General features: G+C 38.8%; 1 protein-coding gene across 2 annotated transcripts; it reads right to left on the bottom strand.

Moving 5' to 3' along the window:
• Window positions 1-28,320: 28,320 nt before the first annotated feature.
• HUB1 (histone mono-ubiquitination 1) lies at window positions 28,321-58,437 on the bottom strand. 2 transcript variants are annotated; one of them, XM_010266084.3, is made up of 19 exons: window positions 57,907-58,437; window positions 51,315-51,476; window positions 51,136-51,220; window positions 50,453-50,677; window positions 50,200-50,361; window positions 49,053-49,246; window positions 48,888-48,971; window positions 48,280-48,402; window positions 47,990-48,176; window positions 47,730-47,890; window positions 47,579-47,650; window positions 34,972-35,048; window positions 34,134-34,328; window positions 33,733-33,805; window positions 33,557-33,643; window positions 30,239-30,376; window positions 29,963-30,165; window positions 29,715-29,880; window positions 28,321-29,130 (listed from the first exon to the last, which is right to left on the bottom strand). In XM_010266084.3, the coding sequence occupies exons 1-19, from the start codon at window positions 58,018-58,020 to the stop codon at window positions 28,999-29,001; spliced, it is 2,640 nt and encodes an 879-aa protein (XP_010264386.1). In that variant the 5' UTR covers window positions 58,021-58,437; the 3' UTR covers window positions 28,321-28,998. The 2 variants fall into 2 exon arrangements, with proteins under 2 accessions (XP_010264386.1, XP_010264387.1); XM_010266085.3 differs by having other exon boundaries at window positions 48,280-48,399.
• Between the last annotated feature and the right edge of the window lie 13,652 nt (window positions 58,438-72,089).

Raw genomic sequence — 72,089 nt, 5'->3', positions numbered from 1 at the left:
TACAGATCTTGACAGTATTAATGGAGGGGAGGTCTTTGTCTGATGACATCAACCATTAAGGGAGGTTTTAGTCCAATTTGAAAAGTGAGGGGAAGTTTCAGTATTTACCGTAAATATCAAGAGAGATTTGAGTCTTTTACCCTATTGTTTATTATTTGGTTGAGCATTTTATGGGAGTTTCAAATAATATCCATAAAGTTTTCCACAACTTAAAGTGTGTCATATAAACATTTCACTTCAAAGGCCACAGGGGGGATTAACAAGAATTTGAAGTTTCCCCCAACGCCCTATGCATATAAATCAAAGCATTTATCTATTGAAATCTCGTCATTGTATTGTATTATATGTGTACATGATCAACATCCTTTTGTGAGAGCAGTGGTTAGAACTAATATTTGATCATATTCATGACATTGAGACTAGCATTCATCTATAAATGATTGAAATTTTCAATTCAATTGAGCAGAAAGGAATGTTGAAATAGGATTAATGTAGCCAACCCCATATGTTTGAGAAAAGGCTTAGATGATGATGATGATGATGAATCCAATTCAACTTAATAAAGTTTTTTACAACTAAATGGGCAACTATACTAGTTCTATATATGCAGCCATTCCACTCTATCAGTGATCCCTTGTTGTTAAAGGCTTTCAAATAATCTCTTCATTCCATTTTTGTTTTGATATATACTCCTAACTCTTCTAGATCCTTCGATTTGTGGAAGATTACTTCTCCTACTATAATAAATTTTTTCTTTGTTGTTCATGCATCTTTCTATGAGGGGCATATAAATCTTTCCCCAGTTCCCCTTACCCATACTAGATTTACACCCAACCTCCATATTTTCTTTTTTAAATGAAAAAGAAAAAAGAACTCTTTGAGAAGTTAACTAAAACACCATGTGAAAAAGGAAAAGTCAAGAAAACTTGTCATCAATTCTCAATGGAAAAAATAGAGGGTCCATTTGGTTTACAATAATAGGAATCTGGAATTGGAATTGGAATGGTCCATTCTGATTCTAACTGTCTGGTTGAACGGAATTAAAATCCCCTCATCATTCCTTGGAATGGTATTCCCCCATTCTCTCCTGAGAATGAAAATCCATTCCGATTCTGACTCTGGTGTAAACCACATAGGTAAAAAGGGAATAGACCATTCCGATACCAGTTCCTACTATGAACCAAATGGACCCAGAATAATGTTAGACATCGTTATCCATGAACAAATCCTAATTGAGTGTGTAATGATAATTAGCGTTCACTTGGGTAGCTAATATATATCAATAAATATCATGAATTCCAAGCAATTACCTGTCAATTAAAGAAAAATAAAATAAGGGAATCATGGCAAATCAATGGTGAATCAAGTAAAGCAAACCTTAATTCTACTTGCTATAATTAACAACTTGGTGCTATCTTTATGACCTAGTGTCATATGTGTCAACATAGAGATATACTCTTTTTTTTTCATTCATCCACTCAAAGCCTATCTGGATCTTTAAAACCAGCGCTATCAGAATTGGACCGGACACAACCATTTGGTCATGTGTTCAAATATGAAGAAAACAAGAAAAAGAAATAAATAAATCAGGCCATATGATCTTTTATTTAGGGTAGTTTTTAGCAAATCAACATCTCTACAGACTGAGAAGCTTAAAACTGCGGTTTGGCTACGTGTTTGATTCTGACAATTCAACTGTTTAAGTATATGTTTGGTTTTGTGGGTGTTTATTGAAAAAAACGTCATTACATCAACGTCACATAGGTGATGGTGCTTATTGCATATGAAATCACTGTTTAGTTTTACCGTTTATCAAATAAACATTAGAAAACTGAAACAATTTGATTTATGTGCATGGGCATTTGGGAAAACGTCGAATTCATGTTTCCTTGAAATGAAATGTCGATGTGGTGCACTTTATCTAAGGTGGAAACAACTTTATAGGGTGTTACTTGAAACACCCATAAAAACGTCCAACCAAATAGAAAAAGCAAAAAACATTTAAAGTAACATTTTCCGGATAAACATTTATCTAAAAAAACACCTCTCAAGAAACTCACATGGAACCAAACATAGGCTAAATCAAAAGAGGTCGGGTTCATGAAACTGTAAGCTAAGAATCATGAATTGATTTTCAAATCTAGCAATTGTGGTCAAAACGCTTGAATAATAACCAGAAACAACAAAAATAGGCATTGCATTGCACTCACTGAATTGCAACGTGATAATGAATTACCATCCATATATAATTCGATTTAACCCAATCCAAAGAATCTCGTGCAAAATTTATTGTGGCCAAAACAAAGCAGCCCATCCAAAAGTGTATATGTGAAGGGATGAGAGATCCATCATATGGACGCCCAAATCTTGCGGAATAAAGGGGCGAATTTCAAAAAATTTTCTCTCCCTTTCAACTGGGAATCGCATTCCCTATTTAGAAAATCATATTTTCAATGATCAATCTTGAACCATAAACTAAACTAGATCTGAACCAAAAGGTGTAGGAGATGATTATACCTGATACGGAGAAATAATGTCTCCCAATGAAGGTGTTCACGCCCAATGAAGGATCCAAAGACTGCTCCCACTGAAGATGGCGCAGTGTAGGATGGAGCAGAATCAGCAGTGTTCTTCTCCAAGAACTCTGTCATTCGCAAGAAACAACAGGATGGCACGTGAGCACAGCTTTCTGTCAATTTTTTCTCAAAGAACTGATGTCAAGATCGAATCTTGACTTCTCCCACAACTGGAGATCGAACTGGATGTCTGGCGGCTGTAGAAAGGAGGCGGCAAGAAAGTTCTTTGCAGGGATTGCAGAAAACTTTCTTCTCTGATTTCAGCTCTAAAGAGAATCTGATTATGTTATTCTTCTAAAGGCTGCCGCCCCTTCCTTCTTTTGTAAACCCAAAGGATCAACTGGATTAGGAGCTGCTTATCCAAACCATATTTGGATCAGACCTCTCTTTAGGTGATAAGGATAAACCCTTATCTTATCTGCAGATTAGATCAGCCTTCTCCTAATCTCATTAGGAGGTTTCTAGATCTGAATCATATTCAGATCAAGACTCTCTTAGTGGATAGGGTTAAGACCCTATCCTATCTGCTGATCCATTTCAGAATTAGCCCATATTTAACTTGTTAAATAAGTCCAGTTCGAAATGGGCTTTAGGCCCATTAAGCTTATATGCTCACTTAACCTTCCTAACTGTTGCCCAGTTGGGCTTCCTTGTATGGCGTGGGACCCAAGCATTGATCTACACATCAGCCACATGGGTCCGGCCCAGCCTTTGTTACAAGGCCTGGCCGAATACACTGTTATGAACAGTGCACCCCCTGAAACCCATCAAATGGGATCTATGGGCCCAACACTTACCCTAAGTGGTCCCTGGGCCAAGCCACCTTGTAACACCCAAGGACTGTGGGCAGATGCAAAATTAGCCCATCAAGTATTATCCTCAATGGTTTTACACTTAACCTCTCAGCCCATAATGATCATACACTACCCGACAAGAGAGGACATCTCCCTCGACTGCAAGGAACAGTGTTGCACTCTCTGCTTATATGGATCCCGGGAATTAAAACCTTCTTGCAAACATTTTAGAAACCATAATATATATACTTTTATATCTCATATAAAATATACTTTGCAAAACAAATCTCAACGAATGAAATCGGCTGCCGGTAGTCTTGGTTTCCATCAGTCAGAGTGCATCCCCGATCATTACCTTTGTCCGACAAATGGGCTGATCCTGTCACTATGATCACCCACTCAGATGAATTCTCAGACTGTCCCAACATACCCAAGTTTTGACCCCCGCTAAGGATCTCACTGATTAGTACATCAAAGACAGTCCAATCCAGCACCTAGTGCAGTATCATAATCGAGTCTAGGGGTCAGGTGTAACTTTCCAGTTTTGCCCATTAATCTCCAAAGTTCAGGGTAATATTGGAAATCTGGTCCAATTCAAAAATTCAATTAATCCTACATTGTATGTGCCTAGGGTCTCACCCTAGCAGCTGAGACAGGCCACCCCAACCGACTTGGTAGCACCACAGTGCCAGCCTTATCAGGATAGGTCTCCCCAGACCGACCCATTAGCTGTGAACATTCTAAACTAACACGAGTCTCATTAAGTGTCCAGTTTAAGGGTATTACACAGAAACATACCAATGGAACATGAATCAAATATGCACTTTTATTCATTTACAATAAACTCATAAAGTACATCATTCTGATTGAAGCTAAGGGCATACAAAACTGTCTAACAATATGGACCACCATCCGTCTATTCTCTTCTTCATCTGAACTGAACAAAGCCGCCCAACTAAATGTGTTGGTTTCTGCTTTTGCATGGACCACCTTTCAGCCATTAGAGGACCTCTACGGCTCTGCCAAAGTGCTAAGACTGCATTTTGGGTGGGTCGGATTGGCCCAAACCCGAATCCAATGTCACTGAATGCTCCAATCCAAGCAGACCATTGACCATTCGACTACACTGGTTTATGTCCACGCCAATGAGAATCAAATAAAGCAAAAAAGAGAAATAAAAATAAAAAATAAAAAATAAAAGCATGAAGAGGGAGTCTCAAGTCTGGGATCAGCCCTCATCTCCTAAAAACATATGAACACACTAAGAGCCACGTCATACATTTGAAAAATCTTTCATATTTGCATGTTAAATTCATATGTATGAACACACTAAGAGTCACGTCATACATTAGAAAAATCTTTCATATTTGCATGTTAAATTCATATGGAGATGTTTTTAATGTGTGGCTGAATACTATATTCTCGGTGCATTTACATATTTTTTGCTTTCAAGAAATCGCGCCTCATCTGAGATCTCTATTCAACCATTGCCCTACATATCCATACATCCTTGATCCCTCAATGTCATTTTAGCATACTATTTTTCAATCAAATATCAAAAGCAAAAACCAACAAAATGATAGCAATAATGTTGCAGTTGGAACATCTCTTTCCAGTAAAACAAGGACCATCCCCGCGTTCACATTCAAACCCATAAAGTCAGCAACCCCAGTTACACAAATCTAGCAAAGAACACCACAAAATGACAGTACTAGATGCATTAATCTGTACCATATGAAGAAGGAGAGAGAAACTCATTGTGGGCTCAACACCTTCCTCAGGCATAACCCTTTAGATTCTTAAATCTGCCCCAATTTTGTTCTACTAAAAGAACAATTCTTCCAAATTGAGAAGATGACTTGCCTGTCTCATTGCAGAAACTAGTAGGCTTCATATTGAAAAAGCATACAATCTCTCTCTCTCTCTCATTATTGTTTTTTCCTGGACCCATTCGATGGTTGAAATTCATTTTCAGTCTTTTTTATTAATTTTATTTCAAAAAACTCACAGTTAGTAAGACTTCTGTTTTTAGATCCAAGACTGATGATTGACTTGATACAAACAAAAAAAAAATAGTAATAGTTCATGGACCCTCATAAGCCTTCGACACTGAACTCAATTACTTCTATCGTTCTCTGTACATCTTGTGGTGCTGATTGTCTATCCACCCAAGGCCCATATGTTAATTAGCTGCCATTCAATAGAATGAAATCAATCAATCCCATACGGCCATACTTCTGAAAAAACGTCAGTGACAACTACAAGTGCAATTTGAGTGAGGCTCAATAATAATATGGGAAATTCCACTGTCTATGTTTCTCACAATATCTGTTTTATGCTTAACAAGTTTGTATTACTGGATTAGATTAGTCAAGATTTAATTAGATTTGGCTAGTTCCAGTTTTCATATTTCCCAAGTTTGACTTAATCTCCGATTTAAAACTCACTAGGGTTGAGTCCAGAGTCCTCCAGCAATCAGTCCAACCCTAATGTAAAAAGCCCATAATGAAATGGGCCTGTGACTCGGTGACTCGGTATGCATCTCATGTTCAAAGGATTGGAAATTGAGTTCAAAGCGTCCAACTTTAAGACAGTAGGATTAAATGATTTTAAACCATGCATCCAGTGACAAAGAACCGTACATATTTCCCATCTTCAAAGTCAGTGTAATCAGACCCACTCTGAACCATGTGATCTATATCTTTCACAGATTTTCTAACATTGCTATAATTATTTTATTCGTCTTTTTTTTTGGTACATGTCCTCTTTTGGTACATAAATTTGACCTATTCAAGCTATTGGGTCACTAGTTTCTAAAAAGAGGAAATGTACGTAATTGAGTCCTAGAATCTTTACGGGCCTCAGAGCTTTACGCCTAAGATATGGTGGACCCGTACACTGAACGATTGGTATTTAAGGGGTATATATCATTGTAATACCAAAAGAGTGAAAATATCGCAATTTCTATTAATAAATCTATTACTACGCAAATAACTATTAATTAGACCTAAGTAAAGAATATCTAAAGATCATAAAGAAATTACAATAAGGTTGTGTTTGGTTTGATGAGAAAGGTAGGGAACTTATACAAAATAAAAATTAATTGTTTGAGGCTTTTTTTTTATGGAAAAATGTTTGAGGTTGACACAAGTGAAAGTGACAAAGAGAGAGGAATCGATTTACATCTTAGAATTGGACAATATAGATGCTACGAAGGAACAAGTGAGGGAGAGAGGATCATACATTGATTTAGATTTTCCTTCCTTGCTCGTATGAGATAATATGCGTGAGAGAGAAATATGAATAGGTGATTGAATTTTGAAATATGTATATCTTTTAAAGAGGTAACATAGGAGGAATTGGAGAAATATGAATTTTAGTTGCACCTAAAAGAAGAGATTTTACATGTGCATACAGGAGAGGGTTTTAGGAGGAAAGAAATTAGGGTTGCTTTCTTGCTAGTGGGGCCTCCAGGTCCATTCAACAACCTTGTTAAGTCTTCGTTTGGTTTGCAGGAATAGGGGTTTGGAATTGGAATCATAATGGGTTATTCAGATTCCAACTGTTTAGTTGGACGGAATTGGAATCTCATTCTCATTCTTGTTGGAATGGCAATCCCCCATTTGAGGGAATGGCCATTCCTTGCCCTTCTCTTGGGAATGAAATCTCATTCCTGCTGATTCCAATTTTCATTCCCATTCTTGTCAGAATCAGACAGACTATGAGAATTAGAGGTGTAAAACGGCACAACCCGCCCATCCTAGGTCATGCTGCCCTCCCAGGGATAATTTGGGGGGTCGGCTCAACACGGCTCACGGCCCAAGCCCGTGCCATGCTGCAGACCTGGGCTAGGTAGGCTATCGACCGTGTCGAGCCTTGGGCGTAGGCTGAACCAAGCCAGACTAGTTTTTTTTAACATTTTTTTTATTTCTTTGCAAAGTAAAACTAAAATATTTAACTTTCCTTTGGCCTTTGGGAACTATTTGAAAAAATAAGAAATCTAACAAAGAAATGAAAAAAAAAATACTTGACCAAATAAGAAGTCAAAAAAGCAAAGACTCAAAGTGAATAACAAATTAGAAGAAAAATAGGAATTTTAGTTCATTTAAATTTGAATGATACAAAGTGTTCGAGTCATGGTTAAGCTGCCTCAGGCGACACGTGGCCGCCTAGTCATTGCCCGATCACCCTGGCCATGTCTACATAACCTGACCAGCTCCGCGGCTCTGGCCACACTATGTTGTTACCATAGCCCCCCCATCTTATCCACTCAGCCACTTCAGCTACATGTCATGCAGATAAGAACGACCAAGGATAGGAAGAGGGATGAGGACAACTCCGCTAAGAAATAGGACTCTATCCCAAAGACCTCAGTGGTTAACCTCATCCCGCAACCCCAGAAGCCCAATCCGACCGGGACACGGATCTCCGGCTATAAAAAGGTATCTCCCGCTCAAGGTAAGGATTCCAATTTCTTGCACCCATATTGTTGCTCTACTCGGACTAGCACCCTTATTGCTCGGCCCGACCATCCACCACCTCCTACTGACTTGAGCATCGAAGTATCTACCCAGGGATAACTCCTCGAGCCTCTGACTCCCTTTCTTGATCACAGGTCTTGAAGCGCGCCCCATCCTTCCACCTCGGCCCCGTCTGTTGGCAAGGATTATCTGACTATCTTCCTCGATTCGTGCACCACTTCGGATTGAGCAACATCAGATTGGCGCCATCTGTGGGAAACGCACAAAAAGCCTTTCCTGAAATCTCTCCCTTACCACGCAACCAAGAAAGCAATCAAGATGCCAAGGAACCATTCCGAAAGATCAACATGCTGATCCCCATCTTGGGAATCTCGTCGTCGTAGCCCTCGACACCAAGAAATCCCACAGCCTCTAACTGCGGTTGAACCTGCGCAGTTCTAGGCAATGCAAGAGAAGGTCGACAAGATCTTCGAGATAATGCAAACGCTAGGGTCTGTGAAACTACCCAGTCATGCCGTCCCCCCTCACGCCCCGACACACATAAAAGATGATCCTCGCCCCAAGGACCCCAGAACGCGCCGATCAAGCAAGAAAGGGGTGCGGTCCCATCAAGAAAAGCAAGACACGTCAAGGAAGTCCGTCCCCTCAGCCCGCTCTTGTGAACCCGACAATCGTAATAGGACACATCAAACTACGCGGATCCCCGCCAAAGAAAGGCTCGGCAAACGGATGCCACCCCGTGTGGTCTCTGTCACTAAGTCCAGCTCGATAAAAGACCACTCTGCACGGCCCAAGGAGAGAGCTACGCATACCACGGTCACGGACAATAGGGATGTCGAGATTCAGGAGCTCCAACAACACTTAGAAGAGTTGGAGCGCAGCCAAGTTCAAAGAAGCACAGCACTGGCCGTGGATCAGCCCTGTATCCAACCGCGCAACCCATTAGACAGCCGCCCTTTGTCCAAGAGATAGTGGACGAGATACCTCCCACAAGGTGGTGGGCACCTCAGTTCAACAAATATGACAGAAATACTAACCCCACCGACCACATCGAAGCAGTGAAAGCTCATATGATGTTGCATGGATCGCCCGAGGGCCTGATGTGCAGACCACAGATGCCTCCACTGACCGCTGACCTTACCGCAGACCACAGATGCCTCCACTGACCTATCAAAACTTCACACCGCGGTCTGAAGTCCTAATGCAAATTCATGACCGCAGCTACGTCTAGTGGCCCAAAAAGATGAAGACACAAGGCAACAAGAGGAATCGCGACAAATATTGTGAGTTCCACAGAGACCATGGCCACGATACGGACAACTACTTCAACCTCCACAACCATATCGAGGACCTGATCAAGCGCGGGTACCTCAGTGGATTCGTCAACAAGAGTGAAAAGCCAACATAGGAAGAACCGCGCACAGAAAATGCTCGGCCACCACCCCGAGCTCCTCCTGCTGGCGTCATTCATGTGATATTAGGAGGGATCGCCGTGGGAGGGAAGAGCAGCTCGGGGTGCAAGAAATATGAACGATTGTGCAAGATTGACAACTGAGGGCAGAAGAAGAAGCGAGACGATCCGATCACCTTCACAGAGGCTGACCTCCAAGGGGTGCATACTTCACACGATGATGCCCTAGAGATCATGGCCGAGGTAGCCAACTTCGAGGTGCGGCGCATCCTGGTTGATACAGGTAACTCAGCCGACGTCCTCTTCGAAGAAACGTTCAACAAGCTCGGCATCGACAGAAACCGCCTTATCCCCGTCAACACTCCCTTGATGGCCTTCTCTAGGGAGTCCCTCATGCCAATTGGGAGGATAACCCTCCCCCTCATAGTGGTCCACTACCCATCCTCTTACAACGCCATCCTCGGCAAGCCGACCCTCAACGCTCTACAGGCGTCTGTCTCCACATTCTATCTCACACTCAAGTTCCCGACCTAGTATGGCATGGGAGTGGCACGTGGAGACCAGAGGACCACACAACAATGTTACCTGACCTACTGTCGAGGCCTACTCCCCGCCGCAGAGACTCTAATGGTTGAAGTAAGGATGCAGCGCGGCCAACCTACCGAAGACCTCATCCAGGTGCCGCTCAATGAAGAGGACCCCGAGAAAACAATCCAGGTTGGCTCTCTCCTAGATAACCGCCTTCAGGAAGAACTGATACAGTTGCTGAAAGATCATGCCGACGTATTCGCTTGGTCGGCAGCTGATATGCTGGGGATTAACCCCGAGGTCATCACCCACCGATTAAACGCCAATCCGCGCTATCGACCCATCAGGTAAAAGAAGAAAAGTTTCGCCGTGGAACGATGGCAGGTGATCGCCAACAAGGTCCAAAAACTGCTCAATGCCGACTTCATTTGGGAGGTAAAATACCCCGACTGTCTGGCCAACGTGGTAATGGTGAAGAAGGGCAATGGGAAGTGGAGAATATGAATTGACCTCACCGACCTAAACAAAGCCTATCCAAAGGACAATTTCCCCCTACCGAGGATCGACGAACTCGTCAACGCAACGACAGGGCATGAACTCCTGAGTTTCATGGTTGCCTTCTCAGGATACAACCAAATTTAGATGCAGCCAGATGACCAGGAGAAAACGGCCTTCATCACCAACTATGGGCTATACTGCTACAAGGTGATGCATTTCGGCCTCAAGAACACCAGAGCTACCTATCAACAGCTAGTGAATGAGGTCTTCAAGGATTAGCTCGGCCGAAACGTGGAGGCTTACGTCGACGACATGCTCATAAATAGCAAGAAGGCCGAGCATCACCTTGCCAACCTAAAGGAATTCTTTGGCACCCTCAGGAAGTACAAGATGAAGCTAAACCCGACCAAATGCGTCTTCGAGGTCGGCTCTAGCAAGTTCCTGGGGTTTATGGTGACATAGAGGGGAATTGAGGCCAATCCGGAGAAAATACAGGTCATCCTTAACATGCAATCACCTCAAACTCACAAGGAATTGCAGCGCCTCACCGGTAGAATAGCCACCCATAGCAGATTCATGTCCAAACTCGCAAACTGATGCCTGCCCTTCTTCAAAGCTCTCAAGCGTCCGAAGGACTTCCAATGGACCAAGGAATGTGAACAGTCCTTTCAAGAACTAAAGCAGTATCTGAGCTCTCCGCCTCTCCTCACCAAGCCAAGCCCAGGGGACGAGCTATTGCTTTAACTCTCAGATAGGGACATGGTCGTCAACTCGGTACTGGTCAAAGAGGAAGACCGGGTATAGAGGCCGATCAACTACACCAGAAAAGTCCTCGGCGACACGAAAACCTGGTACTCCAACCTGGAGAAGATGGCCTGGCATTGGTTACCTCGGCAAGAAAGCTCAGACCATACTTCTAGGCTCACAACATTCAGGTACTCACCAAACAGCCCCTCAATTAGGTACTCCAAAGGCCAAAAGCATCCAACTGCCTAATCAAGCGGAGTGTGGAGCTGAGTGAGTTCGACATCAACTACGCACCTCAGCCCGCCATCAAAGCCTAGTTCCTGGCCGACTTCATCGCAGAATGTACCTCCACAACTCAAGACCCGACCCCGACACCACTAGCATGGACTCTCCATGAGGGCAGTTCATCAAACAAACAAGGCAGTGGAGCCAGCCTCATCCTCCTCGGTGCAGATAACTCGGTATTGGAGCATGCCCTCAAATTCGAATTCAAAGCGTCTAACAATGAAGTTGAGTACGATGCTCAGATCGTCGGACTTTGACTTGCCCTAGACCTCTGTGTACATAGGATAGAAGCGTTCAGCAACTCTCAACTGGTCGTAAACAAAATCCACGGATAATTCGAGACACGGATACCCACGGTGGAAAGCAACTTACAGAAGGTGCAAGAGTTCATCCAAAGGCTCGAGTAGTTCAACATCCAGGAGATTCCCCGAGCCAAGAACATCTGAGCAGACGCCTTATCAAAGTTGGCTAATTCGCCGAAAATAGACTTGAGTTCGACAGTGTGGATAGACACCTTAGCCCAGTCGAGCATCGCACCAATGTCCCTTCTTGTCCTCCCGGTACAACATGGCCCATCCTAGATGGACCCCATCATTCAGTACCTCAGGGACGGCACTCTACCAAGGGATAAGACAAAAGCTAAGAAGCCCCAATACAGACCAGCCCGATACTGCCTCATCCAGGGACAGCCCTACCGCTGCTCACATACTCTCTCATACTTGAAATGTCTTTCCCCTACCGAGGCCGACTATGTCCTCCAGGAAATACACGAAGGCATCTGTGGAGATCACCCCGACGCCCGAACCCTGGTTCACAAGGAACTCCGACAAGGATACTTTTGGTCGACCATGAAATAAGATGCAAAACAGTTCGTGCGGAAGTGCGCCAATTGCTAGCGGCACTCCAACCTTCACCATCAACCAGCAGCCCCCTAGAATCCGATTGTCGGCCCGTAGCCGTTCGCGTAGTGGGGCGTGGACATCCTCGCCCCCCTTCTCCACTGTTGTTGCATAGAAAAAGTTTCTCTTGGTGGTAGTGGACTACTTCACCAAATGGGTGGAAGCTGAAGCATTGGCACGCATTACCGTGCACAATGCCCGAAACATTTTCTGGTAAGGTATTGTCTGTTGGTTCGGTATTCTGCGGGTCCTCATCACAGACAATGGGACGCAGTTCACCGACCGAAAATTCGAAGCTTTCTACACCGACCTGAAGATTGACCACCAAACTAACCGGACCTTATTGCACGGCCTAAAAACCCAACTTGACCAGGACAGGGGAAGGTGGGTCGAGGAGCTACCGAGCATACACTGGGCATACAAGACTACTTTGTGGACGGCTACCGAAGAGACACCCTTCAACCTAACCTATGGGGCCGAAGCCATGGTACCCGTTGAAATAGGCTCACTGACTCTCCAGACCGAGCACACGTCAAGATGGTAGCATAGTAGCATCCTCCGCAAAGATAGGAGTTCAAAACAGGTGACCTCATCCTCCGCAAAGTCATTGTGCTCGTGCCAAGAGAAAGCAAGGTCAGACCAAACTGGGAAGGACCATATAGAGTCACTAGAGTCTTTGGACCCGACACAAACAGACTCAAAGACCTCAATGGCCGACCAATACAAAGAAGTTGGAACACCGGTAATCTCCGAATGTACTACCAGTAGTTCGTTATCAGTAAAGAATTTTTTCAAGCTACATGTTGATTACTTTGCACACACGCACCATGCACAACACACGGCACACACACATCACGTACTCTACGCAACACCCACCGCACAACATGCATGGCTCGACACACAGCACCGACTCAGTGGATTTTTGAACGTCCTGAGCCCACGATGCGTAGTTCAACAGTGTATCACCAACTAAGTAAACCGCTTCGGCTGTCCATGGCCCGAGCCTAAAGAGGAGAAGAAAGCCCCCGCCCATTAAGGCCTGAGGGCGGTCATTGAACTCCATACACCCATCGACTAACAGTTAGACCAGAGCTAGCTAGGCAATGGCCAACCCTCAAAGAGCCGAAAATCTCCCGAGACCAATAACTGAGCATCCCAAAGATGAGAGCTTGGAACATACTCCGGCCCCACTAACCGAAGACTGAAGATCTTGGCCAACCCCAGACCTCGGCCATGACAAGACTGAGGAACCCAACTGGAAAAAAAAAGAGAGAGAGAGAGGAGTGGTACGCAAGTTCGAAACAAAGAAAAGCACATTTTCATTAAGTTAACTTCATCGGTACATGATTCAAAGCTCGGCATACCGAGCTACAACAAAAAGAAAACAACAAGAGAAAAACAGAAGAACTCCCACAGCAACTCAATCCTCGGTGGGGGGATCCACAGCCTCTAAACCCTTCCTCCCCATCCTTGTCCCCGTCGCCCTCGTCAACAACAAGGTTGTCCAAGGTGGGTGGGGTCTCATCGTCATACACGCCCCAAGTCTGTGCAACTTCAGCCAACTCTGGACAGTGGCGCAGCACCCTCCTCCAGAAGATGTTGAACCACGCCTCATAGGAGCTCGAGGCATACTCGTCCATCTCTTGTCGGTATTCAACCGAGCCCTTGAAATGAGTCACCGCCACTTCGGCGGCCTCCTGCTTCAGCCGCTCCCTCTCTGCCTTCAGCTCGGTGATCTGTTGCTTCAAGCTACGAACAACGTTCTCTTGCTCGGCTATCTGGCCCTTCATCTCAGCCACCTCCACTTCTAGCGTGGTTGTCTGCACCTCGGCCAATTGAGCCTTCAGGTTCAAGTGTTTGGAGTTCTCTTTCTCATACATCCCTTGCAGATCTCAAAGGCGGTCCACCAGAGAAATTGTCGAGCACGCGTTCTGCAGATAAGAAACAATTTTAGTACGGAGAAACTTAGTTAAAACAGCAGAAACAAGCACGAACTTACCTGAGCCGCAACCCTAATGAGTGAACAGTCTAAGGCACCGATTCTAGTCTCCCTGGCCTCCCGAGTAATGGATGTCATCATGATTCCATAGAGCAGCTGCTCAGGAACCCCAGCCGTCTCGAGCCCATCTTTGGGACAGACCGTCCACCGCGGCATATGGTAGGCCGAGCTGCTGCCCCCCAAATCCATCCGCAGAGGAGGAACGGCAGCCCGATAAACTTCTGGTTCCACCACCACCACGTCTTCATCATCACCCTGTTGCTGAGCCCTTTTCTATTGATAGGGTGTCCTCTCGGAAGACCTCAGCGGCGGACCACCTCCGGGCACAACTGGGACCGTGCACACCCTTCGTCTCTAGTTTTCCTTCATTCGATGGATAATCTCTTCCTCGCTCACCATCTCCACACCTGCGCCGTGGAATTGTAACAGAGTAAGCATAATATCAAAAAAATAAGGATTTGATAAGTAAATCGAAGCAACAAAATAGACCGGCCACCCTGTGCATCAGCCCGGCGAGCATCAACATCTCAAAGCATCTGTACGCCACCACATCTATCTCACCGATCATGTTCAGGGCCGACCTCTCCTCCTAGGTAAGCATGGGCCACTTTGGTTGCTCCACCTTCGCCCTCGACTTCTGCAGCGCGACCAGGAAAGGTAGGCCCCCAGGACAATGCAGAAAGAAGAACTCCTCCTTCCAATGCTTCACAGAGGATGGGGCCCCAACCAACACTCTCATGTTCTTGGCTGAGAAATAGTACTAGCCCTGCTGGTGAAGCTTCAGCTAGAGGAGATAGCTCACCATGTCTAGGGTTAACTCGATGTCACGGACGGCACAATACAACATAAGGCCGAACAAAAATCTAAAAGAGTTAGGCATCATCAGCACCGGCAACACCCGATACCATTCAAACACGCCGGCTACCCCTTCGTCCAAGGGAAACCTTAGCTTGACTTCCAAGTTGCTCCTGTACACGCATACCTCGCCCGGTCGAGCACCCGTTGGCCTATCGCCAGCTTGTGGACACCTTATCCCAAACTCCTCAGGAATGTCTCACATGGCCCGGATCTTAGCCATGTCCTCAGGAGTCAAAATGTAAGGAGTGGTCCTGAATCGACGACCAGCCCTCACGAAAAGTTCTACCTCCACTCTAGAAGGACCAACCTCAGCAGTCTCAAACTCCCTGACCTTAGAATCATAGTTAGAGCCATTAGAATTAGAAGAAGAGGAATGGGAAGATGGGGAAGACATCTTACCAAACTTGAAGCTACGGAATCAAAGCAAGAGCCGAGCAATGCCAACAACCCCTTGTCGAGCTATCTAAGCAATTTCTCTCACAAATGGCAAAGGAGAAATGCCCTTCCTCTCCTTATAACCCCTAGAAGCGCAAACCGAAGCCAGATCAACGGTGGAGATCAAGCACCGCTCTGACGAAATATGGGAAGACCAATCGACGCGACTGTCACCGCACGCGCAAGGCCTCAGGAACCGAAGCGGCATTATTGACAAGCAATGGTAAAGGCATTAACTACATTCGTCCGCCCTGAGCGCCGGTCCAACCAAATCTGTGGACCTCCATGGTATGCCCAAGACCACCAGTCCAACCAACCCCTTGGGCGTCCTCAAGACACCCAATGGTGGACCTCGACCAAAGGAGCCCGCGCTGCATCCCAACCAAGCACTCCACTCTTCGACTTTGGAACTGGGGGAGTGGTGTTCGGATTTCGAAATTTTGGGTATTAGTTCCTTAGCCGAAGAACAAAGAGCCATTCCGATATGTAGCACAGCCAAGCATCAGAAAGGCCCAGACTTCAGAGCCCAACTTAACTCCTCGACGCCTGATCGAGGTAAACGACCGCACAATACCTCGTCCAACCACTCCCTCTCCTCAACTCCGGAACCGGGGGAGTGGTTCAGATTCCAAAGCTAGAATTCTCAAAGTTTCGTAGCCAACAACCGAAGAACTCCTTGGCCACAACCCACGTTGCACGGTTCCCGAATTTTGACAAGCATCGAGGAATACTAAGTGGACCATATGCTCAACCAAACTTCAACTTGGAGTTCCTCAACCAAGACAAAAAGCACCCTGTCGTGCTATACCTCGGCCGAGCGCTTCATTCCTCAACTTCATAACTAGAGGAGTAGTGTTCGAGTCATGGTTGAGCTGGCCTTAGGTGACATGTGGACAGCCAATCATCACCCGACCACGTATGCACGACCTGGCCAGCTCCGTGGCTCTAGCTACGCTACACTGTTACCATAGCCCCCCATCTTATCCACTCAGCTACACGTTACGCAGATAAGCATGACCAAGGATAGGAGGAGGGATGAGGACAACTCCACTAGAGAAAAGGACACTATCCCAAAGACCTCGGTGATTAACCTCATCCCGACAACCCCGAAAGCCCAACCCGACTGAGACACGGATCTCTGGCTATAAAAAGGTATCTCCCACTCAAGGTAAGGATTCCAACTCCTAACACTCATACTGTTACTCTGCACAGACCAGCACCCTTATTGCTCGGCCCAACCATAAACCACCTCCTACTGACTTGAGCGTCGGAGTATCTACCCGGGGATAACTCCTCGAGCCTCTGATTCCTTTTCTTGATCACAGGTCTTGAAGCGCAACCCATCCTTCCACCTCGGCCCTGCCTTGTTAACAAGGATTATCTAAATGCCTTCCTCGATTTGTGCACCACCTCAAATCGAGCAACATCACAAAGCATACAATTAGAAGTGTAAATCGGATCATGCCAGGTCGGCATGGCATGACACGTGGGCAGCCCATGCAAAGTGTGGATCGTGTCGTGCCGCCCTCCCCTGGGATAATTTGGGGGGTCGTCCCGGCACGGCCCAAGCTCATGTCGTGCTGTGCCGTGCTGCGGGTCGGGCTGATCCATGGGCCAAGTCGGACCGTGGACTGGGCCAAAGCTATTTATTAAAAAAAATTGAAAAAAAAACTTAAATTTTTTATTTTATATGAATTTTGATGTATACAATTGCTTATATATACAATAATTAAATAAATTAATATAATAAAATTGAAAACAATTATTTATTTTATTAATATATTATATATTATATATTATTATAATTTATAATTTATATAAATATATTATATATAATGTATAAATATATTATAGGGAGAAAGACGGATCAGCCCAGGGTCAGAATTGTAGGCCCGAAGTACTTTTGGGGTAGGTGCCATCTCGGAATTGATGCCAATTCACGGGTGGGCATTGGTGCATAGAGTGTGGGTTGTTGACATTTTGAATGTTTATAGCTCCATAGTGGAAATCAGAATATATATATATATATGTATGGGTTGTGTCGACACGCAGGCTGTGAGCGGCACGACCAGCTCAGTCGTGTCATGTCGGCCCGACCCACGGACCTAAAATTCCAGGCCCAGCACGACCAATACGACCATGCCAAGCCTAGCACGGCCCGCATGTCATCGTGTCAATCCATGCTGGGCCACGGGCACACGGCCCGATTTACACCTCTACATACAATGGTTGGATGAATGAAATATGAAAGTTAGAAAATTGAATAAATTAATAAAATATAAAAAATACAATATAGTTATAAATTGAAAATAAAAATTACGTTATTAAAAATATCAAATAAATTAAATAAAATTAAAACAAAATTTACAATAATTTGAAAAAATGTTATACAACTATTGAGTATATAAAAAATATTGAGTTCATCATTTTCTCCTATTGTTCTTGACTTTGATCATCTGCTTCAGGTGAAACATCAGGTGTAGTGTCATGCGCTCCTTTGTCTTGTTATCTATCTTCAGCATCCAATCAATCTTTAAATCAAATGCACCTAGGGGTGATCATTTAAGCCCAGCCTGGCCCGGCCCGGAAATTCTGGGCTTGGGCTTAATACTTCAAGCCCGGCCTGGCCCACATATATTTAAACTTACACATTTTGTGTATAATGTATACATATGTATACATGTTATTTTACATTAGATTATATATTTTATATGTAAATATTATAACATGACATGTATAATTTATATTATATGTAATATTTTATATCATATAATATATAAAATAAGTTTATATGCTTGTTATGTCATTTAATATAAAAATATTATAGATATGTAATGTTTTATATATGAAAGAAATTACCCCAAAATTAGGCCCGACCCAGCTCGGGCCTGTGTAGACCTGGACTAAGGCTTATGTTTCAGGTCCAAAACCCCAGGTCGGGTCGGACTCAGGCCTAAGCTATAGCCCCTATCATAAGTGCAAAGCCCGGCCAGGCCCATGATCACCCCTAATTTCTAGACTTTCATCATTCATACAGTTTCTCTTGTCGTCAAACACCCTAGTACCTGCACTAAAACAAGACTCTGATGGAACTGTAGACATCAGAGTGGTTAGTAGATTATGTGCAATGGTGACGAGAACTGGGTAATTTTTTGCATCTTCAGTCCACCATGCTAAAATATCAATATTATTTGTTCCCTCCAAGGTGAAGCAAAAATCACCTAAAGTAAAAAAAAAAAAAAAAAAAAAAAAAAAAAAAAAAAAAAAACAGGTGCTTGTAAATAAAAATTATGTTCAGTAAATGAACTTGTTGTCAAGACAGTGGATTTCTGCCTCTTATTTATTAAATAAAAAAAGTTTTTTCTCCTCCACTACTAGACTCAAGTTCAGAAGTAGAACATGCAGCTATTATTATTCCATGTTACTTCATATTCATATAAACTATACATTTCAAATAATAAACTATTAATTTCTTCTTTTTTATTTTCAATTTCGATATTCATATTTTCACAATATATTTCAAGTAAAATATCTAAACCATCTTTCTAATCCTAGGATCTAATATTGTAGCTAAGCAATAAAGAGGAGAAATGTTTTTCCAATATTTTTTAAATTTATTTTCCATTATTTCAAGAATACTTTTAAATTGTGGATTCTTTCTATATTTTGCAAAACAATCACTAATCATCATTAACTGATAAGCTAAATTAAAACTAGTTAAAATAAATACCCGATAATTCATTAGTTGCATCATAAGAATGTTTTAAAAAATCTCTTATACAAATTGTTATTTCCTAGTCTTCCTCAAATATAATATCAGTAGGCACTTTTGCATTATAAAAATAACTAAGATTGCATTTGTTTGATGTGTAAACACATTTACACTATTGATGGCTGAGGCTCCGGTCCAATGAATGATGTAAAATGGAACCAGTGCCTTGTTGGGATTTACTCTATTATCATTTGGAACTCATGGTGTAAAAGCGTGAATGCAAAATTGCAGGCATTTGGAAACAAAGGACTATGAGAAGAAGAACGATGGTCTAAATGACTTGGGTTTCCAACAGCAAAGCTGAGAAAACGACTTGGGTTTCCAGTAGCAGAGCTAAGCTGATAGGACCTTCAACAATCTTAAAAGGGTTTTTAAGGACAGAAGGAAGAGGTAGAGGATGCTTTAAGCGGTGGGCCTGAACTCTGAACTTCGCTATAGACTCAGCAAAATGGTTGAGGCTGAGTGCCAAAAAAGGCTTTCCGATAGAGACGTTGTTGTTAGGGATGACCAAAGGAGAGGAAGACATGATTAGCATGGATCGACAAAAATCATGAAGAGAAACCAAAAAACAAAAACAGGCTAAGATTTGTTTGTCTCACTCACAAATCACATCGCTCCTCTCATCCTTGAGCAACGAAAGCCCCCAGATGGAGACCTCTTCATGTGGTGGAAGTGGCACAGCGACAACTTCTTCCTCTTTCTTCTCGGGTTCAGTCAGGGTAGTAAGGGATTCTTCGACTACTTTTCTGACTTCCGCTGGCTTCTCTGGAGAAGAAGAGGAGATCACGATGATGGTTTCTTCAATGGCGTAAATCTGAGACTGGTATTCATCTCTTACTTAGATCCAGTACCAAAATCTTGTAGAGTAGGCCATTTTATGGTGGAAGAATCATCATACCTTCTTCATCACCGAGAGGGAACGCCAGTGCTATTTGACCGTTGAAGCGATTGAGAGGAGGTACGAGCAGGGAGTTTTACACTGATAGAGAAGATGAGTTTTACATCGATTTCATCGATGGTAACTTTCCAAACGTTAGCAAAATCGAACCGGAGTGTAAAGTTTACCCTGGTTCTCATTTACACCTTAAACAAATATGGCATAAGAATTTGTTTGTAAGAAATACAACTTCCTAACATAGCATAGGTAGAATTTCACCTATGTTTAACATCTAATATAAAAAAATTATATTTTAAACTATAATTTTGACATAAATATTTAAATTCTTGTTTTCTTGCTCCATAACTTTTAATATATATAATACAATTTCTAATTTTAGAAATATTAGTAGAAATAATATTTAAAGCATCCTGAATACACAAATTTAAGATGTGGCATGCACATCTGATATGAAATAATTTACCATTTAAACATGGTTTTAATTGAGATTTTAAAATATTTATTGTTGAATCATTATTACAAACATTATCAAAATTAATAGAAAATAATTATTGTCAATTCCATAAGCATGTAAAGTATTTAAAATACTTGCAGCAATAATTGGGCTAGTATGTGGCTATTCAAGCCTAGTAAAACTTAAAATTCTTTTGTTTAAAAGCCAACTTTCATCAATAAAATGATGGATAACACAAAGAACTAAACAAGAGATTAAGAGAATTGTTGAATTGGTGTGATGAGAATAGTGGAGGATTGGGCTATTTATAGAAATTGAAAATAATTCAATTGCCCAAAATACCCTAAAAACTAATCATCTTTTAGTTGTTAGGAGGGGCATTTTGGTCATTGTAAAGTTATTTATCACTTTACCCAAAATGCCCCCAAACTAGCTGTTATATAATTGTTGGGGGGCATTTGCGTCATTCCTTCTCCCCCCAAAACCAAAATACATAAATACCCCCCCTATATAACTATTTATAGCTGTTGGGAGTATTTCTATTAAAAAAATAAAAAAACCCAAAAAGCTTAAACATGCCGGCCCATGCCACAGGCTGGACTGTACCAGCACGTGGGCTGCGGGTAGCACGGCACATACAACTGAGTCGGGCCGGCCCAAACTCAGGTCGGACAATGCCAGGCCACAAGTGGCATGACTCAATTTACACCTTTAATACTATATATATATACAAAAAAATGGAAATGAGAGATGAGCCAAGTTAATATAAACAAATATTATCCAGCGCTCACAGACTCACCGAGATTCAAGGACGTTGATGAGAATGATGATGATTGATTGATGGTGATGACGATGGTGATGATAATATAAATTAAAATTCAACCAATAAAACAAAACAAGGGGACCTAGCAACCAGTTTTCATCATAAAAAGGGCAAATTTCACTTTGTCTCCATATGTTGCCTATAATTACAAATCATTCCCTACACTTTAATTGTTTACATCTAAGGGCGTTAATGGACCCCATCCAGTCCAAAATCAATTTCGACGGAATGAATGGACCAAAAAGACATAGTGCATTGGATCAATCCGGTCCAAAATATTTATTAGATTGGACTAGACCTGGTCCATTTATAATAAATTTATATTGGATTTGGTTGGATTAAGCAATATCCAATCCATTGATATAAGATAAGAATATAGGTATCAATGGACCGGATTTGGGTTGAAACCAATCTAAATTAAAATGAATTTGAACAAATTAGATGGTCCGAACATTGAATTGGACTAGTCCAAAATGGTGCAAATTATTCATTGGATTGGATTGGACCAGGTCCATTTGTAATGGACTCACATTGGACTGGATCAGGTTGCACGGACCAAACTTACATCTGCGCCCAATAAAAAATTTGGTTTCAGCATCTCTGATCACCCCTACAAAAATCAAACCCATTCAAAACTAGTTGTAATTCAACAAAATTGGTGAATGAAGGAACTGAGGAAAGTTAACCAGTGGCAATTTTGCTTCCCTAAACTTCACCAAGAATAACAAATTCCTCCACATAACTTGCTTTATCTACATATGCACCAAATAAGTTGAATCTTTTTTTCAAAATCTCCCATTCAAAACCTAAACTGATTCAAAATTTATTTTGATTAATTTGAGGATTCGTTTGCCCAATAAACCAATAAACATGCCAAATAAATTAACAATTACTTTCTAGTTTCTATGCGGCCTTATTTTGCTTTGAGAAAATATTATATATTATTATTAAAAAAACTTACATGTATAAGTATGTTTCAATTTGTCATATAAACTTGACATTAACATAATTTTTTTTTCTAACCATTAGAAGTTACAATAGCATAAAATTTTTAGTTTAGGAATTAATATATTTAATGGCTTTGTTTAGAACTATCTAAGAATAAATAAACAGTATTTTGTCATTTTATTTTATTTTAAAGTTAATATCATTATGGAAAACAAATTCCAAGGGAGAATATGTAATTACAGGCAAAATTCATGGAGACTTACCAGAATTTTAAAAACCAAATTTGAAATTGAACCAGAAATTTGTCTAATTGTGGGAATTCCAAATTATCCCTGTGGCTCAGTTTGGAAAAAGTACAAACACAAATATGTACAGTATAAATACATAGATAATACAAAGTTCAAAGTTTTGCACTCTGCATATATCTGTATTTATACTCCTTTCAAACTGAGCCTGTGGTTCAATTATCATTACTGCAAAAACCAAGTCATTGTTTTTGTAAGGTTGTGTTTGGCTTGATAGAAAATAAAATTCCTTAATAACTTCCCCTTAACTTTGTATTTTTCTCTTATTTTCTATCAAATCAAATATAGCTCAATTAACCATTTAGTCTGTTCAGTGTTTCAGAACATTGAATTTTGTTGTTAAGAAGGAAATTAAGCACCAATAGAAGCATCTGTGTCATTGCAAATTGATAATTAATATGTAATTCTATTAGCACAAAACCATGAAAAGTCTCATGATTTGACTGGCTGAAGACAATTGATTTGGTTCATGCCTAATAACAGACACACCTAGCCCATAAGAATCTTTAAGGTTAAGCAGATCACACGGGTGAAGCTTATTGGTCAAAAGCTTTTCCCAATGTTCCTAACTTTAAAGCAAAAGAAAAAGAAATGCATGGTAGATTGGTAGTGGTCTCTGTACAAACATCATATATTAATTGCAACTAATAGACAAAAGGAGCCAGTGCATGTAATTATAAAGCAAAAAAAAACGATGCTTCTGTCTTTTCAACTATGTACTTTTTTGTTTCAGGTTGAGCCCTTTAAAAAAAGGAGATGGGCCTAAATCACTTTGTGCAATTCTTAATTGGCCCGTCGCATAAAGTATGCCCATGCATCATGCGTGCCTATTTGTGTTTCGTACCATGCTCCTTCCATGGGTCCCATCTTTTCTGTTGGGCCCATCAAAATGGAATGAATCTTCAACAAACATCATTGCGTTGTATCCAGAAAAGAAAATTAGTAGTTTAACCATATCTCCAGTGTAAATTTGAATTTACACTTAAAACAAATGCAGCTTAAAGATAAATGAGAGGATGGAAAAATTTGTAGGGTCCCTTTGGTTTATAGTCAGAATCAGAATTTGAATTCTTTAGAATTGGGTTTATTACCATAATCTACTTGGTTCAGACAGGAATAGGAATAAGAATTGGAATCAGCAGGAATGAGATTTCATTCCCAAGGGAGGGGCAGGGAATGGTCATTCCTTCAAATGGGGGAATGCCATTCCAGCAGGAATGGGAATGGGATTGGGATTCCGATTCCACCCAACCAAACAATTGGAATCGAAATAGTCTATTCCAATTCCGATTCTGGACCCCTATTCCTGCGAACCAAATGAGGCCTTGATAAAGAGTATAAATACAAATATGTACAGTGCAAATACATACAAAATAATACAAAATACAAGGTTTTGTACTCTATATATTTGCATTTGTACTCCTTCCAAACTGAACATAAGGCTGTATTTAGTTGCAATGCAAATAAATTTGCACTAGTGCAAAATCATGGCAATGCAAATGATTTGAGTGTAAATTCTGACCTATTTTTGTTTCAAATTTTAGCTTATTTTGTTTGACTGTAGTACAAATAAAGTAAATTGACATGAAGCAGAATAAAGTAAAACCCAAAACAAAATTAAACAAGAATTTGCATTTTTTACATTTGCACTCCCATGCATTTGTACTAGTGCATTGCATTACAACCAAACACAGCCTAAGCTTTTGGGAAGAGTACAAATACAAATATGTTGGTATAAATACATACAAAATAATACAAAATGCAAGGTTTTGCACTCTATATATTTGCATTTGCACTAATTTCAATTTGGAAAGAGTGTAAATACAAATATGTATAGTGCAAAATCTTGTATTTTATATTTCTAAACCTGTATTTGCACTGTACATATTTGTATTTGTACTTTTACCGGTGACCTAACCTGTAAAAGTACCAATACAAATATGTATTTGTACTTGTACTTTTGGAGTACAAATACAAATATGTACAGTACAAATACATACAGAATCATGGTTTTCAAAACCGGACTAGATGGTTGTAAAACCATTTTACCGGTGACCTAACCGGTTTCATTTTACCCCAGAACCATCCTTTCGGCCAAAAACCATTGATTTGGTTAACAAACTGCTGACTTGGGGGTTAACAAACGGCAGCTCGGCTTCCGAGCATGGTTGTAGACATGTCAGCCCACTCCACGACCTCGTCAGGAAAGATGGCATCCCTGCTCTTGCGCATTCTGAGCCGAAGAGTCATTATGCTCTCCTTGGAGGAGTTGGGCCTCGATGCAGAAGCGCTCTCCGGCCTGTGAGGTTGGACGCTTTTCTGCTCGGGTACAGAAGTGCTCCCCGGTTCATGAGGCTGAGCATCCTCCTCCTGGTCATCATCCAGGTCCACTACGGGGGGTTGAGGACGGACCTCCTCCTCGGGGAGCTCGGTAGAGATCGGCTCCACGGCAAGGACTTCGGATGAGGAAGGGGTTGAAGGACTGGCCTCCCGGCGAGGCTTCTTCAAAGCATTCCTCTTTTTCCCTCTCTGGACGCTCTTGAGAAGGTCCTTGGCATTGACCTCCGGCATGGTAACTACAAGAGCAAAAGGTTAGTCGCGAATTAAAGAGAACATTAAAGTAAAAAACCAAGATGGAAACCTACCAGGAGGGCTCAGACCAACTCGCACAAGCTTCTCCTCGGCCAAGAAATCTTTCATTTCGAGGTTGAGGTCCCTCCACGAGTTGATAACTGCCCTAGTTTCTGCATCTAAGCTCACCCCGGGATCCTTGATAACCACCCTCCAGTGAGTTGGAAAAGACCACCCTTCAAGATTTTGGACAATAAAGTACCTCCTCTTCCAGGCCGAAACCTTGTTCGGGCAGCCAAACAGGATTTTGAACCCAGGCCGAGGTGAGATGTAATAGCTTTGTCTGACGTCCCCGTGCAGACAAGCATAATTTCACTTGATCGCACAGATTGAGCTAAAGGTATCTAGGGACAGAGGCTGATTATATTTGTGGACCAAAAAGATAGTACCAACTATATTCCGGATAGAGTTCGGGTGTAGTTGGTCGATGGTGATGTTAAAAAACTTAACTACCTCTATGATGAAGGGGTGAAGCGGGAAGCGCAGCCCGGCCGCGAGCTGTTCGTCAAAGACCGCAAGCTCATGGTGATCATGAGCCCAAGGATATTGACCTAGAGGAAGACTAAAGACTAAGCTATCGGGAAGACGATAGCGAGCTACTAGGTACATTAGCCTATCCGAGGTCAAAGTAGACGGACCGAAGTCATCTAGGTCCCAACCCCAAGAAGAAGATGGGGCCTCCGTTCTAGAGGACGGTCCCTCTTCCCGAACCTCAGTCTCCCCGAGCCGAGATGGCTCAACTTCAGGAATGGAAGTTTCCTCTAAAGACTGAAGAGGGGAGTCACCCTGTGGCGAGTTGACCTCCCCAACAAGGGCCGCGGATTGCACCACGACACCCTCAACCTCACTACAGCTACCTAAAAGCCTATCTACGCTAGAACTAGACATGATTAAAAAGCAAAGGAGAAGCAAACGAAGGAAAACACAAACTCACCAAAAAGAAGGACGACCACGGAACACAAAGAGAAAGCGAGCTGAAAGACTCTGACACGACCTCAGGAGAGCTCAATCACAGAATTTGTGGCGAGAAAAATGAGTCACGGACCCCCTATTTATAGCCGCTATGTCCAAAAAATAACGGTCAAGATCAAAGCAATCCAACGGCTCCCAGGAAAACTGGTTGCGCAACCCCCAAGGATAAAATTGGTTTAGCGCGTTTTTTTATGTCCGCGGAGTTTATAGATCGTGTGACGTCCACGCGTAGGCCAGACGTGACCTGGGTTTTTCCTGGTTGAGCCGGGAAGCCGAACAAGTCCAACTCGTGATTCATCTAGCTAGCTACATGGACCTCGGACCAAATCCACTTGGCTCGTCATGAACTCCCCGCACTGGGTCAGGGCCCCTGGCTCGGGGAGTGGGGGGCAATTGATGTAGGGTGATTTGGCCTGACCTAGTAATAGGGGGACACATGGACACAATCTAATTAGCAGGATGACAGCTCAGTCCTACGCACCAAGTCTGCAACAAATCGAGCTCGGATAACCAAACCACCTCGGGGCAAGCCCACCTCGAGACAAGTTCACCTCGGGGCACGATCGCATCAAGACCACCTTGGTCCCAAGGCACTTCGGCATTCATACCAGGTCGGATCCAAAGGGCACTAGCTCGGGTAAAATTGACCGACCACTGCATGGCAACCCCAAAAATCTCGCCACCAAATTCAACACCTTACAGGATCACGCCTCGTAACAGCTAACATTATCTCCCCCGTCCGATTCGAGCAGAAGTGATGAATCTTACCAGTTGGCAACGTTATCCCCAATTAACGCGGAAACGGACCTCATTGTAATGAGGATCCCGGAACCACTCTGCGAAACCCGCGAAGGCTCTACTATATAAAGGCTCCACCCCCCAAGGGTGAAAGGTATGCATAATCTCTGCTCTCTAGCTCTCTTGCATTCTAAGCTATCATCAGCTCGCAACCTAGTACTGACTTAAGCATCGAAGCGACCTCGCCGAGTAAACAACCCCGAGTTCTCTGATTCGCTTTTTGCAGATCAACTGAATCTATTGTCTACTAGAAGCCAGACCACCTCCAGTTGGGGGCAATCAGATTGCGCTACATCAGTTCTTCTCTCTCTACTATACCCATGAACCACTGTCCAAGTCAAACAGGTCTACAGTTCACCCACCTGGGTAAGCATTTCTTTGACCAAGTCAACAGGTTTTGGCCTAAGAACGGGTCAAGGGTGAAATGGAATCAGTTGCCAGGACACTTTTTGGACTAAACAGTCCAATCATCTGAGTCAACAACAATTCAAAAACATTGACATTGGTTCAAAATATCCCTATATATCATACATTATCATACAATGAATATTGAAATACAAGGAGTCTTGGTTAAAGTCAACTTTTAAAGGGCAATGTCCATTCTAAATATTGATGCTTTGACATGGTCAATACATGGAAATTGAGTATCGAGCTTGTCAAGAGTTTGATAACTTTGATCCATAAATTCTAGGTAGTGACGTGTGTTTTAAACCCCTTACAAAAGCTTGGGCAAAAAATTAGAAAAAAATATTAAATCTATACATTTGAATATTAATAGATCCATTATTGTATTTCCATGAGAAAACACCTCGAGAATTAAAATAAAGATTACTACCTAAATACATTTAGAGATCTGTATTTACACGCTAGAAAGTGCTTCCCATTTTTAATGAATCATCTCTTAATTGTAACGGAAAAAAAAAGTTCCTAGAACGTGCATTCCATCAACCGATCCGCCCGTTCCCTCAACACCAAAAATGGCTAGACCCATATGCAACAATTTATGAAGCGGATAGGATGTAAAATACGTGGATGAAACTCAAGAAAAAATAAAAGTGAGAACTGAGAAGAACCTTATAAATTGCAAAGCCTCGAAACTCTCAAGACAATAAACTTGAACAAATAAGTGGATGCAACAACTGATACACTAGAAGCATACAGGATGAACAATAAAAAAAAATGAAAAACATAAAAACACAAGAACGAGGGGAAAAAAAAGATCTCTTAGAACAATTTGTATAAAATCTCGGCCGGTTCAGGGGTACACTTCGGGGGCAGCATCTGATTGGAAAGATTATTGGTACATAAAAATGAATTAATTAGCATGTCCCCATAACTGCCAAAATTATAAACTCAATTTCATCCAACCAAATGGAGCTAGACCTCTGCATTGAGATACAACAATCAACAATGCCATTCCCAAGCAATTTGCAAGAAACACAGTAGAAAGCATTTGGTTGAGCACTGTAACGAAATTTTTATTTACCGACCACTCAACCTCCATGATATCTTCGGAAAATGGCAGGCTCAATCTGGTGGATCTGCAAATAATCAATTGAGACATTCCAAAAGCTCCAAGCAGTTAAATGAGGAAGCCAAACTTTACACATATATGGTAAAACTCAAGAAGCTGATGGGAAAGCACACCCTAAAACCAGAACCTGCACATATGAGCTAGCTCGCTATAGGTGCAAGAGGAAGCAGAAAAAGCCTCCAAGTAATTCCTCATTACATTTTCCCCTCCATTTTTCTTTACAGAATTCCCAGCTATATATCCATACAACTGCTGACGTAGAAGCAAGCCAGACTCATTCTTGGAAGTTGTGTGCGTGAGAAAAGGCACGGTGGATATGTTTCTCAACTAACGCATTTTCTTCTCATATCAGTTATATGTAGACAGCTTTCACATCATTAGGGCCAAAACTCACAGCACATACTGAACACTTCCTCTGGCGAGTTTCAAGTATTCGTTGGACGCAGGTGTTGCAGAACAGGTGATAGCATTTAGTGATGACAACCTACGGGCCAACAAGAGGTATAAGCACAAGCCTCAAATGTTCTAAAAAGCAAGAGCAGAACTACAAGGGGCCATCAATGAAGTAGTTTTACTGAACAATTTGTTGATTAGTATTTTTGGTGGATGAAATAATTAAATAATAAAGTATTTGAGCATATAGTAATTAACCCAATTTCAATTTCAGCCATTAAGGAGCTCATAATCTACTTAATAATTTATTCACTGAAAGATTCCGTAATAAGTCCAGCTACTTAAGGCTCTTATAAAAATGCCCCCTAAGACTTCGATGCAAGGACATGTCATAACTGTTCCAAGCAGAAAAACTCGGTCTAAGTTGTTATGGCTGTCTGTTGCACAAGGAATGAATTAGGCTTGTTGATATTCTCCCTTCTATTGTAGCTTGTAGACATACATGAACTTCTAGTGCACATGCATGACAATTCTTAAATGCATGCAGCGAACACTGGACTACTGGAGACCATCCCATATATATAACAGGGAAATAGTGGCATGCATCATAAACATTGAAAACTATCCCATGTAACATAACAGTTTACTTATTAAAGATTGAAGCCAGATCTTTACCTCCTTTGGCCTATCATGACAGATACTACACTTGAGTATTTCCTTATATTCTCTTACTTCCTGCTGAAGCTTTTCAAGGACTGATGACCCCTCAGTCTGTGAACTCAGACGTGTAGCTTTCCTTGTCATGACTTCCAACTCTTCCTCTATTCTTTTCTTATCAAACCTGATATAGATAGGAAAACATGTAAGTCCCACACACTAAATTTGTAATAAATGAAAGGGAGGTGGATTGCATGATTCATTACCTCTCTATCTCAAGTTCTACCTGCAGTTCTGCAACATTCACACGTCTCATCTCTACCTTGGACTGTGATTCCTCCAATGACTCCTTTAGCTGTTGAGATTCTCTCTTCACATCTGCAAGTTTCTTTTGGGTGTTCTCCAAAGTAGATAAACTCTGACAGCGATCTTCTGCAAGTTTCTCAACATGCTCTGAGAATATTTTGAGCTGCAAAGCAAGTAGTTAACTCAGAATTCACAAACTGGGCTAATTTTGCTATCAGACTGAAGCTGTTAAATACCTGATCTTCAATCCGTGCAGCTTTCACATCATACAAATCCAATGACATATTAGTTTGTTGCAACTCCCTCTCCATGATTTGTTTTTCCACAAGCAACACATCTTGCAGCTGTCTTGCCTTTACGCCCTCTAAAACAAGCTGAAACATGGATAGACAGAGTTAATTACATGATGGTAAGAAAAAGTTTTCAGAAAGACCAATCTAGAAAACTCATGAAAAATATAAGTTGAACATCATGCAGCATGCTGGTGTGCGTATAGCATTGCCTCTGCATCCATTAGCAAACAATTCCCCACAAACACATTCTTACAATCAAAATATGTATAATAGAAGTTTTAATGTATAGTGAAATAAAATCACCAAGAAAAGTCTCAGTAAAGCATGAATACCAGTTTCACAATAATAATAGTCTATGTATGAGAACAAGGTACTGAACAGAGATACACACAAACAGAAAGCTACAAATAGAGTGATTACGGGAGGAAAAAAAAAGGGACATTAACACCCTTAAGTCTCAGCCAACCAATGCAAATCACCTTCCAAGCCCTTGCCTTTGTGAGTCCATCAGCTACCATATTATTAGAATTCAAGACCCAAATGAACAATGGATCAAATGATTCAAATTGTCACATTAACACCCCCAAGTCTTGGCCAACCAATGCAAATCACCTTCCAAACCCTTGCCTTTGTGAGTCCATCAGCTATCATATTATTAGAATTCAAGACCCAGATGAACAATGGATCAAATTGTCAACCAAGGATTTAGTCCCTCTGACCTCCTTTATCCAACTCTCTGGAGCCCACATGACTTGTCTCTCAACCACAAGTGGAATCTGGCTTTCATAAATGGCAGGCTATGCTTGGGTGCAGCCTCTGATGAGAGTAAGTCAATATATAATACGATAGTAACTGAAAAAACAATACCATCCATATATACACTATACTCGACATAGAAGCTTCAGAATGTGTCAAACACACATCTGGCGTCACTATTTTGTGAAAATCAAATGACATGAAATCTTTTAAATGGAAAAGAGGGTGTAACTTTACATGTTTATTTTGATAATGGTGTAACTGTATTACTAAAATGTACATTACAAAAATCATACATGGTCAATCCTTAGGGATCAAAACCCAGCAAACCATCTTCCCTTTGAAGGATTAGGATTGGATCCTTTAAAATAAAAAATATAAGCTTTCCTTTCCTTCCATATCATCCAGCACAAAGAAGTGGAAAGAGATTCCAAAAGATTGCTCGTCCAGCCATGAAACCGTGTTACATGAACATAGCAAGGAGACAACCTGGCAGTCGAACATGCACTTTGCACTAAAAATTGAAGTGACAAATATAGACACAACATCCATTTTGAAGTTTACACAAAATAGCTGTGAAACCTCTAACTGGCCATCAGAACAACACAAGAATGTCCTTGGCCAGTAACAACTTAATCAAAAACAGCTGCAAAAAGTGGGACCATACACTAACACTGCATTTGGTTTCAAAGGTAATGGACGAAAAATTAAAAGATACTATCTTTAGTTTGGAAGAAAAGAAAAACCAAGTTGAAAAAAAGAAGAAAGTTAAAAAACAAATAGGTAGATAGATTCTCTTTGATCTCTTTTTATTCTCTCAAAAGGTGGAGAAAGCAGATGGAGAGTGAGAGGAAGCAAAACTGACCCCACTGACTCCAAAAGAAAATCTTCATTTATTTTATTTCTTTTTCTATTTATTTTATTTTCGTTTCTTTTCTATTAGTTTCTTTGCAACCAAATAGAATGCAAGTGTGTAAAAGCATGGATAACAAATAATCAACTTCAGAACCATAAAGGCAATACCTACTTTCAATGGCCCTCCCCTAAACATGAGAATTTTATCAATGGCTGAAGTCCATGAGGAAAGATAATTTTGCAGGCACATGTGCTTCATCCACCTCCATTTCCAAAGGAAAAGGTCCATTGAAGGGCCTAACAAGGAGTTACAAAACAACTTTAACAAAAACACACCACTGATGTCTGTCTCCTATAACCCTTTTTTTGATCAATCTGTCTCCTATAACCTTGAATTTATTTCTCCCGTATTGATTGCAATCTGAGGCCAGTAATTGTACCAAATCTTCAAATTATCAATAGGAAGGCACTTCAAGGAAAACATTAAAGTATAGAGTCAAATTTATGTTGTCAGATTATCAATGAGGATTTTGCAGTTATGGAAGGAGTCCAGAAAGCAAAGGAATTGAACATCAAGAAACTCTTAATTGAAGGGGATTCAGAGGTGGTGATAGGGTGGCTGATTAAAGAGCACAATGGTTTATGGAAGTACAATAATGAGAGGAGGAAATTCAAGTGGCTGGTGCAAGAGATGGAAGTTAAGACATGTTGGGTTAAAAGATCGACAAATTCCCTAGCTGACAGTTTAGCTAAACAAGGGGCACAAAGGGATTCACTGTTTTGGGCTAAGCTGTAACTTTAGTGTTTTTTTTCTTTTTCTTTTTCTCCTTTTCTTGAGGTTCTCTGCTGCTCTTGGAAGATAAGTGTGTTTGTCTTCCTCTTGTAAATCTTCTATTGATGATTGAATGAAAGTGTTATTGATCAAAAAAAAAAAATTATCAATGAGGATAGAGGTACCCCAGAGTTGGATACCAAATTCCTAACTTTTAGCTGAGAGGGAAAGTCAGGAGAGGGAGCTGGGAGGTTCTTACTTCTATAAGAGACTAGGAAGGAGAAGTTACTTCTTTATAAACTGGACCTATTGGGAGTTTAGAATTTGATTAAACTAAGTTATCTCATCTTGGGGTTGAATTCACATATCTAGATGTTGATACCGTGGATTGTGGTAGCTACAAAGGTTTTTAGAGGAGATAAAGGGGTGCCTGTTTGAACTTAATGAATCTCTAAGCTCTGAGAACATGACTTTTCAGAGGTTAAATTTCATTTGGTGCAACCTTTGAGTTTTTTTAAAATGCCTCTTAGCAACTAAAGGGGCGTTCTATACTTCTATAGCATCAATGTTTTTGTTTTCATTTGTTTCTAGAATTTCCACATCAGCAAAAATTATAATAGAATTGCCACATCAACATAAATACTTTTTTTCTGAGTGTGCATTATAATGAGATTAATTTGATTTACAACTGTCATGAAACAATTATATCGTAGAAACCATGTTAACATAAAGGTGAAGAGGAAAAACAAATAGAACTTGAACCCTAAGAATAAAATGCTCATATTCCCTTTTCATCATGGCAAACAATTTTTGCTAAAAAATAAAATGAACATAGTTGCATAGATAGATGAAGGGACATGGAAGAAAAAAGCTATGACCTTGATGTTGTAGTCATCCCTCTCTGTGATCTGTTGCAAAAGATGTTGGTTTTGATTATGCATATCTTCATATGCCTGTCCAATTGTCTACATGGAAAACCACAGTATCAGTTCTGCTCCACATTCTCAAATTTACAGCATACAACTCAAATCTAGTAAAAACAAAAGAGACCAACCTCTATCTCTGATAAATAGGCTTCACCTTCCTCGTGTTTAGATTTCAGTGCCTCTGATAGTTTAGAAATTTCCCTGAATGAACAAGAAAGAAAAGATAAATGATTCTTCATAGAGAAAAGTTCTTTGTCTATTGCTAATATGCAATAATTACAAAATGCCAATATAGACAAAACTAACATCACATAAAATAGACACTAAGACTTCAAAGTCATCAAGACAAACAAACATCAAAGTTAGAAGATAGTTGGAAACAGAGTGAATTTTGGAAGATAGTGCACCATTAAAATCAATTAGCATCATGAGTCAAGAGTCCTAAAGCAAAGCTGTACAAAGACCCTGAGATAATTATTTATTTCACAATAGTCATGAAATAATTAAGTGATATGCAAAATAATATTACCTCCCAGAGGCTTCCAATTTCTGTCTCAAGTCAGCAATCTCAGCTTCTGCTGTTGCCAGCCTCTGTTGAGATATTGCTTCAGATTCATTTGCTGCTTTAACACGCATCTCCAAGCTGTGCTCATCAAGAGAAGATTTAAGACTTTGAACTTGTGCCCATGCCTTGTATTCCAAATCCCTAGCCTCTATAACATCCCTGGGATCAGAGATAAGATAAAATTTTTAATCAATTATCACATAAGAAGATTTATCATTCTAATCAACCAACTTCAAGAGTTGGAGTAACAATTAACTTTTTTGGGTTATCTTTCTCTTCTTTCTTTGTGATTCCTCATCTTTGAATGTTGATGTGGGTGTATGTGAATGTGTGTGCGTGTGTATTTATTTTTATTTATTTTGAGGATAATAGGTCAGTAGGGAAGTGAAAGTGTATTGCTGTGCATGATGAAAGATAAAATAGAAAACCAGATAAAGGTTTTATACATGCACATGTTATTTGTTACACATCTAGGATTTTGTGTGTGTAGACATGCAAATGTGAAATGCATGCTTGCCCATGTATGCATAGGCCATTCAGCCTATCACCTGGTAGAAAGCTCAACTTCTAAAAAGCCTTGCACATGGGAGGATCCAACAGTAATTCACATAAACATATCAGAAATTTATTCAAAAGTATAAAGCAAACGAAAGTGATAACAATAAAAGCACAAAATTCCAAACCACCAAAAAACAATAACCAAAGCATCAAAAGAGCTAATGAAAAGGATTATGCAACAAGTAACCCCCTCCACAAAAGAAAATGATGAAAAGTTATTAGTAGATACAAGATCTAAACAAACCTGGAATCAGTTGTTTCACGTCTATACATTTCTAGAATTAGTTTCAACTCTTGACTGCTCTCCTCCAAATCATGGACCTGAAGCATGCAAAGTAAGAATGGAAGATAAAGAATAGCAAAATTTTATCTTGGAAAAAGTTTTATCCAAGATAAAGAATTAGTTTCAACATATCAGAAAGCATGCACAGCACCAAATTTTATCCAAGGAAAAAAAAACAAACACAGAGAAGGAAAGCAAGATAAAGAATTGCAAAATAATTATTTATCTTCAGAGGAATTAGAATTAAGCATTGATAAAAAAAAAAGACAATAAGATGTCTCCATGAACCCTATTTTGAGATGCATGAAAGATTTAAACTTTTTTCTGATAAGTCATGAAAGATTTAAACTTCCAGATGTAACCACTCCCAAAGAAAGAATGGAAGTAAACTCGGGTGCTGTTTGGCAAGTCTTTTTTGAAAGATCTTCCAGCAGACCTGACAACCAAAAGACGATGTGAGCTTTTGCATTAAGATCTTAGCAGCCTGAAGTCCATTTGGATAAGGCGCGTCTTCCCAATCGTCTTTTCGCGCAAAGACAATGAAAAAAGTCAAAAAACTCCATTTGGAGCTTCCCGAAAATAGCCCAAAACAGGCTTCACGCGTCTTTTCGGGGAGGCATCTTTTGGCGGCTAGATCTTTTCCCAACCAAACGGGAATAGACCAAAATACGGGCTATCAGGCTTCTAAATAGCCGACAGCCCGTGCGAAAAGACACGCCAAATGAGGCCTTGGTAACTAATAGGGCTGTTCATAAGAAGGCCCAACCCGACCAAACCGGACCGCCCCAACCCGAGTCGGTCGGGTTTTCATCAGCACCGGTTGGTTTCAGGTTGTACAAATTCATAAACCGATGGTTTGGGTCGGTTTTGGTTTTCTTGTGTGAAAACCGAAACTGACCCGAACCGAACCGACTTAGTTCCTACTTAACTAAAAACTAAAATATCTGAAAATATATATTCCAATATCTATATCTAAAAAACATCTATTATGAAATATGTCAGATATATATTTCCAGAAAATATATATTCCAATATATTTGTATGTATATTTATATATATATATATATATATATATATATATATATATATATATATTTCTAAAATACATATTTCAGTTTTAAATATATTTCCAGAAAACTAAGTGGCCATGGGGGGCATGGATGAACTTAGAGCCGAAACCGACCCAAACCAACCCAACCCGACTCAAACCGACCAGGTCGTTTTTCCTCAACACTGGGTCGGTTTCGGTTTCCATCTCAGGTAACCCGACCAAGTCGGGCCGGTTGGAAAAACCTCAGTAAACCGACCCAACCCGACCCGTGAACAGCCCTAGTAACTAATATCCACGAAAATGATCTAGTAGAACTAGAGCCCTAAATCCATAGTGAGATTACAAGTTGGTATCAAGGTGGCAAGGTGTGAACCTAAAGGTTGAGAAATATGTGTTCAAGTAAATCATCAGAGTCCATTTTTTGTTAAGTAACTTAATTTTGAAAACAAGACAATTTATTATTAGATTCCATCTTTCTCCCCCTTACCTGGGTCCAATAAATTGTAATGGATAAGGGAGTCAAAAATCGAAACTAGTGCTAAAAATGGGCTGAAATTCCACATAATAGAGAATACCTCAAGATAGGGCTGCAAACAAATTGAATCAAAATGGATATGACTATATCCAAATTCAAATCAATAATACCAGATTCAAACCAAATTCAGAAAAATAGACATTGAATAGCACTAATAACTAACTAAAAATGATTACATTGTCATACACCATTAATAAACTGAACCAAAATTTACTTAGACATTGTATATCATGAACAAAATGACTTGAAATAATTTGTATGGAACTTGAACACAAGACTATCACAATACAAAATTTAAACTAATATTACTAATAGATACAATATAATTTTAGGTATATATAAGTATATACATATACATATACAGATATATACATACATAATCATATTAAATTAGATATAATTATACAAATCCAATTGTAAACATAAGGAAATCAGATCTCCCTTAACTGGATTGAATTCAAATTTAGCCAAACAGATACCATTTGCAGTCCTACTTAAAGAATCATCAACCAACCAGCAGGTGAGATAACCAATCAACCCAACAATCCACAATCTCCCCCCAAACCCAAAAAACAGGACATAGTCAATACCACAAAAGGAATGAAATGCCTTTGGAACATGATCCCATACAACTCACAAAGAACAAGCTACAAGCTACAAGGAATGAAATGCCTTTGGAACATGATCCCATACAACAGGGAGATCAAATTAGAGAGGAATAGAGAAAGCAACACACAAAGAACAAGCTACAAGCAATAAAAATTACAAATCCAACATGGGAAAGATCAGAGACAGAAAAAGGGATGTAAAGGAGCATTACAAGTTGTTCAGCATGGATCTGATATCTTAGTTCCCCTGAATAGATGAGTATCTAAAATGGTCCTCTCAACCTACACATCTAATAAATCAAATATCCAGGTATTACATCCATTATTGTGCACGTGCCCGATCAAGTGCCTTAGCAGCAGTTGTGTAAGCAATAGATCAAGAAGTCAATCCTGCACTAGCAGTACCCCCACTAGCAGCAACCAGCTCCCCCCTAACACCAATGGATATAAGATCTTGGGCCTCTAACTAGAACCAACAACTCCCTGATGAAGTTTGAAATAGATTTTACCCTTTGAACCAGGAAAAAGAAATTTAAAATAAAATACATACACATTTTCAACACATCATAAATGCTCAAAGATCAAGCCTAAACCCATGAAAGTTGACAAAACATCAAAATAAAGGAAGGCAGATGGAGTGATCTTCTGAGCAATCTTCATAATGAGTCAATCAGGGTCTAGCAATAAGAAACCAATTTATGACATCACCATTTGGAGTCCCCTGGAGCAGTCTACTGTGATAACTGAATGGACAACCTTTATACAATCCTGTCAAAGAAATTGCCTGTGAAATGAAAATCTTAGAATAGCCTAAAGGTCCTTTCCTTCAATCTGCTCATAACAGAACTAATTTTGAATATCTTCACACTCCATGTTGCCGTGGTTCCTTTCACCAAGCATGGCAGTCCACAAATTTCCTTTTTGCATTGCAAAATAGATAGGCATAGAAAGAGAGGGGTCGGTTTGCATCACTTCTGAAGGATATCAAGACAATACAATCTTACAGGGGAATGAATCAAGCACATTACAATCATATCATCTTTTATGATGAAGAAACACTAGTAGGACAGCAGGGATAATTGACCAAGCTAGAGCCGTCATGCTGGGGACTGTTTTAAAAATCATAATTGTATAGTAAATCATATAGAAAGTTGAATTGAATCGTATTGTAAACTATAAGATTATTTGTTTCTTACCAAGTCAAAAAACTTAAAAATAGATGCATTAAAACGCTATACATATATATGGAGAAGTGATTTTAAATCCATATCTACCATATACGTACCTAAAACAATAGAATTTAACACTTAAAATCAAAGCGTAAGATGAAATAATCAAGTTTGACTTGAAAGTCAAACAATCCACATAAAATGTCTCTTTAACCTATATATAAAGGAAAATAAATTCAATATATGGTCTAATATAACATAAATAACTCATTTTCTAGTAAGGGCATTAAAACAAGTGTCCCTTGACATAACTAAATATAAACAAAAAAGACAAAGTAGAACTAATTCTAAATGATTTTAACCACAATAAATTGCAAAAATCATATAAAGTGTAAGATTTATCAATCAAATCATAAGATTTGAATTGAAACCCTTGGCATCATGAATCATATCATAAATCGTAAGATTCTGATGCCATTAGAATGTAAGCCTCCACATAACTTTTGTTAAACAGTGTATGCCCTTAGCTCCAATCAAATTGATGTACATTATGACATTTATTGTAAATGAATAAAGTACATATTTGATTCATGTTATTGTGGTGTATTTCTGTGTAATACCCTTAAACTGGACACATAATGAGACTCGTGTTAGTTTAGAATGTTCACAGCCGTTGGATAAGTCTGGGGAGATTTATCCGGCTAAGGCTGACACTGGTGTGCCGCCAAGTGTTGGGGTGACCTGTCTCAGTTGCCAGGGTGAGACCCAAGGTACATGCAGTGTAGGTTTACTTGAAACCCTGAACCAGACCAGATTTCCAATATTGCCCTGGACCTTGGTGATTAGTGAGCAAAACTGGAAAGTTACACCTAACCCCTAGACTCGATTATGATATTGCACTAGGTGTCGGATTGGGCTGTCTTTGATATGCCAATCAGTGACATCCTTAGCGGGGGTCAAAACCTGGGTATGTTGGGACATTCCGAGAATTCATCTGAGTGGGTGATCATAGTGACAGGATCAGCCCCATTGTCGGACAAAGGTAATGATCGAGGATGCACTCTCTCTGATGGAAATCAATACTCCCGACAGCCAATTTCAATCGTTGAAATTTGTTTTGCAAAATATATTTTATATATGGATATAAATATATATATTATATGGTTTCAAATTGTTTGCAAAAAGGTTTTAATTCCCGGGATCCATGTGAGTAGAGAGTGCAGCACTGTTCCTTGCAGCCGAGGGAGAGGTCCTCTCTTGTCGGACAGTGTATGATCATTATGGGCTAAGAGGTTAAGTGTAAGACCATTGAGGGTAATACCTGATGGGTTAATCTTGCATCTGCCCACAGTCCCTGGGTTTTTATAAGGTGGCTTGGCCCAGGGACCACTTAGTGTAAGTGTTGGGCCCATTAGAAGTCCATGTGATGGGCTTCAGGGGGTTCACTGTCTTTTCAGTGAATTCCGCCAGACCTTGTAACAGAGGTTAGGCTGAACCCATACGGTTGATGTATAGATCAATGTTTGGGTCCCACGCCATACAAAGAAGCCCAACTGGGCAGCAGTTTGGAAGCAGTTCGAGCACTTAGACTTCATGGGCCTAAAAGCCCATTTCGAACTGGGCTGATATGATCAGTTAAATAAGGGAGCGGATCTGGGATTAAATCAACAGATAGGATAAGGTCTTACCCTATCCACTCAGAGAGTCCAGATCTAAATTCAGATCTGGAAACCTCCTAATGAGATTAGGAGAAAGTTAATCTAATCTGCAGATAAGATAAGAGCTTATTTTTTTTTATCAATAATAAGATAAGGGCTTATCCTTATCTCTTAAAGAGAACTCCTTATCCAAATACAGATTTGGATTAGGAAACTCCTAATGAGATTAGGAGCTCTCTTTAAGGCTATAAAAGGAGGAGGCGGCAAACCATTCAACCCATCCCAGAAATCTCAGAGATACAAGATCTCAAAACACAGAGAGAAGTCGAAACAATGTGATTACGCCTTCTCCCTGTGTTCTCCTCCTGCCGCCACCATACTACCAATTCGTTCTCCAGTTTTCCAAGAGTGATCAAGATCAGATCTTGATATCAGTCTTTGGAGAAAGACTGATTTGAAGTTGTGTTCGCTGTCTCCATCGAATTCTTGTGAAGGGTCCGATTCTTGGGAAGAACACTGCTGATTCTGCTCCACCCTACACTGTCATTTTCAGTGGGAGTAGTCTTTGGAGATTTTCTTTGAGCATGAACACCTTCATTGGGATATACTATTTCTTCGTATCAAGTATATCCCTCTCTTTCTTTTTGGTTCAGATCTAGTTCGGTTCTTGGTTCAAGATTGATCCCTGTAAAATGCAGTTTTTCTAAAACAGGGAATACGATTCTCACATGGGAGAGAGAGAAATTTTTGAAATTTCGCCCTACCTTCCTACAAGGTTCGGCCATCCATATGATGGATCTCTCATCCCTTCAACTTTATGCAACCATATGTAGATTGTCTATTTCCAAAAAGAATATAAAGGGAATTGTAGCAAGTAATATCAGAAGCTCAGACCCCTGCTCTACTACCAAAGCTTCTCATACTAGAAATACTAAAATCTTAAAAGAGGTGATAATGGCATAGAAACAGGTAGGACAGGTCAATCTGGAAATCCCAGCTTTTAGCTAAGTCGCCCAAGCCCAAAGCTTGACTGACCAGATTGGGATGCCCCTCACCACTTATCAGTGAGACAACTTCATTTCCTTCAGCCTCTTTAAGATGTATGAATTCCAAAAGTTTTGCCACCATTCATGAAAATCAAGTCTAGATTGGCATCTCATCATCTACTGATTTAATATGTTGTTTAATAGTTCAGATAAATGAAATTCCATAATATATCTTTGTATCATTACATACACACGCACACAATTTAACATGTTGACGTATTTCCTAACATTTTCACAGCATATTTTCATTTCCATGGGTACCGACACCAAATATTACTGAAAGCACTATTGGAGAAGTACAAAAGATGGCATTATAACATGATGATTAAGCATTATTATGGATATTTGAAGCAACAATATCATCAGTCATCAGCTCCTTAAAGCCAGCTTGAAAATCTTTTTTGATATGACAATCTTAGTTTATTGTTTGTGTAATAGATTATTTGCTTGACCTATTACAATTATTTGAACATTCTGCATGTTGAAGTTGTGTTTGACTTGGGGAACCTCGGGGGGGATTGTAACACTGTGGAGGGAGGATGTGGTGGAAGTAGTGGAAGAATTGATAGGCAGACTCTCAGTTTCCATTAAGTGCAAGAATGTAGAGAATGGGTGTGTATGGGTTTTAACCAATGTTTATGGCCCTAATTCCTATAGAGAGAGGAATGAGATGTGGGAGGAACTATATGCAATCAAGGGGCTATGGGATGGTCCTTGGTGCCTGGGCGGGGATTTTAACGTCATTAGATTCTCTGATGAAACCAGTAATCCCAACAGGTAATCTCAACAAGCATGAGGAAATTTAATGGTTTTATTGAGGATTGTGATCTGAAAGAAATACCTCTGCTGCAAGCCAGTTACACTTGGTCCAACCTTCAGGAAACCCCTTTGTGCTCGAAGTTGGATAGATTCCTATTTAACCTTGCCTAGGAGAATAGTTTGGAAAACTTGGTTGCTAGGGCGTTACCCAGGGTCACCTCCGATCACTGTCCTATCCAAATAGGTACTGAGTCTTTTCCTATAGGACCCAAACCTTTTAGATTTGAAAATATGTCGCTTACCCATCCAGATTTTGTGAAAAAAGTGAAGGAGTGGTGGGGTGAGGAGGAGAGGGAGGTAAGATGGAAGGGGATCAAGTTCCACAAGAAATTAAAAGGGTTGAGAGCCAAAATAAAAGAGTGGAATAGAGATCAGTTTGGTAGAATTGAGGAGCAAAAGTTGGGCCTAATCTCTCGAATAGAGAACTTGAATGTAAAGGAATCTCACAATGGGCTAGCCGAGGAGGACAGAGTGTTAAGGAGACAATTAAAAAAGGATTTGGAAGAGGTGTTATTGAGGGAAAAAATCAGTTGGAGACAAAAATCTAGACACAAGTGGATTAAGGAAGGCGATGGGAACACTAGATTCTTCCATGATTTGGCAAATGGGAGACGAAGAAAGAATTTTGTGACCAAACTAGAGATAGGAGAGGAGGTGTTTACCAACCAGGATGACATAGCTAGAAAATTTGTGGACCACTTCAAATTGATTTATAGAAGGCCTTTGAGAGAGAGGACAGTCATGGAAAGGGTGGATTGGCCAAGAATTGATGAAGGAGTGGCAACGTGGCTAGAAAGGGATTTTGAGGAAGAAGAGATTAAGAAAGTTGTCTTTATAATGGATAGATCCAAGGCTCCGGGTCCAGATGGCTTTACAATGGGTTTTTATCAAGACTGTTGGGAGGTGTTGAAAGAGGATCTAGCTGAAGTCTTTAAGGAATTTGCAGACAATCACACTATAAGCCCTGGAATTAATGCCACCTTTTTGGCCTTGATACCTAAGAAGAATGATGCCAACCACCCAAAAGATTATAGGCCTATTAGTCTGGTGACAAGCATCTATAAAATTCTGGCTAAAGTGCTCTCATTGAGAATCAAAACAGTCCTCCCTACCATCATTAGTGAAACCCAGGGGGCTTTCATTCAAGGGCGACAAATAACAGATTAGATCTTAATTGCGAATGAGTGTGTGGAGGAAATGAAAAGGTCTAGTAAGAGAGGATTCATTTGTAAATTGGATCTTGAAAAGGCCTACGATTTGGTGGACTGGAAGTTTCTATCGGAGGTTATGCAAAACTGTGGACTTAGGGACAAGTGGTGTAGTTGGATCTTTGGGTGTATCAGTACTTGTCACTACTCTATTCTGGTAAATGGTACGGTGAGAGACTTTTTTCCATCTTGCAAGGGTGTCAGGCAAGGGGATCCACTTTCACCCTTCCTTTTTACCTTAGTAGCTGATGTGATTAGTAGGATCATTACTAAGGCTGACAACGAAGATGCCATTAGGGGTTGGAGAATAGGGAGACACCAAGTCCCTGTCACCCACCTTCAGTTTGCAGATGACCTAATGATTTTTTGTGAAGGAGGTATTAGTGAAAAGGTAGCAAACCTAAAGGAGATAATAAAAGGATTTGAAAGTGTCTTTAATTTGAGAATAAATCTGGAAAAGAGCTGCATAGCGGGTATAAATTTGGAGGTAGGGGAGGTCGAGGCTATTGTGGAGTGTCTTGAGTGTTCCACCTCTGCTTGGCCTATGTCATATTTAGGGCTTCCTTTAGGGGCAAATCCTAGGGAGAGTAGATTTTGGGCCCCAGTGATAGAAAAGTTTGAGAAGAGATTAGCCTCATGGAAGAGGAACTATATCTCTTTAGGAGGGAGAATTACCCTAATAAGAGCTACCTTGGCTAACTTACCTACCTATTTTTTGTCTGTCTTTAGGATACCAGTTAGGGAAGCCAAGAAACTAGAGAAGTTGATGAGAGACTTCTTATGGGAGCCGGGACAAGAAAAAAAGGATCACTTGGTTAATTGGGAAATTGTGTGCAAAACTAGGGGGGCTTGGAAATTGGGAGGGTAATTAGAAAGAATCAAGCTCTGTTAGGGAAATGGTTGTGGAGATGGCCTTTGGAAAGAGAGAGATTGTGGCATGAGGTGGTGGGAAGCATTCATGGGAGGTCAGAGAACGGATGGGATGCTGGTGTATTGAGGCAAGCTAACCTAGCAGCACCATGGAAGGCTATTCACAACACCCTTCCTCAATTTTATCAGGTATGAAGTTTGTTCTGGCAACTCTGTTCTTTTTTGGGAGGATATTTGGGTAGAAGATTCACCGTTAAAGGACTTGTTCCCTTCGCTTTTTTCTATTTCTTTGTACAAAAACAAGGTGGTCTCAAAATTTGTTTCACCTTTGGGAACACCCTTACATCCTACTTGGGATTTTGGGTTTCGTAGAGGACTTAGGGATGCTGAAATTGAGTCTCTTTTTTGCTTGGTTGTCTTAATCAGGTTTGTTTGGATCCCTCCAAGCCAAATAAGAGAGTTTGGACTCCTAGACCCATTGGAACCTTCTCTTGTGCTTCTTTCTTCAAGTCCATCTCTCAACTTTCTTCTCACCAACCATTTCCGTCTAAAGAAATTTGGTGCAGGCCAGTCCCCCCAAAAGTTGTGGCTTTTTATTGGGAAGTATTCCATGGGAAAGTAAACACTTTAGACAACCTACAAAAGAGAAGACATTTTCTCTGTATTTCTCCTAATTGGTGTATCCTCTATAGAGCTCACGGTGAGGATTGTTACCATCTACTAGTATCTTGTCCCCTTTCTGCAAACCTTTGGGCTTGGCTACTTTCGTTGTTTGGGGGTAGATGGAATCTACCAGCAGAAGTTCACATGCTCTTCAACCATTCTACCTTTTATTGGCCTACAAAAATAGGAAGAATTATGTGGAGATGTGCTCATGCTGCTTTGACTTAGACTCTTTGGGAAGAAAGGAATCTCAGAATTTTTCAAGACAAGGAAAGGAACAGCCAAGATTTGAAAGACTGTGTGTTAAACAAGGCAATACATTGGCTGAAGACCTTGGAAATCTTCCATCAATTCTCCTTTAATGACCTTTGGAGAAATTGGTCAGCAGTAGCAAGGTGCTCATCTTTAAAGGACAAATCAATTACAAGATGGTCTCCTCCACCCGAAGGCTCAATAAAGTTGAACTTTGATGGAAGCAACATGGGTAATCCAGGATTATCCGGAGTGGGGGGTGCTTTGAGAAATGAGAAGGGAGAGATTCTGTTGCTCTACCTAGGTCCCTTGGGAATTGGGAACTCCATCAGGGCAAAACTCTTACCTGCTGTACAAGGGGTGCAATTTGCAAACCAGCTGGGGGTACAACACCTAATAATCGAGGGGGATTCCAAAGTGGTGGTGGGTTGGTTAAAAAATTCTGAAGAGGCTATGTGGCAATACAAGAATGAAATGAAGAAATTTAGTTGGTTGACAAGGAATATGTTGGTCACTGTACAGTGGGTGGGGAGATCAGCAAATACTTTGTCAGATGTGTTAGCTAAGCAAGGGGTAAATAGGGAAGAATTATTTTGGGCTCAGTTGTGATTATTGTTTTTCTTTCCTAGTTTACTTGTAAAACTCAAGGAGGGGCTGCAGCTCGTGCCTCTCGTTGGGATGATGTATGAACTCACTCTAAAGTTGCTTCTGAATCAATAAACTTATTATTATTCATCAAAAAAAAACATTGAAATTAGACAGCTTCGCAGCATATTGTTTTATTCATTAACCTTAGTTGCTTGAACATGCATGCATATAAGCACACATGCATTGAGGCCCCGTTCGTTTACAACTTTGTAACTTACCTAAGTAAATGTTTCCTGGGTAACATTTACCTGGGTAAATTCACTTACCCATGTTCTTTTGATTCCCAGGTAAGTAACAGAATAACATTTTTACCCATAAAAAGCTAATATTAAAATGGGCAAAGTTGTCCCGTTATGCTTTACAAAATTTCCCCGCAGGTGGGAAAGTTACTTACCAACCTGGGACTCTAGGAGATGGGTAAGTTTTACCCGGGGAAATGGAGCTGATTTTACCATGGGGCCAATTACTAAATGCAAAAAGAACATTGTAAAGTTGGTCGATGGGAAAAAAAATACCCATTGGCCAACCCCCCCCCATTTACCAGTAAACAAACGAGGCCTAACATGCATACCTATTTTAGTGATGCATAGAGCATTGGCTCACTTTGCCAGTGCAAAACGCACATGAATTACCTAGCAACCTTAACCACATTTTGGAGATATTAAGAACAACTTCCTTGTGGAATGGGCAGTTATTAGGATGGAATATTTATTTCCCTTTTATTCTTCTACTTCAGGAAAAGCTAACAAGGCTCAAATTATTGGGAGCATCGTTCATATCTTTTGGTCCCCAAAACACCTGTTTACAAGTGTTTTTGGGAACCCCTTTTTTAATGAAAAATATATGTAAATATATAAACCAAATTTTGAAAAAAAAAACATAAGAAGCACAAAATCTGATGCACTTCTGCTGATACACAGAGGTATATCGATACATTGAACCTTGAAGTTGAAAGCTAAGACTGATTTGGCTGGTTATAAATAGAAGAGTTAATGTAGAACAGTAGAAGAAGAGGTGCTGTTTTGGATTGAAGATGGGAGTTGTTTTAGTGGTAATCAAGATACCTTATTTAGGAGTTTGAAAGTTCAACTTATCATCTTTGCCAACATTTTCTATCCATATAGCATTAACTAATCTGCTATATTAAACATAATGTGTATGAATGGTACTGTAAATGAGTGCTTGGAGTGGGGTTTACCACCAGGACCAGAGTAAATTTGTATTTTTTTGTAGTTGTTTTTCAGTGTTGCTGATGCATAACTACAGCTTTATATTTCTTTCCCGCTATCTGGTTTTCGGGTAGCAAGGCTCTTTTACAAATGAAATTCATGCTGTTATTTATCAAAAAGTAATGCATACCATGTATGGAAACTTACATACATCATAAGATATGTATGTATTTATCTGTTCATTATTGTCAGCTAAGCATCAATTTGGCGTGCCATTCCAAACCACCTAGTCATTAACTAGACACCTTAACTACAAGATCAAGTTTTGCCTAGAAAATTCCCACCTATCCAGAAAACTACATCCATTTGCTTTACCAAGAATATATTCTTAGTTATTGGCAATATGTTAAGTCTTCATTCATTCCCCATGCCTTTCAGTATGTAACTTTTTTTGATAGGTAATTAGAGTGTGTAACCTCGAACTTAAATAAAATGAATCAAGTCTCAGTCAAAATGTCTGACATGAATAGTAAAAACATTACAATGTATTGTGAAGCCATTCAAAATGGCATAGACTACAAGTCTACAACAACAAAGTCTTCTAGGCATGGCACTAAGAAAGAAATTCTGGATGCATATTGCATTCAACAAAAGATGGGCTATGGTTACAAAGGCAAGCATTATTCGTCAAGTTCAAAGCACACCCACCATTCAACTTTCTGTATTTGGTGCCACAAAGTAAAGAAAGTTAGTGCTCATCCAAAAACAAGGTAGGGGTCTACTTTCTGGTATTTGGTGCCACAAAGTTAAGAAAATGAGTGTTCATCCAAAAACAAGCTAGGGGGATAAGGATCCACAGAAAGAGATCATACCACATCCTTCAATTTCTGTATTTCAGCACTATTATCAGCCAATCTAGCAGAAACAGTTTGTAATTCATTTGCCTGTTTAAAAAAAAAAAATACATTTTTAGTGTTCAAACCGTACACTTACAAGGATGCACAAAAAATTAAGAATACCAACCTTCCTATTGAGAATGATGGACAAAGACTGAACTTCAGCTCTCAAGGAATGAACATCACAAGTAGCTTCTTTGTATTCATTTAACTGGCTTTGCATAATGCCCATCTCCTTGGGGAATGAAGAAACAAAGGCCTTGAATTCTGCAATAACTTCTTTCCTTCCTAGAATGCGCAAGTCAAATAAGATTGCAACATGGTAAAATGAAAAACTAGAAAGAATGTCAAGAATTCATCGTTTAAAAGTAACCTCTGAATATCTACCTGGTTCTCTTGAAACTTCTTCCAGCCTAGACTCGACGAAATTTCTTTCATCAATTCGTTTCTGTATCTCTTTTTCTAAATCAGCCATTCTAGAGTCAGCAACTGCAGAAGCTCTTCGAAAAACAACCGCTAAATCAACTTTCATGTTGGCATCTTTTTCCCACCAGGTAAAGTTATCTTTCTCAACCTATAATTTTATATTTGAAGTAAACAGTCAGCAATACCAAATTAGGATGCCTCCAAATAAATGATTAAAACTTCCATAAACAAAACTACCGACCAGTTACCACCTGTAGTTTCTCGAATAAGGCTTGATACTGGACTACTTCTGCTTTTGATTTGTCAAGCTGATCGCTTACCAAAAGGTATGCTTTTGATGAAAAAATTCCTTTCACATCCTTCAAATTGGTCTGCTGATTAAAATCATCGTATTAAACTACACTGAAGGGAACAACTAGTGCCACTATAATGTAGACATTGGCACCGTTTGGCGCGTCTTTTTGCATGGTCTTACGGCTGTTTACAAGCCGGGAAGACCGAAAATCGGTCTATTCCCGTTTGGCACGCGGAAGATCTAGCCGCCAAAAGACAGCGCCGAAAAGACGCGTGAAGCCCATTTTGGGCTGATTTCGGGAAAGCTCCAAATGAAGCTTCTCGCGTCTTTAACGTTTTAATCTCGCACGGAAAGACCCAAAACGATGCGCATCTGCCAAACGGTCTTCGGGCTGCCCAGATCTTATGTCAAAAGCTCAATGCATCTAATGACTGTCAGAGCTACGAGAAGATCTTCTCAAAAAGACTTGCCAAATGGGCCCATTATTATTGGGAAGTAAACATGGAAGTACATGAACATTGAAGAATAGAAAACTAGGAACATTTATAAAAAGGGAAAAAAAACCTGCAAATTAGATAACTGCTTCAAAATGTGTAGCCTTTCTTCGTGAAGGCTCTTGAGTTCTGCCAATCGACATGAGGCTAACTCCTGTTTAGGGTTCAAAATCATGCATATTAGTATCTGTTCAAGAGGAAGTCTACCCATAAACAAAAGATCTTGGCAAATTACCGATAACTCCTTGAGTATTGATTCCATATCTTGCAAACCTTTTTGCTTATCCCTGGACTTATCTCCAGCAATATGTTTAGTTCCCAAGTTTAAAATAGGAAAAAAAGCACTTTGTCCTGCATCTCTCTGTGCTTTGAGAGCTGCCAAATTACCATTGCTTTCTTCCAACTCAGAAACAGTACTCTTCAGTTCCTCTGAAAAACACCATCAGAGGTAATCATCAAGTTTCAATATCCAATGCTGCTCAGGTCATGCTCAAATTTAACAATACAACTCAACCTTGGTTGGCACAAATCCAGGTCAAATGGAACATGTTTCCAAGTTCTTTAACTCCAGGAAAAATGAAAAGAAAATAAAACATGCCCATACCAGAAACTCAATATGCTAAGGCCATTTCCCTAATGCTGTGTTTGATTTGACCAAAAGTAAGAGGGGAAAAGAAGTTGAGGAAAATTTCTCAAGGAATTTTACAAAAATCCTTGAGAACTCTCCCCTTTCTGTTTCTCTTATTTTCTATTAAACCAAACACAACATAAGGGATCACCATGGAGGAATAAACAAAAGACAAATTCATTTTAATATAATTACAAATTTATTACAATTACAGGCAAGATTGCTTTTTTCTTATCAACAATGTATGATTTTGAAATGTTAAAGTGCAAGTATAAAGTAGAAAATAAAAGGATTATAAGAAGCATTTGGGGCCACTCAAACTTATATTCCCACAAGAGATTCAGGAACACTAAAGTTAATCATCACCCAAGCATATTCCAAACAGAAAAACAGGATACAGACCCACAAAAAAAACGACTCAAACAAGAAAATATAGTCCCAATGAAAGGAGATAAAGCAAAGCCGAACACAAAACACATCATGGCCCCAGGCCTGAAATATGAACTATGATATAGAGACTGCCTCTAACACTCCCTCCAGCAAGCAAATCGGCAACCAAATTTATTAATATTAAAAAAAAAACACTGCTTTGGCATGGGAAAGGTATTCCAGTTCATGACAAACTGAAAATAGCAATCAAGTCATTGAACTTAAAGCAATTGATACAGAACTATGAACTATCAACATGAAGATACAAATTTCAAATTTCCGGTGTGCAACTTGTATATCCTGTTATGGTTGAGAAGCACATTACCTACTAAACGTTTCAGTTCAGCTTTGTTCTTTGCATTAGCATCTCGATGATTCTGCACCTCACTTGCCAATATTTTATGTTTTAAATGAAGGTCATCCAGTTCCATCCTTAATCTTTTAACATCCATTGATGAATCATTGGATGTTTTTTGTCTGCAGGGATCTAGAGAGAGCACAATAGAATACACAAAAAAATTAACAAACAATCTAAAAGGGAACTCTAAACAAATTTCTTTCACCCAGAAACATCTTACCATCTTGAAAATTTTCCAGGAGTCCAAGAGACAGTTGATCCTTAGAATACCACAGGTCATCAATGGAAGATACTATATTTTGCAAAATGTTTTTGGTCATTGTGCAGGCTGTTTGTTTTTCTTCTTCCAATTGATTAAGAGGGCCATTCACAGAGCAACTTTCAGTTGCCCCCGTCTCCAAGAGCCTGGCCAGAAAAGAATCCTCGACAGGCAATGGTGGCTTGTCTGTCAACATGGTTAAAGACCCAAAAAAAGAAAGTTACAATCACTTAAAACCATATATTTTCATACAATACAGCAACATTGGAATCTATCCAAAAAGGAAAGATATTATGCAAAAACTTATTACATACACAATCCAAGTAAATAACAAACTACCCAATAAGAACAGAAAAAAATGTGGAAGTAACATCAGCGTATCAAGCAGGATTGTAATATTAGAATTTATAACAAGCCCATAAAAGAGAAGCATAGGAATATCTAAAATACATTGGCAAAAAAAGAGAAAAAATGCAAAGAAGAGCTTTTTCAGACTTTTTGATCATGCAGCATCAGCTAATAATAGCACCGGTGAGGAGAAATATATTCAATACTCTCTTCTCTTCTCTTCTATATTCTCTTCTTTATTTAATAAAATTTTCCTTTAACTATAAGAAAATTCAAATAATCTTTACATTTCTCACCATCAGGAACCGATAAATTCTTGGAATCCTTTCCGCTGCCCACAGAACTCGTACGAACAGAACATGATTCCAAGTCATCAACCAGCTGTTGAGAAAAGAGTGTCCTCATCTTGACATCAACAAAATATGAACAAATTGACCGGTCATAGTTAGAGAGAAGAACCAAAAAATGCAAGTACCTGTTTCCAAGACCTGTTTACCACACTTATTGTGTCATCATAAGCCTGTTGTTTCTCCTTCAGCTGATAGAATTTATCCTCAAGAACAAAATACTCGACCTTCTGAGCTTCCAACTGCTGCACAAGCTTTTGATTTTGATATTGCAGCACAGCAGTGTCAAGCTGCAACATAGGAAAATGACCAACCCATAATAAGTAAACTTACATTCAAAACAAATAATTCAATAGAGGAAAAGGTATTACTTCTCTTAACAACAACCATCTAAATCACCCACACAAGAATGCATACCATCTGTCTCAGTCTCGTATTAGGAATCCCTTTGAAAAAACAAATCATTTTTTAGGAGAGTTTTTAATGCTTTGCTGCCTCATTTATTCAATCTTGTTTTCCAATACCTCCCATTGGAGTTCTGAAAAAACAGAGTGGAGGGTGACTTAAGAGTAGTTGTGGGCTAGATGAACAACAGAAATCAGATCTCTCGGCAGCACCAGAACATGACGACAGAATATAAGACCTGGGGAGGGATACAATTATAGAATGTTTATGGGTACACATATCAGCCAATGCATGGCTAATGCTTTGGCAAGACAGAGTGTAAATAGAGATGAGGTGTTCTTGGGGCTATGTAATGAGTTTGGGGTTGGGATAGGGGGTAAAAAGCAATCAACAGGGTGGGTAGGTGGCTATGCCAGCCTAAATTGAAGTGTCCCCATTCATGTTCATACTCTATTGACTCGTTCTTCTAATAAAAGTTAAGTTATTCATAAAAAGGAAAAGGAAAAAATTCATTGAAGCTAAGTGTAGGGAAGAAAATCCCTGGAAATGTAGAAATTAGAAAATACAACAAAGAAAATCAATGGAAAGAGGTTACATGGGAAAATGAGAAAATCCTTTGCCTAGATATGGATGAACATTATAGGAAAGAAAAAATCCCAAAGAGGATGGTCATCGTGGAACTAAGTACCACATGATACATGGTGAAGAAACAACAAAATCAGAGTATGTATAACCTCATATCATAGTACAGGAGTCTGAATGATCAAATTAAATAAAACTACCTTAATAGCAATGTTCTGTAATCAGGATTTTAAGTATAGACTCATCAAGAAAACCATGAGTATAAAAGAGAATGAGCAATATAGTAAATATTACTTTTCTAACAAGTAACTGATCAAAGTGTTATAGTTGAAAATATAGATTACAAGATAGAAATGAATAATAAACTACACCAAAGGAGGAAAACTGAAACCACAGTACCAGCCACCTGTAATCTTAAAGAAGCCCCAAGTCCCACTAGCCCACCAGGAACGGCACAGTGCCAATAGAAAACATCCAAACTAACCCATGCTATTAACAAGGAATCTATTTTGGTGATTTCATTAGATTTCAAAAGATGGAAGAAGAGGCTGTAGAGGTTAGAGGTTAACCTTTTCTCAAAAAAAAAATAATAAGAAGAGGCTGTAGAGGGAGAGATTCCCTCTACAGCCCCAAACTAGGATACAAATTAGCAATTAGAAAACCAAGAAAACCACTAAAAATAGCAACAAGCATTACAACACCAAGCTGCCACCCCATAAGATACAATCCCAAGATCAATAAAGTGATTATACTTCAACAGTTCAACCCCCAAAACAGCCTAGAGATGGACACCCATTTCAGAATGGTTCTTTCAAATTTTCCGCATAACTTCTCCAAGGATAAAGATTTATCTTTAAAGGCTCTGTTATTCCTTTCCCTCCAAAGGCACCAATATAGTGCAAAGGAACCCATCTTCAATAGAGCTTTTCCCCTTTTTCTGAAAGCTTGTGATCTCCAAGTAGAGAACAGGATTTCAAAATTTGGAAGGTTCACTCAGTTCACCCCAAAGAGCTTCAGAGAGTGAGCCCAGAGGACCTGAGACAAGTCACAGCCCACCAGAAGATGTTGGGTAGTCTCTCCAGCCAAACCTCAAAGACAGCAACTCTTAACAATGATCTTGCCATTCCTTCTTAGGACATCAACAGTGGGAATTCTGCCTTTGATGATTGTCCAAATGAAGAAAATCACCTTCAAGGGAACCCTCAGCTTCCAAATCCAGATCCAAGGATTTGGATCAACATCCATCCTCATTAGAATGCAACAAAGCTGTCTTCTAACCTCGGTTGAGGCTTAACCTGTTCCATGGAATGCAACAAAGCTGCAAGAGATTTGATGTCCCAGTCATTTACATTTCTCCTTAACCTTGGGATCCAGACTATTTGATTTGCAATCTCCTCATAACAGTCAAAGATTTGAGCCTCTTTATCCTGGGCCAACTCATAAACCACCGGTAAAGGCATGCACAAGGGTCTGTCACCACACCATTTTTCCGTCCAGAACAATAATTTTTCACCAGAACCTACACTGAAGGAGCAAAGACCAAAGAAAGAGTCACTGTTCTGCAAGCTTGTGCCAAGAGGATCAACAGGGTGTCCTGATTCCCACCCAAAACCTAGATCATCCTACTTGTTCTTGATTAGGTTCCTCCACAAATTCATTTCTTTCCATAGCAAATCTCCAAAGCCATTTAGATAGGAGGGCCACATTTACTTGTTTAAGAGGCCTAATATCCCCACTCCTCGTTGGTTCTTTGGTTCTTGTTCAGATTCCTTGCCATTAACAAGGAATCTGCTAGGTCACTTGTCATTCTTCTAACTAATCTGAAAAAGATGTTTATCATGGAAGACTCTGCCTCCCTAATTAAGTGATAATACAACCAAGACCTTTTACGTCCACCTTGAATCCATCCAATTAGTACTAGAGGATCTCCTTCCATTCCTAAAATATAGTGCCTTAGATAAAAACTGACCAGTGATTTAAAGGGTGCGACTAGGCACACAGGCAAGGCGCATTTTAGGGTATGCACCTTGCCCAGGTCTCCTAGGCGCACGCCTGGTGCGCCTAATGCGCCGTGCGCCTTAGCCCAGGCATGCGCCTTTTTAAAATTTTGCATTTTTGCTTTTTTTAGCCTAACGGCTAGGCCGAGGGCTCCGCCTCCAGACCCCCGCCCACGCCCCTTGAGAAAAGCCCAAACAAGTCCATGTTAGGGTCTTAAATTCTTATTTCTCACAAAAATATCTTCTTAAAAGACAACTAAAGTTATAAAATCATTATGTTTATGTGAGAAATAAGAATTTAAGACCCTAACATGGACTTGTTTGGGCTTGCCTCAAGGGGTGTGGTACAAAGGCAACTCATAGAATCAAGAATGCAATATGTTTTACATCACATTAGCTACTTGAAATAATGCAATTGAGGAAAAAAAGATATTGTGGGTTTTACACACTTGAGAATGCTTTTAATGTTTGCTTTTACTTTTAAATTTTCATTTGAATACGCTTTACATGTTATGTTTATGTATTTTAATTTTAGATAATAGGTTTTTTATAACATTTATTTTAAATTTTAAGTTTATATTTTTTTATTAACATTATGTTTAATATTTTTAAATTTTTTACATTTTTTTAAATTTTGGCAATTTTTTAGCACTTCTTTGTAATTTTGCGCCTTGCTTCAAAAAGGCGCACGTCTCGCCTTGTGCCTCAGGCGCAAATTGGCCCTTGTGCTTTGAAAACACCGAGACTAACAAACAACCCTTGAAGAAGCTCAAGCCAAATTGAATATCCATCTCCAATTAGTCCTGATTCTCCTGAACACCACCAAAACTACTCCAGCATGATCTCTGAAAGCCCCCCATATCCCCAATCTTCCTGGATCCAATGTAGCAGCCATCAAAGTTGAATTATATGATATTTAGAAAGGGAGAAAAACAAGATAGGAAAGTATAAATCTTCTAGTCATAGATGATGCCAGAACATGCCATCCCCTAATCAGTCATTAAATCACTAAACTCCTCCTTTCCAAATCTTACAATAATTCCATCTTTTTTCCAACTCAGGAAAATTGATCTTAGTTATGCTTATCTAGTTACCAGAGAGAGAGAGAGAGAGAGAGAGAGAACTGTGCTATCTATTGAAGGGCCTTTAGCCCCACCATGGACCAACATCTGAACTCATCTGCCAAAAAGAAAAAAGGCCCAAATTTCTCTGGTACATATCAGCATCCAACAGTAGTCCCTCCCATGCAGAGATTTAATTGCTTTAACATTGTAGTGAAAAACATAATTTCATCAAAGGAAGCACTAAAAGTTACTAAACACCAAGTAAGCATAACCACAAAATACTTCCAAATGTGGGAAAGTGCTATTTCAACTTACTACAATATGAAATCTGAATGTGAATAAAGTAATACCAGGACCAGGAGTTTATAAATACAAGTTATTACTAATTTTCTGACCTAGTACTAGAACTCATTGAGCATGCCTATTACATGTTCAGTAAAAACAAAACTGTTGCAAAAATAAAAATAGTTCAATCAATAGAAGTTTAAGAATAGATCAAGCAAGAAAGAAATTAAATACTAAAAGAGAATATACTTAAATAAAGTTAGAAATGACTTTATTTAAATATCAGAATGAAAGTCAGCTTTCGGTCATTTGAAACTTAGTCCTTTTCTTCTGAATGAAGAGCTTAAGAGTTTGAACAATCTGTAATAGAATAAAGCTTCTGTTCTAATTAAGTGTATAAAAGTGTGGCTATGAGCCATAAATGTATCATGAATTTACTATGAATTCATGACCCACCACACATAGCAACTCTGCACTACAATTTTTTTATCAGTTTTTTTTTAATCAGTAACTCTGGACTACAATGATACTCAAAAATAATGTATTTAGCTTCTATGAAATAACATGTTTAGTTTACTAGAAACCTATTAACGGAAGTCCAAATTACAAACCAAACAAATCAATTTTAGCTGCAAAAGGATTCTATAAAGGGCTTTAAAATTTTTCTGATTGATTTTAGTTACAATCATAGGCTTATACTATTTGAACTGATAGTGGCCACCAAAGGTAATGCATGCTCAACAGAGTGAGCTGCTCAGGCAATCACTAGTGTGTGATGCATGCTCAATAAAGGTTGTATTTGATTAAAGTTCTGCTCCAAAAAAAAGCACTCTTCGGAGAATGAGTTTTGAGCCAAAAATTATTCTTTTTTTAAGCTAATTTTTTAACTACAAACTTAAAATGAGTTTTAAGAAGAGGAAAGGATTTAGTTATAGTAATTTTCGTGCATCCAAACTTAAAACTGATTCTTAGAATCACAAAATTCATCATAACAAATTCTCTGAAAGCATGCCAAACACAGCCAAACTCCACCTGTTCCATTTGAAAAGGCAAACTTTCCCTGATCTTTCCCTCCAACCTCTCAACATCACAATTCAGAACCAGCATTTAAGATGAAAATCCAACACATAAAGCAATGGACCCTAAAGTTATATGCATTTAGTTAAACCTAGGTGAGTTTTGCAATATGACAATTCCATGTATTCATTCTTCGGAAACAAGGAACCAACCAGGCATTACTGCCACCTTAGATGCCTTCAGAACAAGGCCCATGTGTCAGATCACATGGGAATGTCAAACCATCATCAGGATAAAATAAGGATATTTTAGTACTTTGGGTAATGCATGAGGACATTTGTGTAAGATATGTGATTTAATTAAAATCTGCAAGTGGGGAAAGATATATTTCAAATATGATCCCAGAGAGATCTTCCAAACAATCCCTTATCTATTATTAATAAAACATTTGTTCAAATAAATAAAATGTTCATAATCATTGACATTTCCTTGTGCTAACCATATGTAATTTTAAAACAATTGAGATTTTATGCAAACCATTTAATATTCAGAACCATCCATCTACAATCAACAAATTATGTATACATGACATCTTGGAAGCAATCTTGGATCCAAGATTATTTAATTTTAGAAATCCACATTCCACGGGAAAAAAACAAACAAAAACTAATAGAAACTATGTCCTTTAAAACCATCAAAGTAATAATAATTCAATAATTAATCAATACCAGTATCAAGAAGAGTTAAGATTTGATAGGAATGCTGTGATTAAGTAGTAATGATGTATTAAAGTGCCATAAGTCATTTGATTCATACAACAAACTACAGCCAATGCTACTAACACGTTAAGGTTATCAAATGAAAGAGTTATTATCTGACCACCACTCTATCTATAGGGGGGGATTCACTATTATCGTAAAACTAATGTCAATAACAATGCTAATACCTTAAAAAACATATTTATTACATGCATAACCCTCACAAGAATACCCAGAAATCTTCCTCTAAAACGTGGTAAACACAAGATGAGCGGGGAAACATCAAATCCTCGAATTGGAAATTATAAATAATATCGAAGCACTAAATAGGTTACTAACCCTCAACCAATTGAACCATCATTGAAACGCGATAAAGAAACAAGGTATAAATCGACAAAAAAAAAAATTGACAGTTACAGAAATTAAGCGTACATGGTAATAAGCATATAATGCAAGGAACTGGCAAATTGGTTAATAAAGTAAGAGCAGCAAAAGTAACGACGACTCCAATATGATTAGACCTTAAAAAGTGAACCACAAACAGGTCTCCAATACTCTGAACACAATATACAATCTGCAGAACTATATACAGACAGAAGAAAATTTGTATACCTTTTTATCTTCCGAGAACGGTAAAAAGGGCTGCTTCTTGGCGGCAGCAGCTGTGGGGGATATAGTTGAGCCGAAGTGACGCCGCTTCCGGTCTGGTTCACCGGTGCTCCCCATAGAAACGGAGAAACCCTAGTACAACTCCTTCCCTCACATTAGGGCACACAAACGCTCGTTAAAGACGATAGAAAACTAGAAATTTAAGACAAAACGTTCAAAGTATGAGATGGATCTTTTCTTCTAAGGCGATTAAGTTCCCTGAAACCCTAATTCATGGAACTTCGAGATCAAAAGTGAGGAAGCTAGGGCAAAGGAGTTGGGAAGATTCCAAATAAAAAATACAAGCTTTTTTGTTCAATCAGAAACCCTAATTCGGATAATAGCCAAGTAAAGTTGCAGAAGAAAGTAGAAGAAGTTCTTGTCTTCGCGTAGTTGAGTTGTAAGTTAGAGAAACGCCTCTCTCTCTCTCTCTACGCATGCAGCCTTTTTCAACAGCGCCGAAGATGAGAGAGAAAAAATAAAATGAAAATAGTCTTTATACATAAGTTGAAAATGGTATTTATACATAAGTAGGTCTGGGGAATTTGTGAAACTGTGAGGGCATATGCGTTCAAAACCCCACAAAAACAATGAGGGCGTATTGGTCATTAACAAATCCCAAACGGGCTTTTAGTGTTTTACTACGTTCCATTTTTCCATAAATGTAACGTCTCCGTTGTTCGACCATATCCATCTTATAGAGTTTTTATCCAAAATTGGTAAATAGCGGGAAATGGTGTGTGGGTATAAGCAAGTGGGCGTCAACATAAATATACCGGAAACAATATTCCATGGCCGTGAATTAGCTGCGTTCACGGGTGGAGTTCGGATCACCTCCAACAAAATAACGTTACAACACCAGCACAATTCCATCATGATCTGACGCCCCACATTTCATACATGGTAGGTCCATGTAAAGTGTTAGATCATGCTACTAGGTTTTTGGAATGCATTTTATTAGCGGGTAATCCCAATTCCCATGAATTATATCCCAGTTATTTGAGTTGGGATTTACTCCCAAATCACTATTTTAAGGTTGAGTTTAATAATACTTTTTAGATCTCTAAAGTATTAATATGTTGCTTTTAAGATGTCAGATGTGTTTTAAAGTGTATTTAAATTTGGGTTTGAAAATTATTTTCATATCTGAAATAATAAGACTCAGGCTTGGCATTGAATGCATTTCAGACCTAATCGAAAGTCCAAAACACTCTTTAACTAAAGACATGCTTGTGTTTCTCTGACTAACCAGCAACGACAAGTGACTCCTCCAATGAACCAACAGTGGCGAGTGATTCCTCTAGTCTTTTCTCTCTTCTTATTCTTCTTCTGTGGTCCCATGGCTTCCATCCTTTGTTTTTCATTTTCAATTGCCATTGTAATTCTCAACAGCAGCAATCTCTCGCCGCTACAACTCTCAACGGCGGCAACCTCTCACCGCTGCAACTCTTAACAACGAAGACAACATGGGATCATGGGCTTGCAAAATCGGAATTGTCGCATTCAACTCTAACAACAGTAGTTTAAGGGAGTACTAAAAACTACTAAGAATCCCTCTTCATTGTTGTTGTAGTTACGTTGTTCACCGTATTCATCTTTCTTCTCCATTGAACAAGTTTTATTTATATTAATTATTTTGATTTTATTAATTATTAAATATTTTAATAGTTTTAAGATATTATTTTTCTAATTATTAAATATTTTTTCATTGCTTCATGGACTTTATTACTATTTCATTATTATTTTAACTTTTAAAATTTATTTTTAATTTATAGATTTATATGTTTTTCAAATTTTCCTTATTTTAATAAATTGTTTTTAATTTTTATAATTTATTCGTATTTTTAATATTAATTTGGATTTAATAAATTATTTTTATGAAATAATACAGATTGAACTCAAAATTACCAAATAGTCTAATTTATAAGTAAAATAGTAAAACCAGTGAATTTAAGATGCTTAAGGTTTGATCCAAAACAAACAACCTTCTTTATTCAGAGCCTCTAAAAAGTCTAAAAGCAACCGTTTCTTTTCAGATTTCAAACTTTTTTAATATCTTTTTTAACTTTCCATTTTTCATATTTTATATTTATTAAATGCCACCTAACACTCATCCAAAAATGATCTATATCCCTATATCTCAAATGAGATGGGTCCCAGTCTTACGGTAAGATGTGCCAATACAAGTCATATTGGAACATGTTGGAAGCACTTTTTGTTGTAAGCGGATCCCATATAATCTCATTTAGAAATTATAGCTTTCTTGAGATGGTCCAAATCTCCTCATTTGAGTTGGGATCTACTTCCAAGTTCGTGTCCCAACATGCATCCAAAATGATTTGTATCCCCCATATCTTAAATGAGATAGGTTGCAGTCTTACACTGAGATGTGCCAATACATGTCATATTGGAACATGTTGGAAATGCTTTTTGTTGTAAGCAGATCATGTCTCCTCTCACTTGGAAATTAGGACTTTCTTGAGATTGTTTGGATCTCCTCCCATGTCCCAATAAAAAGAACATCCCAACACGTTCCAAAGGGACTTGTATCCACATGTCATGCATGATGGGGTCCCAATGTAATAGGCCATAGTTTTATGGTGTGATGTGTGGACACATGGATCATGCATGTTGGAATTTGTTGGGACAATGTTTTTTGTTGGAAGGAGATCCCAACTCTACCAATGAATAAATTGATCTATCCCGTGGGTCGAATTAGTTCAGCCATAAAATGCCCCTTTCTAATTAGATGAAACCATCTACAAAATCACATTGACCCAATTGAATCATCTCATCCATATTTATTATTAGTTCAGACCCATACGATGCACAAGCTTTGTTAATTTGAATTAATGCAGATGGAATCTCATAACATTCCTTATTAGACCAAGCCAAATTGATTCCACCCCCAAGCATTACTTTTGTGTTAATATATTGTCTAGGAATTTTTTAGTATTTTTTAATTATATTTACTAACTTTTGTGATTTTAAAACAATAATAATTAATAAACTTTTATTATTTTTAATGGAAACTAAATGAATTTTTAAATTTTCATATTATTTGTTAATTATTGATTTATTAATATTTTATGTATACTAGTTATCGTTAGATAAATTTGCATTAATTTTAATTGACTTTATATTAATAAAATTATTTTTATTATTTTAAAAAATAATTGGAATTAATTTTAAATGATTAACTAACTAAATTAATTAATTCATAGTCAATAAGTAATTAAGTTACCATTTTTGTTGTTTTTAAATTATAAGAGAATTATATAGTGACCCCATTCCTGCCCCTGCCATATCCTTGATTTAGGGTACAAAAACTTCCCTAATCCCACCTCATCCCCACTTAAGATCGGGGAAAACCTGCCCCCATCCGGGATGGGTTGGTTTGGAGACTTGTATGGAGAACTTGTCCCCCATACATCCTTGATTTGGGCAAAAGAAATCCCCATTCCTACCTCATTGATCCATATTTAAGTTTGGGAAAACCCATTCCATTATGGGTGAGGCTCTAAATTGCCATCCTTAGACGGACAACTATATTTTAATTATATATACTAAATTATGATTAATTAAGTTTGATCAATTTAATTATTCATTTTATCAAGCTAATTTAATCATTAATTATTATATTGTTAAGTAACATTAGTTACATTAATGTAATCATATTTACATTTTTATCTAGATTGAGATTACATAAACTAAAATACTATAATTAAATTTAACTAAATGATAAAATTAACGTAGTAGGTTTCCATAAAGAAGATTAACTAATTAAAAAAATTATTTATATGATGTTAAATTGTGTCCAAAAATGGCTTCTCAATGGTTCAGTTTTGTCAAAGTGTATGTGGAATGCCTAATATAGTATAGATATATATTATACTCCGGTATAGAGAGATTTTAAGAATACTTTTAGGAGATATCAAAATAGGATAAACATAGAGGAAAGAGGGTTGCTGACTTGGCATAATGGGAGTGGTTGGTAAGGGGAAAGAAAAGAAATTCAAGGAGAAAGTAGGAAGGGTTTGGATAAAAGAGATGCATGTTGAACCATTAAGGGGTGCTATGTAATGTGGATGAGAAATTGGTGGGTGTGAGCTGGTCCACACCACACCTTGTGGTAGGGACAATCCAGACGAACCACACCACACCACTATCTACAACTGTTCTACATTGTGGATAAAACTATGTGGATAGAAACTGTCTACACCCACGGGAGGCATTCTGTAGGTACAGTGTGGTCCACACCATACCTATTGATTCCATATTTTCATACATCTCACGTACAACCTGTGGGATAATTTACACAATCAATCATGAATGGAAAGAAACCATAATTTAAGCCAAAATTAATTTGGAATAATAATGGATAAAATAAAACACCAATATATAATTATTACTAATATAAAATAAATATATTTGTCATTATAATATTATCTTCAACAATAAACAATTTAAAAAAATAATTTCAATATAAATTTAAATATGCTAAAAAATTAAATAAAACGATGGTAGTTAGACCAGTGTAACACAAGTATGTTAAACTGAATCCTTCCCATAAATTGTCCACACAATAGTGTAGCCCATCTATGAGAAAATAATGTGGATGATATTGTCCTTGTTACACTATTTTGTGGATAGGGACCATCCACACAAAATGGAACACCGCATTCTATTGTGGATAGGAACAAAATGGCCCCGTCCATGATATATTCACTCTACCAAACACCCTCTAATATATTTTCCCCTATTTTGTTTTGCATTTATTTGTTTTTTACTATGATTTGCACTTTAACTTGATGCAAAATTTGCACTTCATCCTACCTTAATTCTCTATCATATAACTTTGGGACCACACCAATTTTCTTCCTACCTTGCCCTCTCCAAATAAATAACCTTCCATTGACTTCATTTTTTTTTTCCAGATAAATGTTGAGAATCGCATCATTTTATTTGATACAATCTAACACGACAAGGTCAAATCCGAAGCAAAAAGTAAATTAAGATTTATACTCATTCCATTTGCACCATTATACACTTACAATAGTGCATTTGCAACAAATTAAGCCTAAGTAGTGATTAAACTATATCAAGTAAGTCATCTATCACCATACCATCAATAAATTTCTGATGGAATTGGTTTAAGTATAACATTGGGGATATTATATCCATTAAACATAAAATACAAAAATGAAATGTTTTATATTTGGGAAAATATAAGATGTTGGATAGACATGATATTGAAAAAAGGGTTTAACCATCGAAACCCCACATGAATTTTGATGAAAACCCATTTGGCTACCACTTTTTACGATGGAGGTTGATTGGTCATAAGTTTTTCCTATCATGTCATTTTGGCATCAACGTTGATTAATTATTTAATGACTATCTTACATGAACCAATCAACAATAGTTAGAGCATAAATAACATATGTTTAATTTAGAGAATGAAGTTTAAATATCTAGATAAAGCACAATTCTGGCTCAATGATATCATTCATATTTAGATCATTGAAGAAATTGCTATAACTTATTAGACTATTATTGCCTTAGATTTGCTAGTATTCGACAAAGACTGGTGGTTGAATTCCTGACATGGTTTATTGTCAACCCTTCAAATGAGGATTTGTGGATGTACAGGATCAAACCCATGAAACTACACTCTGATATGTAACACCCAAAAAAAAGGGGTTAGTGATGGTGCTAATATTGCAAGACATGATACCAAAAAAACTTATAACCAAGGGTTCAACTATGATACCGAAAAGATATGATATCATAAAAGTTTACAGCAAGTCAACTGGTATCACAAAAGAAATCAAGTGGTATTAATCAAAATTCACAAGGGTGCTTTGATTGGTCAAAGCTTTTTTTGGTTGCATTCATTGTTACATTTATTTTTCTTTAATACTATTAATTAAATATAGGACTCAATGAAGAATGAGAGTTAATACCCTAAATATAATACTTAATGAGAGGGAATTGAATGAGGAAAAATGTAATAGTTCAAATTATCTTTTGTGTCTCACAATTAAAGAGGGATCAAATTAAAAAATAGGGGTATCTTAGTAAAAAATATGATTTAACGAGAGTTATTATCTTAAATATAAGACTTAATGAGATGGATTTGAACAAGAAGACAAGTGGTTGCTCAAATTACATGTTTGTCCTTATTTGAACAAGAATTAGAGAGGGACAAAATTAAAAAACTAGGGCATTTTAGTCAAACAAAAGTTTCACACCCTCATTCACACTTTTAATATATATATATATATATATATATATATCTTGAAGAGATCAAAGGTTTCTAGGTTTGTGAAATTTAGAGAAAAAAAGGCATTGATATCAAACCTGGGCTAATGACCAATGCATGTCCACTCTCCCTCGTAGGGTTTATAATTTCCTTTTATAATCTAGTGGAGACCAATTTTGCAATTGAAGCAACATCAACAAAATTTCCATGAAAATGTGTCACTCTTGACCCAACATGCATGGTCTTCTTTAGGGGCACTCATGGTTCTGTTAACCGAACCGTGGGCTAAATTTTAAAACCAAATCGGGGTTATCGGTTTTTGGAAAATTGATAACTTAAACCGAACCGAAGTCGACCGGTCAACCGATTGACCGATTCGGTTAATCGTCGGTTTTTCAAATTTTTATTATTTACAGTGTTTATTATAGAAAAATATAAAAACATATAATAAAATATTAGAAATATATATAATAGTATATTTTAAATAATAAATAATATATTATATATAATAAATATATATTTATATATAATGCATATTTATTAATTTATAATGTATAGAAAATTTAAAATACATATAATATATAAATATGCATAATATATATATATATATATATATATATATATATATATATATATATATATATATACAGTCAGTTTAGTTAACTGCTGGTTTTCTATTTTGGTTGACCGAAACTGAACCGACCAATTTGGTTAACCAAATTTTCGGTTCAGTTTTGGTCGGTTTTTTAGTCAGTTTGGTTTTTCAATTTTTTTGCTCACCCCTAGTCTTCTTCACCCACCTCCTAAATCAAGTATGGTGGAACTCTAATTTGCATTTGATATTAATCCAACCATTTAAATTAGGTTTTGGCCTATGGATGTTCATAACCAATCCCTAATGGCTAGTATGGACCTATATTCATCATCTTCTTTACATGTAAGAACTTAAATGGGCAAAAATTTTATATCCATTAAATAAAGAATTACCTTGTGTGAAAGCATTAATGACCTTAATGTCATTTGGGTGAGGTATCTATTGGCCCATTACCATTCAACGACAATAAGATTGTCAAAAATTAAACCCACAACAGTATGGTTGTTTTAGCATATTTTTCCAACAAAGAAATGCATTGAAATGGGAAATAAACAAGTGGAAAAGAACTATGATCTTACTCCATCGAAATGGATTATTCCCAAGTAATTGGTGTAAACTCTTACAAATAAGAAGAAAAAATACTAGGTTGAAGAAAAATAGAAAGATTCAATTGTAATGAAAAAAATAGATTTGAATGGTTTTAAATGGTATAGCTACGTCTTACATGCTTTAAATGAGGTATTTTTCAAGCCAAGAAATCCAATGGAAACATCAAGGCATCCTCAGAAAAAAAGGAAATAGTGAGATGTTTCTAAAGAGTCTTCCTTGGAAGACGTGTTTTAGAAATGGGGATTAGTTAAGAATCTAGCTAGCTATAAAAGTTAGTTATGAGCAATATTTTAGGAATGATGGAGAGATTTTATGAATTAAGAGAGACACTTCTTAAGTAATTTTGGAAAGTTGGATTAGAAAAGGGAAATGAGAGAAAAATAAGAGAGGGGAAATGAGAGTTTGAGCAATAAATTAGGAATTTTGAGAGGTTTTGGGGGAGGGGAAGAAGAGGACCAAGAGAAAGTGAGAGGTGGTAGCAAAAATAAAAAAGAACGTGGATAGTGGAATTTTCTCAAAATTAGAAAACAAACAAACAAACAAAAAATTAGAACCTTGAGAGATGACCATTTATTAAAAAATGTTTTGCAATATATTTTGGAAGAGAGTAGATAGAGATATTTTAGGTAAGAGATTTTAAGAATTGATTGAGCAATAGGGTAATGTGATGGTTTATATGAGATATCTTATGAGAGAGATTCTAAGAATATTTTTAGGTAATTGTGTTGGAAATAAAGAGGGGGAGTCTGCTAATTTGGCTTAATAGGAGTGGTGGGAATGAGAGTGAGAGAGAATTGTGGAGAATGTAAGGAGGTGTGGTTTGGAGAAAGGATATTCCATGTGAGGTGGATGACCTTACTTTATATGTGTGTGTGTGTGTGTGGAGAGAGATAGAGAGGTGTTGAGAAAACATTCTTATGTGGGTCTGGGTGATATTGGATAAAGCTTGATTTTGAATTTAGGGTTCATTTGGTTCATGGGAATAGGGGTTTGGAATTGGTTTGATTAGGTGTAATTGAAATACCATTCTATTCCGGTGGAATGGCATTCCCTCATCTAAGGGAATGGCCATTTCCTTCCCTCTCCCTTGGGAATGAAATCCCAATATTCTAGCTGATTTCAATTCTCATTTTGATTCCTGTCTGAATCAAACAAACTATGGGAATAAACCATTCCGATTCTAATTCAAAATTTTGATTTTGATTCCAATTGCAAATCAATCAGAGCTTTATTTTAATTTTGTGTCACCCAATCACAAACATCATATCGACATGTCAACATCATCACAAAAAGATATAGAATAGAGGTATAATGGTTATGGTGTATATTGGAGGCTTGATCGTGTCAAATTTGCTTGGGATTCATATCAAGGTCGTTTTGGGATTCTTTTTACAATCAAATCAAAATTCCATGTGGAAATTGGGCTGGTTTCTAGTTTTAGATCAAGCCTGGCCGATTGGCCCAATTTGCACCCATTTTACACACTTAAGGACACTTCAGAGTTGTTTATGAGGTAAAGACTTCTCTTTTATGGATTGCTTATGGGAAGTTTGGTGAGGGTGTTTGTCGATTTAGAGGTGTAAAATGGGTCGGCCTGACATTTTTTCAATTTCATTTAATTTTATTTTTTGCACGAGTTGATTATTCATATGGAATAAAATTTTAAAACGTTTTTTTTAACTGCTGTTATAATCATTGAATTTGTCATTTTTTCTTTCAACTTTTCATTATTTTCTACATTTTTTTTGTAGTAAAAACAAAAAAAAAAGAAAATTAAATAATAAGGGTCCGCCTGACCTGTCCTGACCCAAGGTTTGTGGACTATGGACCCAAGCTTGTGTTGGGCCCCACCCCCAATCTGCATGGGCCGTGCCAGCACGACCCGCTACAGTAGTCATGTTGGGCCAGCATGACCCACCATAATTTAGGTGGCACGAAAATGTGGCACACATTATACCTCTACAAATAAAAACAATTGCAAAATCAACACAATCCGAACCATTTTTTGTGTATGATTTTAGTTGAGTTGTACATTGTTGTTTCTACTATAAACATTTTGGGTTAATCAATACAAACTTGTGAGAGATATAATTTTCTATTTGAAACATACTAGGTTGATCAATGCAAAATTGCAAGGTAGATATTTTTCTGTTTGAAATGTTTTGGGTTGGTCAATATAAATTATTGTTTCTACCTACTCATATTTGACATTTCAACCATATACATCAACGATTAGTTTTATACATGCATATTTTTAGACAAAGTGACTCTCATATGTGATCCGACAACACATTTTTCATTCATTCCTACTAAGTAACCCAAAACAATTTAGGTAGAAACAATAATGATACCAAATATGACTTTTGTTTAATGTTCTTGAAATTGAGGACATAAAACTTAAGGGGGGAGGGTTTTATCAATTTTTTTTTGTTTGTTGAAAATAAAAACAACAATCATGTTAGAAAAATCCATTTGAGCCATTTTAGTAATGATTTAGTTTATTGTCCTTTTTGGGGGTTTTATTTATTGTTCTTGGAGTTGAACATGAAACCAAGTCATTGTGTATAAATAGAAAAAAAGGGTCAATAATCCCATAGCTTAATTTCAAAGTAGGGTTTTCAATGCATTGATGACCTAATCTATTAGACTAGTGGTTCGGTTACATTTCCAACTTAGGCCAACCTCTTACCTATTATATTATATTATAAGAAAGGGTAAATTATAGGCTACCACCATATGCTTAGGAGGTAGTGACACTTAGGCCATGTTTGGGATTGCTTAAGTTAAAAATAAGTGCTTAAAACAAGTGATTATTCGAATAAGTACTTATTTACAATTGACACCCAACTTTTTCAAGTGCTTATTTTTTAAAATAAGCACTTATTTTATATTGGGTGTTTGGTAGTCTTTTTCTTTAATAAGTACTTAAATAAGCATTTGTGACTATTTTGTCCTTCATTTTCTTTCAAATTTTTGAAAGCACTTTTACGAAAAAATTTTATGAAAGTACCCTTACGAAAGCACTTTATAAAAGTATTTTTATTTTTATAAAGTGCTTTCGTAAGGGTACTTTCATAAAAGTGCTTTCATAAAAGCACCTTTTTTAAAACTGCCTTCATGAAAGTGCTTTTATAAGCTTTTATAAAAGTGATTTCATAAAATAACTTTTATAAAAGTGCTTTCATAAAAGTACTTTTATAAAGTTCAACTAGGGATAATTTTATAAGTGGTATTTTAAAATTCAACTAGGGATGATTTTGGAAGAAAAAAAATTGAATAAGTGCTTATTGTATAAGCACTTAAAAAAAGTTAGAAATTTGGGCTTAAAAAATAAGCACTTATTTTGGGCTTATTTCTCAAATACCAATAAGTGCTTAATGGTCTAAATAAGTACTTATTTTTAAACACTTCCAAACATGGCCTTAGCCTCCTTAACTTTGTTATGCAACAAAGACCCTTAAACTTCTGGATTCCGGTACTTTACCCCCACTGTTAGCATGTCGTTAATTAATTCATGCAATATTTTTTTAGACATTCTAAAACTCTAAACAACCCTTAAATATTTTTTTATACCACATTGCCCTTCAACTTAGTTTTTTTTATACAATTAACTAGCAAAATGACATTTTCTATGCACGTGTATCTAATGTGAAAATATATATAGTAGTAAAAATATTTAATATAAAAATAATTTCTTAAAATAAAATCAAGAAAAAAAATTAGATATTTTCATAACCCTAATGTACAAGTTTATTACAACTTTGAATAATAATTTATTATATGATAATTATTCTAATCAATAATTATCAATAATATACAAAAAAAAAGAATCTAGAGAGTGGATAATCACTTTTGTTACTTTGGAAGAATTATTTGTCTTTTACTTTTACTTTATCGTAGAGTTTTCTATTGGCGGCTACATATGTACAAATATAGTCAGTTGAGAATAAATAAGAATAATAATATAAACAATGAAAAAATAAAAACGTTGTTTCTCTAAATTAACAATATAGCGATGATTATTAGGGATGGAAATTTTCCCCAAGGCCTCCAATCCATGCTCCATTGGGTCCGTGGGGATCACTATATATATATATATATGTGTGTGTGTGTGTGTGATGCTGCTCAATCCGAGGTGGTGCACGAACTGAGGAGAGCAGCCAGATAGTCCTTGCCAACAGGGTGGTGCCGAGCTACGAGGACAAGGCCGCGCTACAAGACTTCCGATGCCCAAGTTAGTTGGAGGTGGTGGATGGTCGAGCCGAGCAATAAGGGTGCTGGTCCGAGCAGAGTAACAGTATGGGTGTCAGTAGTTAGAATCCTTTACCTTGAGCATAAGATACTTTTTTATAGCCGGAGATCTATGCCCTGGTTAGATTGGGCTTCCGGGGTTGTCGGGATGAGGTTAGTTGCCGAGGCATTTGGGATAGAGTCCTATTCCCCGGCGGAGTGGTCTTCCTTACTCCTCTTTATCTGTAGTTATGCTCATCCGTGTGACGTGTAGTTGACGTGGCTAAAAGGATAAGATGGGGGGCCACAGTAATAGCGTAGCCTAGCCTAGGCTGCAGAGTCAACATATGGTGGGGAGCTGGCCGAGCTATGCCAACGTGGCCGAGCTGATCAGGCGATGACTGGGTGGCCACGTGTCTCTCAGGACCAGCTCAGCCATGACCCAAATACCACTCCCCCAGTTCTGAAGTCAAGGTATGAAGTGTTCGGCCGAGGTGTAGTGCGACAGAGTGCTTTGTTCCTCGGCGAGGAACTCCAAGTTGAAGTATAATTGAAATCTGGTTGATCATCTGGTCCACTTGATGTTCCTTGGTGCTTGCCAGGGTTTGGGGTCCATGCAATGTGGGATATGACCGAGGTGTCCTTCAATCGTCGGTTGCAGAACTTTCAAGAATTCTAACTTCGAAATCCAAACACCACTCCCCCAGTTCTGGAGCCGAGGAGGGGGAGTGCTCAGCCTAGGTGTTGCACGGTCGGTTAGCTCGGCAGGGCACTGAGGTGTTGAGTTGAGCTTCGCGGTCTAGATCTTCCTGATGGTGCTGAGGAAGGGCTCTTTGTTCCTTGGCCGAAATGCTACATGGTCATTTACCTCGGCAGGGCACCGAGGTGTTGAGTTGAGCTTCGCAGTTTGGATCTTCCTGATGGTGCTGAGGAAGGGCTCTTCATTCCTCGGCCGAAATGCTGCATGGTTGTTTAGCTCGACCAGTGCCGAGGTGGAGTTGAGCTTCATGGCCGAGGCCTCTTTGATGCTCGGTGATGCTGGGCCGAGGAAGGTGCCGAGCTCCGAAGTTTGGGCCTCTTCGATGCTCGGCGATGCTATGCCGAGGAAGGGCTCTTTGTTCTTCGGTTGAGGAACTCGTCTTGAAATTTTGGGATCCAAACACTACTCCCCCAGTTCTAAAGTTGAAGAGTGGATTGACCGGTTGAGGCACGACACGGCCTCGTTTGGTCGGTGTCTACTGTTGGGTATCTTGAGGAGACCCAAGGGGTTAACTGAATCGGTGGTCTTAGGCGGACCTTGGGCATCCGCGGCGCTAGCTGGACCGGTGCTACAGGGTGAACCAGGGCAATTAATATCCTGACCGTTGCTTGTCAAGATCATCGCTTCGGTTCCCGAGGCTTTGCACGTGTGGTGACAGTCGCATCGATTGGTCTTTTCGAGCTTCATCAGAGTGGCGCTTGATCCCCACCGTTAATCTGGCGTTGATTCGCATTCCTAGGGGTTATAAGAAGGGGTGAACAGGCATTTCTCCTTTGTCATTTGCGACAAGAGCTGCCTGGATTGCTCAGCGGGGTGTTGTTAGCGTTGCTCGGCCTCTGCTCTTATTCTTCGGCTTCAAGTTTGGTGAGATGTCTTCCTCATCCCCCCGTTCTTCTTCTACTTCTAGTTCCTCTTCGGGTTTTAATGATTCTGATTATGAGTCGGAGGTCAAGGATTTCGAGGCTGCCAAGGTTGGTCCCTCTAGGATAGAAGTAGAGCTTCCTTTGCGGGCTGGTCGCCGGTTTGGAACCACACCCTGCATTTTGACCCCCAAGGATATGGCTCGGATCCGAGCTATGTACGACATCCCCAAGGAATTCAGGATGAGGTGCCCGTAGCCCAGTGAGATGGAAACAGATGCTCGGCTCGGTGAGATATGCGTCTACGAGAACAGTTTGGAAGCCAGGCTGAGGTTTCCTTTGAATGAAGGGATCGCTGGGGTGCTTGGATGGTACTGAGTATTGCTAGTGCAGCTGGTGCTGAACTCCTTTAGGTTTTTGTTCGGCCTCATGTCTTACTGTGCAGCTCGTGACATTGAGTTGACCTTGGGTATGGTGAGCTACCTCCTTCTGTTGAAACCTCACCAACAAGGTTATTATTATTTCTCGACTTGGAAGAACATCAACCTGTTGGTCGGGGCCCCCTACTCTGTGAAGCATTGGAAGAAGACTTTCTTCTTCGTGCATTGTCCTTGGGGTCTCCCCTTCCCAACAGTGCTACAGGATCCGAGGACGAGAGTGCCGCAACCTCTGTGGTTTGTGTTCACCTGGGAGGAGAGGTCGGCTCTGAGCATGATTCATGAGATAGACGTAGTAGCGTACACATGCTCAGAGATGTTGATGCTTGCTGGGTTGATGCGCAGGGTGGCCGGTCAGTCCTTTTTGCCGCTTCGGTTTTTCTTGTCGAAT

Source organism: Nelumbo nucifera, chromosome 1 (genome assembly GCF_055504915.1).
Source record: "Nelumbo nucifera cultivar China Antique chromosome 1, China Antique-T2T, whole genome shotgun sequence".
NCBI classification, from domain to species: Eukaryota; Viridiplantae; Streptophyta; class Magnoliopsida; order Proteales; family Nelumbonaceae; genus Nelumbo; species Nelumbo nucifera.
Note: the sequence above shows the minus strand (reverse complement) of the source record. Positions and strands in the feature narration are given on the sequence as shown.

What these genes read in the sequence shown, in the direction of transcription:
- HUB1 (XM_010266084.3), bottom strand. Translation starts at nt 58,020, where the DNA reads ATGGGGAGCACCGGTGAACCAGACCGGAAGCGGCGTCACTTCGGCTCA. An exon ending in AGCAGTTATCTAATTTGCAG is followed by an intron (nt 48,403 to 48,887) that starts GTTTTTTTTCCC and finishes GATTTTAATCAG; the next exon opens with CAGACCAATTTGAAGGATGT. An exon ending in CGTGAAACAACTGATTCCAG is followed by an intron (nt 34,329 to 34,971) that starts GTTTGTTTAGAT and finishes CTCTGATCCCAG; the next exon opens with GGATGTTATAGAGGCTAGGG.